The following is a 72,089-nucleotide window of genomic DNA, read 5'->3' on the forward strand; positions in this document are numbered from 1 at the left end:
GGAAGAGCCTTCACAAATACTGTACACTTATACACAGCGAACATAGAAATTACCGTAAATGACCTAATCAGAATCGAAATAATTGATTATCACTCTGGCAAAAATAATCACGAATGTAATGCCTACCCATGTTAAAACTACAATAAAGTATAGCTGGCATCAATTATTTCTTAAATAAAGTACAATTCTTAAATAGGTACTGGAGTTTGAATTACGATTTTTACCCATGTCTGTGTTGTTGGGGTAAAAAGCATGATAAAAAGAGAAACTATCAACAATAACAAAAGAACCAACAACTCATGTTACTTCATTTAATTTACTGATGATTATGTATAACATATCAAAAAAATATACATACAAGCTTTTTTTTTTTTTTTAATTTTGATACAATCATCAATCTTTAAGTGTAATTATTGTCAATTTTTTAATATATCTTGTGCGTAAACAACACAACCTGTTTCGTCAATTCTTTTAAAACCTTTTTTTTTTCAAATTGGAAGGATAATATTAAATTGACTTCGATTGACAAATACGTACCCGAATTCGTCAATATATCTGATCAATGTACGTGTCCACACGTGGGTTTATTAAGGGTATATAAGCAACTTTGCATCACATGAGACTCAAACAGCCGGAATCATGGATGCACGACTGGGAGTTTTCCTTTTCTTGCTTGTGACAGTCCTACAGACAGTATTTGGTAAGTTGAAATTTTAAAGATATTATGTAAATATTATCTGTATGTAGATATCCGAAAGGTTTGTTAGTTTTACTTCCTTTTTAAAATTGAATACTTTTGAAAATTTGTTGATGGAAGAGCCTACACAAATACTGTACACTTATACACAGCGAACATAGAAATTACCGTAAATGACCTAATCAGAATCGAAATAATTGATTATCACTCTGGCAAAAATAATCACGAATATAATGCCTACCCATGTTAAAACTACAATATAGTATAGCTGGCATCAATTATTTCTTAAATACAGTACAATTTTTAAATAGGTACTGGAGTTTGAATTACGATTTTTACCCATGTCTGTGTTGTTAAGGTAAAAAGCATGATAAAAAGAGAAACTATCAACAATAACAAAAGAAAAAAAAAAGGGAAACAAAATCAGCAATAGTAAAAGATCAATCAACTGAAATTCTAGTCATGAATATATTCTAGCGTAATACATTGGAGCTTGGCTTTCTAATTTCCATAAAAACATACTGCATTCTATTTCAAAAATGAAATGCCGACTAGCGGTATTTTTTAAATACATTGTACTTATTCAAGACGAGAAAAAAAATGAATAAATAATAATACAATGTATAATAGTGCACAAATATAACATTCATTTCCTTTTCCTGTTCTGGTAATTCAAGATATATTTGGTTGAAATGCACTAGAAATTACCAATTGAGGGGAATTAACTCCGTAATTTGCTATCATTCTAACCAAAAGATATCTGGAGATTACTCGAATTACCAGACACACAGAAACCAAAGAGCTACCATTCCTACCTCAAGATGAACGTTACTTCAAATTGGATGATTAAGTTGGTTTGTTTTTTTTTCGGTCAAATTTGAAATTCTTCTAAATTGCCTGACGTTTACAAAGACTTAAATATATATAACACAGTTCACACAGATTATAAAGATGAATAAAACAAATTTTCGTTTTTGGAAAACTGCATGGAATTTTTCAATTTCAAACACTATTAATTCTCAAGCTTCAACTTATTAAAAATTTTCGTTTTGCCTTATTCTACATGTGTAACTTCCAAACATTATTTTCGAATAAAAAGAGGCAATACACTATTCAAATTCAACATGAGTCGGTGTAAGTTATCACATCGGTGAAATATAATTGTATTTAATACAATTAAAACATGTGTTACGTAGCCAAAACAAGGAGATGCAATATTCGGAAATAATAATAATTTCAGATATATGAGAAGGTATATTAGACATGTAATTACAATGTTTAAATTAATATTTACGGATGGACAATAGTATCATTTTAATATAGATAGCCTATAACCTATTAGAAGATACAATCAACAACTCATGTTACTTCATTCAATTTACTGATGATTATGTATAACATATCAAAAAAATATACCTACAAGTTTTTATTTTTTTTTTATTTTGATACAATCATCAATCTTTAAGTGTAATTATTGTCAATTTTTTAATATATCTTGTGCGTAAACAACACAACCTGTTTCGCCAATTCTTTTGAAACCTTTTTTTTCAAATTGGAAGGATAATATTAAATCGACTTTGATTGACAAATACGTACCCTAATTCGTCAATATATCTGATCAATGTACGTGTCCACACGTGGGTTTATTAATGGTATATAAGCAACTTTGCATCACATGAGACTCAAACAGCCGGAATCATGGATGCACGTCTGGGAGTTTTCCTTTTCTTGCTTGTGACAGTCATACAGACAGTAGTTTGTAAGTTTAAATTTTAAAGATGTTATGTAAATATTATCTGTATGTAGATATCCGAAAGGTTTGTTAGTTTTACTTCCTTTTTAAAATTAAATACTTTTGAAAATTTGTGCCTTTGCACTCAATGATCATATAATTATAAAATCAAAATTATTCTTAAAATAAAGGTCAAATTAGAATAGAGGATGTATAAAATTTAAACATCGGTTATGTACTATTGCATAGATCGATATTTGCCGAGTTCTAATTATTATTTGTTTTTATTCTTTACTTTGATTGTTTTATAGTTTTATTTTTGTTGGAAAAAGGGGTTAGTGTTGGGGTCGTTGTTCCAAGTAAACAAATATTGGTTTACAGACTAGCAGAATATGTTTCATACATATCAAGTTTTAAAAAAATAATACATAATTTACGAAGGGTTTTTAAGAGAAATAAGGTAAACATTAAGGTCCAGCTCTCAGCTTACAGAGGATATAATGTTATGTGCAAAACAAAGTGTATCATGTTGCTATTACAAACAAAATTCTAACTTTCTATTCATATTTTTCTTTTCCTACTGACTGTATATTTTTGTCAAAATATATTAAAATTGTTCACAATTATCATTTTATTTTCGGAAATCAATTTTCTTTTATCTTTTACACATCAACACACACTACTTAAAACTTTTTAAGGGCTTACATGGAATAATATATGTGTTGTTAATCAATGTGTCGGATTTTTTTCAAAACAAAATGGCATATAGACAAAGCAAACAATCATATATGATTCCATACATGCGCATTGCTTTCGTTTTTATATTTATTAAATGATTTTTGCGAGTTTAAGGTTCATTATAACAAATGGACAAAAATTGCTGTGTTTAGAGTACAAAAAACTACTCCGAGTACAGACTACATTCATCTATCTTTGATGGTACATGCATACTCTATCAATAAAATATATACCGAACATTTTATCCCATTTATGGATTAGTATTAAAAGTATTGCATTTCAGTGAAGAAAACAAATAACAATAGCTTCTACTTTTTTCCGCCCTACAGACTTGACGAAGTCTAATGGCAATTGGTCACGAAGTCTTGTGGCAAGTGGTCACTTTGTCTAATGGCAAATGGTCAGTGGATCTAATGGCAAATGGTCACAAAGTCTAATTGCAAATGACCAGTGAATCTAAGTAGACATGGTAACCATTTGCCATTAGATTCACTGGCAATTCGACATTAGACATGGTGACCATTTGCCATCAGATTCACGGGTCATTTGCCATTGGACATAGTGACCATTTGCCATTAGACATAGTGACCATTCGCCATTAGATCCACTGACCATTTGCCATTAGGTCCACTGACCATTTGCAACAAGACTTGGTGACCAATTGCCATTAGACATAGTGACCATTTGCCATTAGGTCCACTGACCATTTGCCATTAGACATAGTGGCCATTTGCCATTAGATTCACTGACAATTTGCCATCCAACATAGTGATCATTTGCCATTAGATTTACTGACCAATTGCCATTAGACATGGTGACTATTTGCCATTAGATTCACTGACCATCTGCCATGGTGACCATTTGCAATTAGATTCACTGGCCATTTACCATTAGAAATAGTGACCATTTGCCATTAGATTCACTGGCAATTCGCCATTAGACATGGTGACCATTTGCCATCAGATTCATGGGCCATTTGCCATTGGACATAGTGACCATTTGCCATTAGACATAGTGACCATTCGCCATTAGATCCACTGACCATTTGCCATTAGGTCCACTGACCATTTGCCACAAGACTTGGTGACCAATTGCCATTAGACATAGTGAAAATTTGCCATTAGATTCACTGGCAAATCGCCATTAGACATGGTGACCATTTGCCATCAGATTCACGGGCCATTTGCCATTGGACATAGTGACCATTTGCCATTAGACATAGTGACCATTTGCCATTAGACATAGTGACCATTCGCCATTAGATTCACTGGCCCAAAAAGCAAAAAGTGTCGGACAAAAAGCAAAATAATCGGACAAAAAGCAAAACGGACAAAAAGCAACGGACAAAAAACAAAAGTGTCGGACAAAAAACAAAATAATCGGACAAAAAGCAAAACGGACAAAAAGAAACGGACAAAAAGCAAAAGTGTCGGACAAAAAGCAAAATTATCGGACAAAAAGCAAAAGCGGACAAAAAGCGAATTGCGGACAAAAAGCACCGTATCACACGTTAATATCCATTCTCAAGTTTTTGAAAAACGAGACAAGTAGTAACCATTTCCTTGTGTTATATGTGCTTTAGCAGTTGTCTTAAATTTCAAGGAACTTAATACTTACAGCTATTTACCGACTTGTCCACCATGCTGAAATATAATTTTTGTTTAATATTGCATGAAAACCATAGTAGATAAATGAGAGGTAATGTTTTACAGACGAGCTAGTTCCTGGTAAAATTATGTTTTATTAACACAAAGACATTTATATGCGTTTTTTAATCTGAATTTATATTCGGATAACCAACTTAGCACACGTCGGACATTTAAATGAATCATTTTATTATGCATTATAAATATAGTTTATATGTTTTTCATATATAACCTTATTGTGCAAATTTAAACAAATGGCTTATTGTCCTACTGCTTAAGTGTGGAAACAAGAGTGCAAAGATCTACAAACAATAGGTAGGATTGTAGGATATTTAACATTTACCATTTATCATTTGTTTTGAAACAATTGAAGTCAATGAGAGATTGTCGGAATATAGCGTTGGTTTAAACTAAATCGTGAAATTTTACTTAGACCTGGGATGTACCTTTCTATTGAATGTATATATAAAAAAAATGATTTTATTTGTCTTCGACTTAAGTTTTGTTTCTCCACTTCGTATTGTAATACATTTAAAAATCTGATATGACAGACACAGAAGTCCAATAACAATATAACTTTATTCCAGTTAACAACACCGCTAAATGTACATAAAAAATACTAGAACTTTCTACCATTATTCAATTATCTTATATGTTGTTCAATTGTTTTGAATTTTTCAGATATATTTTAAGGAAACTTGTCAATGCTCACAACTAACTTAAGCCTGGTATAAATTAATGATGTCAGATAAGTTCTGTTTATAATGCAGTGAACATTAAATAAATAATCATAGAACTATTGTATGTAACCTTAAACCTGTAATTTACATTATGGTTTTTTTAACAAGGCTAAGACTTAAAATTTGATAATCTTCCTGTCAACGTCAATAACGGAACTCGTGCGTCTTTTTTGTTGAAAACTTGTATACCAATCAGAATAAGACGAATAGAAACTAATACAACTAAAATAAAATCGCGAATTAGCAGTAAATCCATCTGATCGGATGTAATACCGCTCGATAAATAAAGACAACAGTAGTATATCGCTGTTTGAAAGTCATAAATCGATTGAGAAAAAAACATATCAGTGCTACAAATAAAACTGCTGGAAACACATCACCTATAAGAAGAAAACAACGAAACAACAGAAACACTGAAGTAAACTAAAAACAACGACAATGCAACACACACATAAACGCACTATAAGATAACAATTGCCATTTTCCTGACTTGGTACATTTAATGAAAATCTTGTGGGTTGACCTGGTTTTGTGGCTAGCCAAACCTTTTATGGCAATGTTAAATAACACTAAAATGTTACCATTACATGACAGAAATACAGAACAAACAAATGCAGAACATTAAGGACAGAGTAAAACACAAATACACAATACAATAGCCCATTTCGACATGCTAAATACTTTAAAATAACAACGAACACGTAAAACAACATAGGACCGCACACAAAACAGCACAAAAGAACCACGAACTGTCTTTCACATGACTGGGTCAACGCCACAAAAGTGACATCACAGTAAACTTTCTACAACTTTTTGATACTATTCAAGATCAGGTTCGTAACTATATCATCTGATCTTCATTCGAAAAAAGGTGACCGATTCACTCGAAAAAAAGTGAATCTCCGCCGGACGCTACAACTATCGTCAGTTTGTCCAAACAAATTATTCGTTTTTACTCAAGCAGTTTCTTAGCACAGTATAGAACAGGCCTCCGTATACGTATACAAAGTTTGTTATATAATATAATTATGTTTGTCAGTGTAGAAATCATGTCAAGGAAAATAAAGTTATATAATATTTTTGTTTTGGTATGAAAAAAATCGTATACTCACGCATCGTTCAAATATCTATCATCTAAGTTACCTGACTAACAAATCATTACTACCCATTTTACCTAAATTATATCCCCTGATAAGAAAACAATACGCAATCTGCAAGATGATGTGGTAACTGTTGAATAAATTTTTCACTGATCGAATGTAATACCGCTCGATAAATAAAGACAACAGTAGTATATCGCATTTCGAAAGTCATAAATCGATTGAGAAAAAAAAAACATATCCGTGCTACAAATAAAACCGCGGGAAACACATATACTATAAGAAGAAAACAACGAAACAACAGTGACAAGAACATAATGAATATAAACAAAAAGGTGTTGAATTATTGCCAATAAGGCAAATCTCCACAAGAGACCAAAATGACACAGAAATTAACAACTATATGTCACCGAGACATTTATTTACAAAATTATTAACAAAAAACAAATAAGTAACACAGCAATAAACGACAACCGCCCAATAACAAGCCAAGCCTTGACTTGGGACAGGTACATACATAATGTGGCGGGGTTAAACATATTATTTGGTTCCCAGTCTTTCTATTAGTCCTGGGACAGTGGTCCAACAGAACAATACAAGAACTATTCACATTAATCAATTAACATCGCATATGAAGAACAGAAGCAAACAACAAACACTCAATTACAGGCTGTTGACTTGGCACAGGCACATATAGGGTGTGGTGGTGTTACACATATCAGCGGGCGTCGAACCCTCCCCTAACATAAGGAAAGTGGTGTAACAATACAAAGTAAGAACAAAGCATACAAATCAGTTGAAAAGGGCTCAACTCATAAGATAAAGACGTCATAAACAGTCAAGAGAAAAACATGACCTTGTGCATTGCTAAGATACAGGTATCGACAGATTGTAGAGCCCTAAATGTGCATTTGTAATAACAATTATAATAATTACTTTGCTTTATTAATTTACTGATAGAAAAACAATATTAATACCAATAAAACCAAAAAAGATCTAATTACAGCGTTGAGTTGGTTACCTTTTAGAATAAGTTTATTTTAAGGATCAATAAGTTTACCTGGATCGTTTTGATATTTCCAGGCTCGTTAAACAACATTTACGTAAAAATGAAGATGTGTTTTCCCTCACTTAATTATTTTACAGGTGAAACCAAACCTCAAAACCAAATCTGTATATCATTTGAATAATCTACGAAAGGTTTTGAGTAATTTGTGGTGAAAAAATGCTTGACTTAATAATTTAACTTTAATACATAGATTACGTTCATCAAAATCCAAAATGTCACAACATACACGGGCATATCGAATGAGTTGTGATTTCGAAACCCCGTAAAATGGTGCCAAAGGAACATCACTATCCAAAAAAATGGAAATAAACAATAGGGAACAAACAATCGTCCCTTTTGTCGTAAAATTTATTTTACAGTTATAGTTGTAAAACTGAAATACCGATATCATTGAAAAGACAGTTATTACTGTCTATATTTTATTCTTGATTAATTAATGAAAAATATCATCAAGATAACGGGAAGTGTTGTTGAATTTGTCAATTAAATGCAATTCAGACGGGTCTTTACTGAGTTTGGTCAAAAACTGTGATTCATAACAGTGCAAGAACAAGTCTGCAATTGATAGGAATACCTACAACCTTTTGATAAACTTTGTTGTCGACACGTTCATAAATACGTATATATAGTATCAAGGAGAAAATTAACAGCTTCAAATATCTCATCATACCTCCAGTAAGTATATCTAGCATATTTACCTTCTCATTATAAAAGAACCAGGTTCAATCCACCATTTTCTACACTTGAAAATGTCAGTCCCAAGTCAGGAATATGACAGTTGTCCATTCGTTTGATATTATTTTATCATTCGATTTTTCCATTTGTTTAGGGGCTTTCAGTTTTGAATTTTCCTCGGCGCTCAGTATTTTTGTGATTTTACTTTTTAAATGAGTTACAAAAAAGATATTTACATTCAGATTTACCAAACGACATGACCAATAGGAATTTCATCACACATTGTGAAACGGTTTTATAATACTCTTACACTAGTCAAATGATATCAAAACGTGTCGTACCATGCATGTTTACTCTTAATTGTTAAGTATAAATAAGGCGTTTTTCTCTCAACAGGTCACGTTTTATTACAGCTTATAAACGAATTCGAGCTTATTTTTCGTACTGGTATTATTTCATTGTAAACATATTAATAAAAACGTTTCTCGGTTTATTTTATTATTTTTTTACAGCTTCATTTTCTTTAATCGGTTAAAACTATTTCTGCTGTAATCAATACTTCTAATATACATACTGCGTCTGAAAGTAAATATTTATTAACAAAAGGTGTAGGTTTCGTTAATTCAATACTGCAGGTATAGTTTAAATTATCAGTCGTAACGATGGAAAGGACACTTGTTTATTGATATACGACAAATAACCTACATGTTTTTTTAAAAAAAAACCCAAATGTAACAAATGTAACTTGAAAGTCTATGTCGATTATTTTCACTGCCCCCTTTTTCATTTGGACCAAGATGACCGAATGCAGTTCTATATCGATTCGAAGCAAAAGCTTGCTATCTAGCATATATTTGTTAAGCAAAACAGGATACCTTCGTAGTTCGAAGTATGTTGGAATCGGGTGACATTTCTCTCGAATGTACATATTTATATGTTAGCTCCTCAAATCACTTCCTATTATTTTGCATAGACCCCCTTAATAATTGACTACGCTTTGAATACATGCATTACCTACATGTGTTGCCTTGTTCTATTTGCCCCTGTGTTTGTTTAATAACAAATTCGGCACACGTAATTTAATGACAAACTAACAAAACAATAGGTACACAAATAGTGATTCTGTTTTCTAACACTTTTTTTCCTTTTTATACTACTACATTCATACTAAATCAACCTTTAATATAGTGACCGAAACGCAAAGTGTTTCACTTCATGTCCATCCACTATCTGTCACGGTTTATTAGTTATTTTAGTAACAAGTGTAAAATTATTTTACATTATATTGTATGCTGATCACCTTTATACATGTATAAACAGGTACAGATGCAAAATAGTGTAAAATTGCCTATATATTGTCTTTTGAAATACAATGTACAATGAAAATTCCTCTTTATTTAATCGTGAAGCCACGTTCCCCACTTCTTTTCTGGTAAGACACATACATGATGCCAGAACCTAATACTCAATATCATAGGAGTTAAATTAGTATTTATGATAAAATGTATTATCCATCCAGCATGAATTTGTTTTAGAAGCGTATAATCTAATCTTAAAATGCTTTATTCCAGAATATAGATTAAAGCCATTTTCATACCCATAACAATGCAAACGTCAACGGAAATGCTAACATGGAATATACATACTTATATATTCTCGCTGTGTTGAAGACACATTGGTTGCCAATCCCTATTGATGAAAATGTATTATGTCAGTGCATGAAACAATGCTTTAACTAACTTTTAAATAAATCAAAAATACTTTTCATACACGAAACAATGCAATAGACCAGTTTGATGATGCTGTATTAAAACGTACATTTCATACAAAGGCTATTCAAATAATATATATGTTAGTGTACCGATATGGACTGCATACAGTAAATATTTCGTGGTGTAAACAATCTTTATGTGAGGTCAGACATTTGATTGAGACGTACGTACACATAGACATTAAAACGGATAAAGGTGTTTGTGGGGTTTTTTTTACAGAAAATACACTCTAAATGTTTCGTTTACGGTTTATTGTGATGAAAACATATATTATCGTTCTAGAAATGGAAATTAAAACAAAACATCGTTCTAATGCTCCTACTAGTATTGTATTGTCGAAATAGCTGTAAATCGATCTGATCGCATATGATGTCATTTTGGAAACATTGCTAGCCGCAAAACCAGGTTCAACCCACCGTTTGTTTCTTAAAATGTCCTGTACCAAGTCAGGAAAATGGCAGTTGTTATCTTATAGTTCGTTTCTGTGTGTGTTGCATCGTGATTGTCGTTTTGGTTATTCGTTGCACTTCAGTGTTCCTGTTGTTTCGTTGTATTCCTCTAATAGTTGATGTGTTCACCTGAGTTTTAGTTTGTTACCCGGATTTGTTTTCTCTAAATTGATTAATGACTTTCGAACAGCGGTATACTACTGTAGTCTTTATCTTAACTCGGAAAAAGTTGACCGATTCACTAAAATAAAACACGATCTAAGTTGGAAGCTATACCTACCGTGGACACGTTAATATCCATTCTCAAGTTTTTGAAAAACGAGACAAGTAGTAATCATTTCCTTGTGTTATATGTGCTTTAGCAGTTGTCTTAAATTTCAAGGAACTTAATACTTACAGCTATTAACCGACTTGTCCACCATGCTGAAATATAATTTTTTTTTAATATTGCATGAAAACCATAGTAGATAAATGAGAGGTAATGTTTGACAGACGAGCTAGTTCCTGGTAAAATTATGTTTTATTAACACAAAGACATTTATATGCGTTTTTTAATCTGAATTTATATTCGGATAACCAACTTAGCACACGTCGGACATTTAAATGAATCATTTTATTATGCATTATAAATGTAGTTTACATGTTTTTCATATATAACCTTATTGTGCAAATTTAAACAAATGGCTTATTGTCCTACTGCTTCAGTGTGGAAACAAGAGTGCAAAGATCTACAAACATGTAGATTGAAGGATATTTAACATTTACCATTTATCATTTGTTGTGAAACAATTAAAGTCCATGAGAGATTGTCGGAATATAGCGTTGGTTTAAACTAAATCGTAAATACAAATGAAATTTTACTTAGACCTGGGATGTACCTTTCTATTGAATGTGATTGAGCATGTGTTTTGTTGTGGAGAACGGGATGCCCAAAACAATCGGAACCTGGATGGCGGAGAAAGATTGAATTGGAATAAATCGATTTTAGTGATTCGTATAACATTGGGATTAATAATTAATGTTACTGCCTTTATAACTGTATGTGTAGTAAACAAGGAAACATTCGTAGAAGGGAAGACTGCTCGAGGATTATTTATCACTATCGTTGTGTTTACTGTGTTAGCATATCTTGCTATGGAAGTATTAGTGTGGTTAGACACAAGTGGTGCTGATAGTAAGCATATTCTTCTGTATATGATACCGTACAGAACATTTGAAATAAAATTTGATATCTTAGTTTGTTTTTACAGTTTGGTGTTATCATATTGGAATATGAAATTGTTTACCACTACTACAACTGTACTTGCTATTGTAGATTTAGTTGTGAATATTATCATACTTGGAAGAAATTATTATGACTATGACAACAAAAACATTACAATCATAATAATGTTATGTGGTATCTTACTTCCACCATTTTTACCAATTGTTGCTTTCATGTCAATAATACGAAACAAATAAATGTAACATGATTAACCTACGCTATGTTTCCAATTAACACTTATATAACCAATCAAGTCATTCTTTAAACCTAACATATTCTTTTGTTAGTAGTTGCAACGCATTTCCATATTTGTTTGATATTGTTTTGTTAATTTGAATGTTCAGTTTTCACCTTGTAGAACGCCACATAAGGGCTATGAATGAAACTGGAAGGTGATTCAGTAGCAGCGAGGAACGCAAAAATAAGATTATTAAAAGTGTGCTATGTGGTTATTTTTTTTAAAGATTTTTTTTCACAAAGTAAAGTATTTAAGGATTGAACTTGCATTTGAAACCTCAGATTTTGCGACAATGAAAAGTAAAATCTCAAAAATACCGAACTCAGGAAAATCCAATCGGAAAATGAGGATGAGTGTTTGAGAAAAACATAGTAATGTGGAAGTATTCCTTGCAATGCAATATTTGGGGCTTACAATTCTCCCCAAAAAAGATGTGATACCTTAACCTATCTCGATTTTCCCCTCTCTTCGAATCCGCCGACCTAGTATCATACAAAGCAACCCTCTCAGCCCCAAGGAGGAGTTTTACACGGTGAGCTTTGTCCAATGTGTGAAATCTTTATCAATTTCAAAATAATTGTATTGATTGTTTATTTGATGGCTGCTTAATATGCGAAAGACAAGCAGAGCTATTTACATTTATAACAATTGATATTCATGTATATATTAAGCTAATCAAACAAATAATTTCACTGGCTGTAATCACTGTGTTAGGTGCTAATGGGTGAGCCATTTGATTTTGTTTATAAATCACTACATATTATCCTATCATAATAACGATACAGTTAAATTTGCAGTGGATTGGTTAATATGAAGCAAGTTTTCTAGATTACAATTTTGGCAATTTTGATTGTTAAGAATTTGTTGGCATTTATTGCGTACAACCCTATTTTATCTCCGCACTCAGCGAAGTGACATAAATGTTATATTTTGCTGATTGTCGTACTTGTTTGTCTGGATACGCTGAATCGTGGCAATGTTAGTTAACACTGCATGTACATGCATATTGTGTCATAAGAATTTTTTTATTCTGATATTTCCTATAGAGGGAAAATTGGTGTGAAATCAACAATATACAAGTTGTTGATGAATTCAAATATGGCAGCTTTAAAACTAGTTATTGTTGAAATGTTGTCATGTCGAACACATTTATGCATACAACAAAACATTAACAATTACAAACTTATTGAATAATGAAATAATAAAATTGATATTGAATGTAAATGCTTATTTATCTGAAAGCATATGAATTGTTAAAGTCCTTGATCGCATATAAATAAACATATAATCATATAATATACTTTATACATTTTTGATAAAAAAAAAAATTAAATCATTCGTATATGTTAAATATGTCGTCTTAAGCGTCACGTTATGATTTGCAAATTCATAATAAATGAACTATGTCTCTATGTGACTTAACACTTGTTCAGCCACCTGTAACAATTTTAACACTTGTAATCCACTGGCTTTCTACGTATTTACCCACAAATCAAAATAGAATCTATAATGGATTAAGGAAGTAAACTGGCAGTATGGTATGATGAAAACACAATACATGTTAAAATGTATTTTATAAAATCAGTTCACTACATCAATATTTAGATTTATTATTCATCAAGCTTATAGACTAATTTGAGTACGTTTTTTTTCATGTAGAAACCAATGTGCATGACTATATGATAAACATTTTGCTAAATATAGGCCTGAATTGGTAGTCTTTATTTTAATTCATTTTTTGTTAGTCACCTTTATTATGAACGCTCAAAGCCAAACATTTGTATGCCCTATGCGGAATGTTCTTTGTTGAAGGCTGTACGGTGAACTATAGTTGTTAATAACTGTTTCATTTGGTCTCCTTTGGAGAGTTGTCTCAATAGCAATCATGCCACATCTTCTTTTCTAAATAATAAAAATATGGCCTCGATCGTAGAAATAATGTCGGTATGCGCTAGGACCTGAAAATTTATTTGGCGAATACACATAGTTGATACGTAACATTATTCTTTCCTATACTATTTGTATTTATCGTACGTTGTAGCGGGGAGAAACATATTTAAATGGAACATAATATTGCCGTTTTCTAGTTTGCAGTGTTTAGATGAATAGTGAAGAAAAAATGTCTAACAGAAAACCATTTGAAGGCGATTTATTGTCGAAAACTATATCAAAAGATGAACTCAAAAAATCAGAAGAATTCAAAGCCATGGTGAGACAATACCAACAATTAAAGCCAATCCTGCCAGCTTCATTTGTTACGAATGTGACGTCAAAGTTGTATGGAATGACAGTCGCAGAATATCAGAAATTAGACGGTTATGATGACATTAACTACCATATTATCGTAGATCAAGCCATCAATAACAACTATATGATTGACTTCCGTCCAGGAGGCTACGTACTGAAGGTCCTTAATTCCAAGGACTCACAGAACACCTCCCTCATTGGTATGCATTGAAAGCATTCTGTACATGATTTTTCAAAAACATTAAAAACTGGATATTAATTCATTTTAAACTTAAGCACTTATATTACCTTTGCCGTATTTGGCACAACTTTTTAGAATTTCGGGTCCTCAATGCTCTTACACTTTGTACTTGTTTGGCTTTATAACTTTGATAACTAATTAGGTTATATTCATAAGGTTATTTCGCATTTACAATGGTTCAAAGTTTTCTTCAAGTGAAGCAAAAATGATAAACAAAAAACAAAAACGTAATATGTCTTGTATACTTTTAATCCAATTGTAAGAGTACATCACACAATAAATACGATATAGATGATCGAATATAAATAGAGATATTCGGGAACAATTTGAAGCCTAAACGTCATACTAAAATATTTGCTATATTTATTAAATGAGTTCCCTGTTATAGTGTGCATTGTTTGTTTGTTTCAAAACAGAGGCCATGAATTTAGTTCTGGATCATCTCAGGAAGAAATCTTTTCCTGTACAGGCATTTGTATCAAATATTAATGGTGAGATGTGGTCCAGTGAAACAGTTGTCACTGAATTAGGTAAATATACATAATTTATTTCAAATAACTGTCATTATATGTTTGAAAAGAATGTTCAAATAACAACAAATCGACTTAAAGTAATAATCGTTATTAAATTGAAGCATTTATAATATATTTGTACGGTTAAGCATGAAAGAACATCATTATCAGAATGACATGCCAATTCGTTTCGGAATACGTAAGTTCTCCTAGGATTTTGGTGTGGTTTGTTTTCTAATTTGTTGTTCTGACATGAACATATACACTGACCGACTTTAGAAACGCAACATTAGATTTTTCTTTTTAATTCCAATTTTCAAATATGCATTTTTTTGTAGGCAAACTTACGAACAGAAAGTTCTTTCATTACTTCAATGTAAAAAAATGCAGTTCGAAAGTTGAATTGATTACGTCATTTTCAATGTTCAAATATTGTGGTATACACGGAAACCCTGGTTTTCCCTTTACCAATGAACGTGTCACCGTCAAAAGCAATGACTGCCTGTAACAAACGCCAAAATGATTGTCAGAAAGGTCAACCAATTCTGTTCGGCACGTTTTGGTTTCTATTTTGCACCTTATGATTTTGCCGTTGTTCCACCCATTACAATGGATTTTGGCAATTAAGCGGTTTAAACTTTAAGGCTATAAATTTTGTTCTGCAGTCGATTCTTTGGCAATTCAGTTAATGGGAAAAATTTATGGCATAAATCTGTGCAAAATTTCATTCATCAATTTGGTAAGCAGTTAAAGTTGAGGCCGTAGATCTGTCTCGCAAATGACGTTGTGTAATCAAATTCTTTTGACGTTGCATTGTCACTACATGTTGATCTGGTCGTTGATTGTTATCAACAAATCCCGTCTACCGATATCATTGAAGGAAGGACAATAAGACGAGTTTCTGACGTCAAATTGTCTTGTTGTAGCACGTTCATGTTTTCCTGTTTGCAGTATTTTAATGGGTTGATTCAGTTTTTTATTCCTCAGTCTTGGCAATATGGAGATGTAACATTTTAAAATTATTTAAGTCTGGCAAAGGATTGAACGAACTGTTTCACAAAGAAAAAAAATTAAAAAATCTTTTATTGGCTCGAAATTTCGCTTTCTGGAATTCGTGCGATCTCAATAATCTGGTATGTTCAATAACCACAGGTAAGTCAGATGTTGCTTTTTTTCGAAAGAGAAAGAGGTATAATGAGCATGAATAGTAGTTGGATAAGGTTAAAACATGATTTGGTTAAAAAAAATCTTCAAAATGAGTGTTGCGTTTTTAAAGTCAGTCAGTATATGTTGTTAATACATTTTTTTTCAATTTTTCCTTGATTTAATTTTTATTTAATGAGAATTTTAGAGGATTTGCGAAATATCTCCGTGTTCCTTTTGATTATATAACTCTTAAATCAAAAGCATCATACATCCTCTGGGTTATCTATCTTTGTGGCTTTTATCACTCTGGTTAAGGTAAATTTATCTATGTTGAGTTTATTTTCAGGTACCAAAAGCAAATATATTGTTTCAATGTTGACCTACCTGGAAGGCAAAACAATGACGAGTAAACAAATAAATCCTTCCTCCCTGTATAATATTGGAATACATGCTGGACTATTACAGAATGCATTAGAGGTATCACATCATTTTTTTTTAAATAAAAGCATGTTTTACCTTTCAATCACAAAGGATTTGAATTATAAAACAAAATTAAAGAAAGATAATCCAACACTTCGCTCCTCACACACACACAATAACCCGAAACAAGATTGACAGTATAAAAACTTTTCATACCATCCCTGGTGCATATACTGATACACATGTTCATTCGTCCATATATCCATTTAGCTATTTCATCCGTCGGTTAAATTATTTTTGTTCAAATAAAAACCGAAATTTCGCTTGATATTTTACACACTGTCCATATTGAAAGATCATCCAACACCCAATGAAACTAGTGTAAAGACGATATAAGTAGAAAAACTTTATCTCTTGTAATTCAAAACACAGGTATTGACAGATTGTAGAACCGTGATTTAGCATAAATTATGTATATGTAGTTAACAGTAATACTAGCCTGGTTTTAGTTCAACAATAACAAAATCAATATCAATACCAATAACAACAATATTCAAAGATCCAATCACAGTGATGAATTGATAATTTTTTAGGTGTAATATCACCAAATCACAGTACAATTTCTTGAAAACTATTACGTGCAAATCAATGATGGTATTACACCTTTTAAAATAAGTTTATTTAAAAGATTGATAAGTTTATCCTGGTATAGCGAACGTGTATATAAACACCGTAATATGGTGCCAAATAAACATTCGACTTGACATATAATGTTTTTGTATCTTAAAGCAATTATTCAACTATTATATATGTACAGGTCAAGATCGATTGTAACAAATGATTCTTCGATTTGTAACTAAATCTACTAATTTTAATATATAATATTGGTTAAGATTTAATCATCTGTCTTCGTTTAAAAATAAGAAGACTGATTCGGTCTAACTCTGTACAAATAAAGGTTTAAACAGGTTCACGTCTTTTTACAATACATATGATGTGCATGTATTAATACTAACAGTTTTTTCAAGTATTAAAACAGACCTTTCAATTAAAAACCTTTTGTACTACTTATATCTAAAGCAAGTAAATGTTGAAAATATTTTGAAAGACATGGAAATTTTCAGAAGTCAAATAATTGGAAATTTCTCTTAATTGCTTCATTGAATGGCCATCTGGACTGTTTGATAAGTCTGTTTATTCCATATCGAGGTTTGAAGATATCGAGGAACAAATATGTCTTTACTGACAAGTATACGGATTTATGAAAAGATTAATCAAAGCTAACAGTAAATCTAATCTTTATTTTGTAGAATTTTGATAATGATTACCTGAGTAAAAGGGAAAACCAATGGGATTTACTACAGCTCCCAAGGCTTGTAAAATTTTTACCTGCTCTTGAACACCAGAAAGAGTTCCAGTTATTGAAGACGATCATGACAGATTTTAAGACAGACGTTGTCCCAGCTTTGAAACATCTAAAACAAGGTAAATAAAATGGACAGCTGAAAACTAGCAATGACAAAACAATTCACCTTTGTGTCTGTAAGTGAAAGTTTTAACTGAAAGCATTATTATTGAATGTAAAGACAGCATCAATATATCTAAAAGTTGTTTCGCTCATTGTGTTCCATTCTTGATTGCCTTACGTCTTTGTTTCATCAATATACACATGTATACGAGAACAAAAAAGGAATCATTGGAAAGTTGAGTTAGCAGTAGCTTTCCTATTATTTGAACAAAAGTACAATAAACATGGTGATTATTGGCACTTGGTGTCTTATCAGAATCATTGTAATTTTCAACTAGCAACATATGTTTCTACATAGAATAATAATAATAATAAACGATGAGAAACCTTGAATTGGGACTGGTATTGTTGAAAGGAGTAGGTCCAGTAAGACCCTTTTCTGACCCCAAAATATAGCAGTTTTACAAAATTGTTAAAATGTAAACTTGTAGTTATTTATTGGAAAGAAGAATGCTTCTGTTACTTAAATATGGGCTTTTTGTGACAATAAAATGCACATATATCGGGTACTAGCATCATTAAGTCATGCTAAATTACTGAAAACTCCACAATTTTACCAGTTAAGTTAAATTTTAGAGGGTTTCCGTCTTAAATGAAAGTGGCCGCATTTTAGTTCATTCTTAATATTGAAATGTAAGATGTATTTGATAATAATAGATAACATATATATAAAGGTTGAGGATGAACACGGATGCGGTCACTTTCATTTTGACAAAAAACATCTGAAAGTATTTTTTTTTTCTTTGCATATTTGATAGATTTTTCATGTTTAAGCTTGAATCGGAGCGTTTTAAAAGACTAAATCAGTTAAAATCTTTCACACAAAGTATTTGAATCAACAGAAATAGACATTTAAGTTATTAAAAATTGTCCAAAATCTTTCGTCAGATGAACCTGAAATTTGAGGCCAAAATAGGCCCTTTCCAGACCTACTCCTTTGTTTTTTTTCTAATACATTAGATATCAGGTGATTGTCATATATGACTTTTCTCTGAATTCCAGTTCTTATTCATGGCGATCTGAACGACGGTAATATCATTGTTAAAGAAGTGATGGAACGGGAAAACATCCCAAAGGAGAAAACAACATGTGATATTGTGGGCATCATCGACTTTCTTGACATGCAGTACAGTTATAATATAGTTGATGTTGCAATTTTAATAGCACATATGTCTGCTGAATGTACTTGTATGGACCCGATAGATGTTGGTGGACATATATTAGCTGGATATATGACGATAAAAGAATTGACCCACAATGAAAAGGACATTCTCAGACTTTTAATTTGCAGTCGATTGGCGCAACTGGTAATTTTGAACGAATTTACTCTTTTAATTGATCCACACAAGAAGAGTGTACGGTTATATCTTGAGAATTATAAACGAGTTATTTGGAAATTTTGGAAAACGTCAAAAACTGAACTTTATAGAAGATGGGATGTAGTATTGAGAGATTACAACATTGAAGATGTGTTTACTATTTTGTAGATATAAATCCATTTTCTTTTTTATTTCTAATAAAAATAAATTATGTGACATACTGTATTATTCTAGATATGACAAAGAGTTGGGTTACTTTTGTTTGTTTGTGTGTGTCCTAGTAGAATGAGTCTTCTTTTTCTTTTCTTCAGTTATACAACAAAACTGCAGGATACTGAAGATTACTTGTCGTTGCGCATGCGTGGAAAAATTTATTTTCTTGGAAATGCCAAAGAAAAAATATATACAAATTTGACAATTTGTATAAAAAAAGAAGATGTGATAAGATTGCCAATGAGACAACTCTCAACAAGAGACCAAAATGACATAGAATTTAACAACTATAGGTCACCGTACGGCCTTCAACAAAGTCCATACCGTATAGTCAGCTATAAAAGGCCCCGAAAATACAATGTAAAACAATTCAAACGAGAAAACTAACGGCCAAATTTATTTATAAAATATGAACGAAAAACAAATATGTAACACTAAAACAAACGACAACCACTGAATTACAGGCTCCTGACTTTGGACAGGCACATACATACAGAATGTGGCGGGGTTAATCCCGTTAGCCAGTGGCGTAGCTGGGTCATTTTTACGTATACGCCAGAACATTGGTGAGGGATATGAGGGATGCCAATCGCTCAATGTTAAAGTACCTGCTGGGAGTGGGTTCGAAAGGGACGAAGCCCCCGAAAGCTATGGAGGATGAGACTTTTGACTTCAAGATGGGTGGAAGACTTGATATAGCACGTCATATATCTAAATAATTTAACTATATTGCATTAAATTTAAAATTGGGCGAAGTCCGTGTACTTTAGAAGCTAACCTGTGTGTTTAAGAATATTCAATGCAATTCTTGAGGTCTATACAGTGGCGTAGCTGGGTCATTTTTACGTGTACGTGTACGCCCGAACCTTGGCGAGGGATATGAGGGGTGCCAACCGCTCAATGTTAAAGCACCTGCTGTAAGTGGGTTCGAAAGGGACGAAGCCCCCAAAAGCTATCGAGAATAAGATACTGTAAATTCAGAAATTATTGCGTGCATTTATTATTGCGATTTTGTCATTTTAGACTTAAATGCGATTTTAATTTTTACGATTTTGAGAAAAATCCTGTTAAATCCATATAAAATATTTCAAAATGCGAGTTTAAATTATTGCGTTTACAACTCAGTCGCATTTTGCGCAATAATAAAAACCTCGCATTAATTTCTGAATTTACAGTACCATAATGATTTCTGTCAGTAAAAAATCATACAATCGACAAAAGCACCTTATAATGAACACGAAAAAAGTTCTGGAACACCTAGGATTTCTTCCCACAAAAAGTGAATCAATGTATCATTCATTTAAAGGGATTTAAAAACAAATCTAAAATTTTCTTTTGATATTTTTTTCTTGATCTGGAATATTTCACGACAATCTATGAAGGTTTGTAAATTGAGCATGTAAAAAATTTTGCTTAAAGAAGAGTCCGGCTATCTGTCTATCAGAAAAGAACAGAAAATGAATGAAAACAAATGCTTTCAAAATTTTAGCTTTAGACATTAGTCATAGAAAAAGCTTCTTCGGCATTTTCATAAAATTCGATGAAGGTTCAACAAGTAGTTAATGTAATTGAGAAATAACAAAATGTGCGCCCAAACTGAGACCACTTATTAATTGCAGAAAGAAGTACATTTTGTCCTTAAAATGCGGGAAAATTAAAGATATAATTGCATTATTATTATTGCTCTGAATACTCTTTTGATCATAAACAGTTTCTGTCCAACTTTCGTAAAATTTCACGGAGATTCATTTAAAAGACTTTATCCACATTCGAAACCTTAATATTGACGCCGCTTTGTCTCGCTTTTGGGACATAAATCACAGGCTCGACAAAATACAAACAGCAGATAGTGACTGAATAGCTTTAAATATAAGAAAAGTACGTAGAATTCATAGTAGATTCAAACTTTTACAAAAGATTCGAACAAATATATTAAATGATCTATTGGAGAAAATTAAGTCCCTTTTTATTCAAAATTACAATCCATTGAAAAAAGAAGCACAAGGATGATGTTCTTTTGACCCGTTTTTCTTATTCTAATTTCTATGTCGATTATTTGTTTTATTTTCAAAATTCAAGTGTACGCCCGGGCGTTTTGACGTAAACGTAGCTACGCGCATGTAAGCGGGATCCCCTCCACATAAACTGAAAAATAAGGCTCTGTTTTGGGGTTTATGAAAAGAAATATATGTACCCAAGTATGTTACTACTGAATTATAGGTCATAATTGGTTTTACCATGGAAGTAATTAACATACTATATAGTAAAAAATCATTTCTATCGATCATCGCGGTAGGAAATCGTCAAGAACACAGTATTATTTTATTTAGGGAGTTCACTCTATACACGCAAATTTCATTAGTCTTCACTTCAAGGTTAATCGAGCAAATTTGAGCAAATTTTATTAAATAATGCTTTTTACAGGTTTTTTTTACTTTACTACGGGCTCATGAGGATCTTAAATCTGATCTTATTGCTGTGTTCACAATTATTATTCTACGTATTTCACCTGTATCGGTTTGGACAATTCCATGGACTATTCCATACACCATTATGCTTAAGGGGTTTTCATGTGTCGTGTCAAGATAATGTATGCTATTTACCGTTGTCTGCGACAAATATTTTTTTTCTGATAGTCATTTTTCTGAAAACCATTAAAATGTAGTTAACATATATATATATATATATTATCTGACTGTGTTCATTAACCAGGATGATTTGATTGTTAATAACAACACACACCTTAAATTCGTTTTGGTCTATCCCGTTTAACACATGGACATTTCCGCGGGAAATCTTCTATTGAGACGTAATTAATGGACGTAAATTTGGAATAATGCCTATTTAATGAGAAAATATATTGTTCTATGCGTTTGTATTTTTCATGAATTCAAAGGATTGAATGTGATTACATTTTCTACATCTTAATTTGACATCAGGTTTGTACACATTTAGTCTCCTCTCTATGTACATGTTACCAAGGATTTGTTTAGTAAGAAGGATTGGAATCTCGCGGTTTATCGTAATCTCTTCCGCGGCGAGACTTCGGTACTCGCCACTATTTCTACTACTACTAGACCTTTTCAACATCTCTCGACACCTACAGTTGAGAACGACTACGACACAACAGTGGTCAACAGCCTAATGATCTCCGATCAGGACAGTCAACGGATAGTACGTCCACGACTGGCACGTTCAATAAAACATTATTTGATTGGTCCGTTTCTAACTGTTACAATAAAGAAATTAAGGTTCATCATAACAAACGGACAAATATGGCTGTATTTACATGCCAAAAATTACTCTGAGTACAGACTTACCTGTGAAGTTGGAAAAGTTTTAATGCCTGGCATCCACTAGATATAATAAAGTTAAATGCATTTTGTGTTTCAGAAAGATAAAATCTCTTTTGGATTTTGATGGGCATTTTTTTTCCTTCATGCAAAAGGTGTGAAAATTAACTAAGTTGTGGAACAACTATGAGATGCTCCCTCAGGTAAAAAACCGGTTTGTATTGTTTTGATTGTCCTTAATTGACTTGGACAACAGGTATCTTCACAACTACAAAAAATGTATAGGTGAGTTAAGAGTTTATCTGAGTCAGTGAGTGGACAGTATCAAAGTAATTCAGGTGTTTGTTTATTTTTACACCTTCTGCAGAAAGAAAAAAAATGCCCATCAAAAACCAAGAAAGATTTTATCTTTCTTAAACCCAAAATGCATACAACTTTTATATATCTAGTGGATGCTAGGCATTAAAACTTTCAAAACAGCACAGGTAAGTCTGTACACAGAGTAGTTTTTGAGTTGAAAATACGGCCATATTTGTCCATTTGTTATGATGAACCTTAAATCATTTGATACTATAAATAAATTTGTCCTCGTTGTTATATATGTCGAGTTATCTCGCCTACAACAATCTTAGTATTTCGCATTTATATTATTTTTGTAAAAACAAGGATTTGTACAAAACAAATTATAGTTTCTATCATAAAAAAAATATAACTGATATATTATAGGATTAAACGCCTTTTTAAAAGAATTTATTGGTGTATAAACTCGACCAATTCACTATCAAACGAATAAAAATCTTTCGGACTTTTATGATATGATCTGATATGTTTGTGGCTGACTATAAGTCCAGTTTATACATCAACAAATTCCTTGAAAAGGGCGTTTAACTTTATGTTTGTGTTCTGTTATCTTCAAAACATTGTATTTCAAACTTTAATTAGTTTACATACTCTTTACCACTATGGCGAATATATATAACTATATTCATGTTAAAGATTATTTGTGTATGCATGTATATTTTTTGTTCCGTTGCAGGAAAATAAGTCATGTTGCACCTTTTTTTTTTTAATTTCTTGTCACTTCTGAATATACTTGAATCAAACTATACTACGTATAATATATTTTGATTGTATAATAGCAATAACGTTATATATATATATATATTGCAGATTGCAGAAAGTGTAAACAATTTCAGTAGAAATGGTCATAATATTTCCCAGTTAGTTAAAGATATGGAGAAAACCGCTGATGTTTTATGATTGGAAGAAATACCTTTAGCAATATTTAAAAAAATACTGCAGCATTTTAGAACTGATCACCACTTCACGATTCATTCAGTGAAACCTGGATATTTTGTTGGCACAGTCCTGTTAGACTCTGTACCGTATAACCGTCAATTTATTTAAAAAAAAAACCGTTATAATTTCAACATCTACTATGCAAAACACTTTATCACCAAAAGGATTAGATGCAGCAAGACAGTTGTATTTATACGAATTTACAAATCAGTGATTTTTGTTATAACGACTCTAATAAAGTTGTCATTTGTCCGAAGCCAACCATTGCAAAAACTTAGATTGACATGACCATTGATGTGGATATCAATAAAGATCTCAAGAAAGCTGTATCTACAGAATAAAGATACAAACAAATTGATGTTTGTCTCCTTTTCTAATTTAATGATAACAATATCACACTTAAGGATATTGTCAACTATATAAAAATAAGAGATGTGGCTTGCTACATGTAATTAGACAACTATCCACCAAAGTTAATATTTACTAAAGAAATATAAAGATTATTTGCTACATTTATAGGTAGATTATTCAATATGTTAGAGTAGGATTTTATTGCAAAAATACTTATTTTGCCTTTTTTTGTCAGCTAGCTCTAATAAATTTCCATTACATTTTATCAACGTTGTCTTGACGTAAATAAATGATGTGATCGTGCAACGGATAAAAATAATTCGAGCGTAATCTAACTTCTGGTCTGAAAATCAATAATTTTAATTTTGTCCAAACAAAAGAAGAAAGAAATTTTTTTTTTATTTAAAACATTATAATTATTATTATATAGATAGCATATTGTTGATAGGTAATGATCCAGACTGTTAAGAGCCTTTTGTGTTTGTTCAAGTTTTTTTTTAAATATTTTTTCCTGTACGGGACATGTGATTTTAGGTTTCATTTTCGTGACATTTTGTTGTTGCTATTTTTATTTTTTGTCGAGTTCGAATGGGGATTATTTCAGAAAGTTCACACATATCAATCATTATTTTGATACATGTCATGATATGTCAATTTTTTTTATGTTTTAAATCAGAATGCGATAATATACATGTTCATGTACATAGTGTGTATAAAATCATAAATCAAACAATTGATAAGACGATATTTGTTCTCGCGTATTTAATACGATTATCTCTTTAACCAACAGGCATTTGAAGGTCGCTGTGTCAAACGACAGGTAGGTCACTATTATACACCATACACAATATTAATAAAAAAACAAATAATAATTGGTAAACATGCTCTTAGATTTTTTTGGTTAATAATTAGTTATAACCGATAAATTGTTATCGATAAAACTTACCGATTATATGTGTTACTTTTAAACGTGCTTCTAAGATAAATTGTGAAATCCTCCAGAATATCTAGTATACTTCTGTTATGGTATCTTCTGCCGTAAATGGTTTAACTACTTATGTACAAATATCTAAATATCAAATAAATAATATGTCGCAAAATTGGTGAAAAAAAATCTGAATGCAAAACTAGGACAGAAAAAATGTTCTGCTCTCGGTTTGATTAAATAAAATATGAATCCAAAATCAATTAAAAAATCCCAAACATTACAAGAAATACTTCAGACTAATATACTTGCATACCTGAATTGCTTTTTTATGAACTTAAAAGCTGTCCTTTGGTTTTTACAATCAAAATTTAATCATTGTTCCTTTGAATATACATAATGCATAAACATGTACATCTCCGTGTACAATCCATGTGAATTCCCCCAATGTGTGCCTTCACACATTACAGGTACGTTTGTAAACTGTGTATGCTGATGAAGATGTATATTAAATGGTTTCCATCTAAACCTTCTATGTCTAAAACTATTTAACACAATACAAGGGATTTCTGTTTCATTGAAAACCAACTACATTGGGTCCGACGAATTAAAGAAATGGACCGAAAATGACCAAAAAGGACCAAAGAGAATGGAAAGGAATTTTTTTTTTTTTTTTTTTTTTTTGTAATTGGAGAAGACTAGCAAATTGCAAAAACATTAAAATCTATAAATGCAAAAATAGGTTCCAAAAAACTGTCTTGTTATGTTTTGAAACCTTATATTGCTACAGGACTAACTTACTAGTATATGTGAAAAAATACCCCCTTATAATTACATGTACGGTTGAATTATGATTAATTTTGAAAAATCACATATATTAAAGTGTGTTTTATATTTATTTAAGTATTCAACAATATCGACTGCATCTTTCATCGACTTTCTCTTCCCTTTCTTAATCTAGTAGATGTAATGCCTCTTTAACCTGTACATTTAATCCATAGTGAATCTCTGTGTACATTTCCTCATATTTTGTATGTCCAATTTATGGGCATTATGATCCTTAGTCTTACTATAAAAGTTGTCTAAGTAGTTCGTCTAATATAAACACAGTTTTGTGTTCGAACCCCGCAAGTGACATGCGCATTTGTCTTTTCTGCTGACTGTTGGTGTTACTCTCCGACTTAAAAAACCCGCTTCACCGCCACGATATAACAAAGCCTGTTGAAGGTAGGCTAAGCGCTAAACAACAGCAATCAATTAATCTTAAAAAATAATTAAAATTATAGTCAGTTTTGGCAAAGAACGTTTACCGTAAACACTGAACTCAATTGTTTGTTAAATCTTAATAATTAACTATAGGTTGTGGGATGATGTACAAAGGGACCTGTTAGGGACCACATCAAAAGTTCAATGTAGGATAAAAAACTTAATTCATAAAGGTTTTCCACTGACCCCCCCCCCTTTTTACCCCCCTCTTAACTTAATTTGGGAAAAATTGATTGACCAATAAGGATATATATAAAATCGATTTCAATTAAACAAAACTTGCAGCAATGTTGACCCCCTCCCATTCCCCCCCTCAAACTATTTGAATTAAGTTTTTTTATCTTTCATTGATTTTTTTATGTCGTCCCTTATCACATATAATACAAAAAAAAAATGCTTAAAAAGAAGCAGAACGAATTTTATTATTCCGTTTGACAAAATCATACTCTTTTTTGCACTCGATTTATTACGAAGCTTCCCAACCGTTCAAATATATAATTCTTGAACAACGTTCCCGTCCGTCGTTGTTGTTTCGAAAGGTTATGACTTCATAACAGAACACAATAACTAATAATTTGTCACGGAAGGTATATGAAGAGGGCACATCTGTGGCTATTGCATATGCATAACCTAATGTTTTCGTAACAAATAAGTGTTAAAACTTTATATGTCACTAAGAATTTCCTCCGTAAATTCGCAATTTATGTATAATTATAATTAAATACAAAATAATGTACTAAAGTCTTCTTTTTTAATAAATAAATTTGGAATCGGAACCTTTTTCTCATTACTGTATGAAAGTTTGTGTTTATTATTTGCATCAATTGTACATGTACAATCATATAAAAAAGAAGATGTGGTATGATCGCCAATGAGACAAGTCTCAACAAGAGACCACATGACACAGAAATTAACAGCTATAGGTCACATGCATACTTTTATGACGAACTTGGGTAAAAATACAATGGTGCTGTGCTTTGGAATTGAAAAAATATGTATCAAAGTAAAATGTTAAAACGAATGTCAAATTGAGGCAGACGATAAAAGGTTATGATGATGGATGAGCATGGGTGAACAATATATTTTAAAAGCAAAGTTCTCCCATACTATATTACATAATAAATATATTACAAAAGTTCATTCCCTGAATGCCTCAATTTTTTTAAATTATTTAATCTGACAACAATTCTAGGTAAAAATGTGTTGGCATTTGTAACCGGATTTCTGAAGGGACAATCGGTTGTTTATTTGGGTTGGGATGTAAGGTGGGTGGGTTTCCGGGCGGGTGGTTGCCAAACAATACCCATTTACTCATGAACCGTTCAACCAAGGCTTTACAAATTTAAATTTGTTGTTCCTGATGACAAAATGGAGCTCAAGTTCAATATTAATGATTTTTCACTTTTATCGTTCAGGAGTAATGGTTCTTGAAAAATTGGAAAAAAAGTGTTTCCAGTTGTGTCCATGCTTTAACTCATGATACGTTCAATCAAAGCTTTTTAAATATGATGTTACTGATGACAAAATGGAGGTCAAGTTTAATATTGATGATTGTCACTTTTATTGACACAACTTTTTGGAATTTTGGATCCTCAATGCTCTTCAATTTTGTACTTGTTTGACTTTATAGATATTTTGATATTAGCGTCACTGATGAGTCTTATGTAGACGAAACGCGCGTCTGGTGTACTAAACTTTAATCCTGTTACCTTTGATAACTATTTACTGTTCAATAGTTATGGTCCTTGTGATATTGAAAATTGCCATAAGACAGATAAATGTTACAAAATCCGGGTTGTTGTCACTCTGACAGAGTCTTGTTGTAATTGGAATTATGTATAGGCAATAGACTATTTTCATATTGTCACTGGAATTTACCATGCACCTAGATTGTTGGTATTTAACATCACTTTCATTGGTTCGTCTGTCCTGTATAGTGTATCCACAAATGTTGGCTATACCTACTAAAAGATACTCAATAGCATAGTCAATGAATTTGCCGATATCAATGTTTAGGATGGTGCTTGTCATGACTTAAGTTTAAAGGACTGTTTTTGAGAGTTTGAGTATGAACATATTTTATAAACAACTGTTGCACCCCTTGAATTCTATTTATTGAAAAAAAATATTTATTAAAATATTTTAAGTTAAAAAATTATATAAAATATTTTTTTTTATTTTCAGGACAGATGGACTTTTTTTTATATTATATAAGTACGAATGGGTAGATATTTTGTGAGGAAAAGACATCAACTATAGCAAGCCGTTCTCGTCAAAACTATGTTTAAACCCTTTTTTCGAAAAAAAATACACACTGAGAATTAAAAACATAAATTAACACACTGAGAAATCGAAATTACACACTGAGATTTAAAAAAATAAAAAACACACACTGAGAATTCAAAATTACACACTGAGATTTTAAAAAGACACACTGAGATGAAATAAATTGAAAAACACACACTGAGAATTGTTAATTACACACTGAGATTTCAAAAATACGCACTGAGATTAATATGCAAATTAATAATGAATATTCATGAGATGAATAATTCAACAGATTTATATCTTGATCTCAAGAACTCTTGTCATTATAATGAAATGCGATTCCTTCAACCAACATTCGTAATAAATTTCAAGACTTAACATCGCTCATATTCATAAGTTTGTTGCCTATAATTCAGATCATTACTACCAGTAATTAAACATGTGTCCCTTTTCAAAGTCTTCCAACTGTTTCCCTGATTTCGCTATTTAATCTTTTATATTTTTGTTACGTTTATATGCTATAATAGACACTTGAGTAAAAATTTCACTGCATTCTTTTGCAGATTGTTCCAATGTTTTCTTATAATTTTAATAAAGTTTTTCACCATTTGGTTATATTTTGTAATAAGAGTAAGTGGGTATTTTTCTTGTTCTTGTATTTCTAAAGTTTTTTTTATTAATAATTTGGAACCAAATCGAAGGACTAACGAGTTTTGTCCCCTTGTTGTTTTAAGCTTGTAATAGATTCAGATTAAGTATGCTAATTAGATATGTGCGCATAAAAAGTGCGCACAAATCTCAGTGTGTAATTTTAAATTCTCAGTGTGTAATTTCAAATTCTCAGTGTGTGTTTTCAGTTTATTTATTCTCAGTGTGTCTTTTTGAAATCTCAGTGTGTAATTTTCAATTCTCAGAGTGCGTTTTTCATTTTTGTAATCTCAGTGCGTCTTTATAAAATCTCAGTGTGTAATTTTTAATTCTCAGTGTGTAATTTTCAATTCTCAGTGTGTAATTTTCAATTCTCAATGTGCGTTTTGAAGTTTTTAAATCTCAGTGTGCTTTGTTGTAATTCTCAGTGTGTAAATTTTTCGAAAAATGGTTTAAACATAGTTTTGACGAGAACGGCTTGCCATAATCAACAAATATCCACCCACTCATAGTTTCTGTTACACAGTGTTAAATATTTAATGCATTAAAAAAACCCACTATTTTACAGAATTAATTGATCGTTCAAAGCTTTGAAGTACAAATTTAAATATTTTTCTTATATAAAATTTGTAAACATTTCATGCAATTTATTTTTTTTGAGTTCTTTTTTTTTCTTGACTATTTCATTTCCGTACAAAAAGATTGTTCAAAGCCTAAAAGTGCAAACATTAATTTATACAAAACGCATCATTTATTTCCTAGCTGGATGAACAACATTACATCACTTTAAAATTTGTCTGACTGGGGAAGGGGCCCGGGTCTTTGTATTGTGCTATCTTAAAATAAACCTACAACATTAGAGTTATTTTTACAAAACATCTTTACCATAAATCTAGTATTCCTTATCTTATATTTCAATATATACCACAACAACAAAAACCCACAACAAAAATCGTCAGCAAAGGAGTAGACCTGGTAAGGCCCCTGTTTTAGCCCAAACATATACATATAGCACGTTTATTAATTTGTTTTAAATGTAAATTTATAGCTATTTTACATTGAAAGTTGTATACTTTTGTTAAAAAAAAACTATTTAAATGTATAGCTATAAGTTCATCTTATAAATTTTTCACAGGTATCGATAATATCGTCCAAGAATGTCATCTCCTACCAATGGAACACTTAATGGCAATGCTGATGTAGAAAAAAGAGATCCATCGGAAATAAAACCCGTTATTCCACAGTCTTTTATAAAGAAATTTGTCCGTCGCCTCTATGGAATGGAAGTTATAGATTTTACAGAATTGAACAGTTACGATGACAGGAATTATCACATACATGTAGACACAGACATAAATACTACATATATTGAAACTATAAATCCATCAGGCTATGTACTAAAAGTACTAAACTCTGGTGATTCTAAAGACCCAGCTATAATAGGTAAGGTATTATTTAATAATTTTGCTTCTTCTGTACAAATACATTTAACACGTAGCATTTTTTTTACTGGTTACATGCATGCCTGTGTCCTAGGTGAAATAAACATATGGCTGCTTAAAAGGACTGGATAAATGGATATTCATGCGCAATACACATGCATGAAATTCCCAAGTTAACAAAAGTCCAAATTGATGGAAAAAGTAACAAACATAATGTTTAGATTGAGCAATATTAGGACTGGTCACATTTTTATAGAGGTTAATATTTGTTTGATACTTTATTTGTTAAGTATAGTACTAACTCAATGGAAGAGGAAAGACATGATCAAATTTAAATTTAAGGTAAAGAAAATTGATAATAAAGGAAAACCATTTACAATTTAAGAAGCAACACTAAAATATAATACATCATAATTCCACAAAACCAAATTAAATTTAAGATGTATGTATGTAAACTTCTGTCTATCTTGTTATCTCAAAAAATATTTTTTCGAGATAAAGAGATATATTTTACGCTGTGAATTTCCAGTGGGAATTAAGATACAATATCGCAAACATAGGGAATTATCTAGATACGACACTTAGTCTACTATAAATTAGTTAATACATGTAATGATAATTTACGCTAACAAACAATCGAAATAATCATCGAAAATTTAAATTGTATATAACAGTTTTTAATTATAATATGAATGTTAATAGATTTTTACACGAGCATCACTGAAGAGACATGTATTGTCGAAATGCGCATCTGGTGCAGGAAAATTGGTACCGTTAATGTTATTATCGTATCAATGGAATTACTTCAAAAACATTTTAACAACATATGAAATTGACAATCTAGATTTATGAACACTTTTAAAGAAAACTGTTTAATTGTTTAAATTTAAAATTTTGAATTCTTGAAATTGTATTTCTAGAGGGAATTGTCAAATTTTGTTGCAATTTAACTAAATTTGTTTTGTTGACAGAAGCCCAACATCAACTTTTTTACCACTTGCATAGAAAAGGTCTGCCTGTACAGGAACCAGTACGCAACATTCACGGACAGACATGGGCAGTAGAAACGGTACCAGACGAAAATAATCCAGATCGTTAGTATTATATTTCAAGCGCAAAACTCACTCAAACATATATAACTTTTTTTTGGAATATCAATGTTGTATAGACTTTTAGAGTATACCGAAACGACCATATTTGAAGGGAATCAAAATGTCATGAAAATCCAAAAGAACACACTGATAACTATATATATTTAATCACAAAACTATCATACTTAAATAAGACAACAAAAGAAATAACCAAAATTGTCCATGAACAATGCGAATTTTCGTTTGTTAAATTAGTAGTTACACCATTTTTTCTAGAAGGCTTTGTGTATTGAGTATTTGCTTCATTGCCCGGTAGCAAAATGTCTGTATAAAATAATTGTTACATCCGGTGGCAATTAAAACCGCTTTAGATAAAGGACCGAGGATGTTGCTTGCTTAACGTTATATAACGTTCAATGTCTAATGCAAAATTCATCTTCTGAAATCAGACTTGGACTTCTCTTGAACTGAATTTTAATGTGCGTATTGTTATATGTTTACTTTTCTACATTGGCTAGAGGTATAGGGGAGGGTTGAGATCTCATAAACATGTTTAACCCCGCCGAACTAGTATATGTATTTGTTTGGGGTCCAGCCGAAGGACGCCTCCGGGTGCGGGAATTTCTCGCTGCATTGAAGACCTGTTGATGACCTTCTGCTGTTGTTTTTTCTATGGTCAGATTGTTGTCTCATTGACACATTCCCCATTTCCATTCTCAATTTTATAAGGACTAGAAGAACTAATTAGTTAATATACAATAAGTTTTGTCAAGTGAGTCGAGCGGAATAAAGAGTTGCAAATTTGGACTTCCATTTGGAAATCATGATGGTATGCAGGATAAGGGCTAATATTTTACCTGAAACATAAAGTACAACATATTTACAACTGAAGAGTTCAACTTGTTAAACGTGCAGAGAGTGTCGCACACACACTCTCTCTCTCTCTCTCTCTCTCTCTCTCTCTCTCTCTCTCTCTCTCTCTCTCTCTCTCTCCACGAGTCATCGGATTTAGCGTCCCGAGTCCGACGTTGCTGAATATTTATAATTGCATCACAGACAACTAAACAGAATCATCTGTAATACGCATAAAAAGTAAAAAAAAAAGCAATAGCGTCAATACATATTACGAAAAACTGACACCCCTCATCAGCATATATGATGTTTTAAAAGAATCTTATCAATCCATTCTGTTTTTTTTTTAAATAACAAAATATCAGAATAGATTGTTGCTAAGGGGTTATAGGGATTGCACACTATTACTAGAAAACAATAATACTGACTTGAATGCTGCAGATGATGTTTTATTGAGTTTTAATGCCTGTTTTTAGCCACTTTGCAATCAAAAATCAAGCTAACTTTTAGAAGATGATTTGAAAACAAATCTCCCTTGGCAACTAAAATGAGACAACACGTTATAAATGTCATGTGTCCGAAGCTGGGTTTACTTTCATTAGTAAAGCTAAAAACCAATGATGTATAAGAACCGAAACAGTAGACGAGCTACAGTATATGACAAAAAAGGACATTAGAAATAGCCATATCCATCTAAGGTCAACTTTGGCCGAGTTCCCTTAGTTTGCCAATTTAGTAAATTTTAGGTTTGAATAAATCGTGTAAGTACCAAAGAACTGACCACTAAGCTGATGATACCCTCGAGGAATGATAATCAACCTGTATCGACCGAGTGCTGTAAAAAATAAAAACAACGCTTATTCATTATACTGATCCGTGTACCTGATAAAAATGTAATTGCAACAAACAAATGTATTGAATTTTGTGTTTTAATCTATATATTTTTCTTCAGGTACATGCGGTCCATACATTTTCCATATGCTAAATTACATTGAAGGAGATGTCGTTTGTAAGAAACCATACCTACCAACTACTCTATATAATATTGGTGTTTTTGCTGGAAAGATGCACAATGCTCTTCAGGTACTGTACATCAAAAATCAAAATATATATACAATTCGTCTAAATATCAGACAGCCCATCAATGTTAGATCTGTAAATTTGCTAAAGCCAACTTTTTGTTCTTCCCTGACCGGGATTCGAACTCATGCTACTGAGATATCGTGACACCAAATCGCATTGCACTATGGCCGACGCGCTAGACTACTCGACCACCTAGAATCTCAAATAAAGCTGTAGGTGGCCGTGTATATCTAAAGCAGCCTTTTGTTAGAACAAACTTATAGCGTAGATTTTTAATTTACTGTATGCCTAGACTTATAGATAGATGTCATTGGTCCCAGATCAGGTGCGGATTTAGACAAGGGCGTGACGCCCCCTAAAATATAGCAAAGCATGGAATATCAGCAATAGCGTTTCCTGTTTTAAACACATATTTAACTCGTGTCAGTTGTGGGCCTTGTTATAATAGAAATTACATTAAAACGATTAAAAGCGCCATGTGTTAACAGAAAAATCGTTGAAAGAAGAACATTTAATGTGTTGTGTGTTGATAGGGGGTTTGTTAAAAGGATTCGTCTTTATTGTTGGTAGGGATTTGAAAACAAGTACTTCAGGAACAAATCTAATGGATTCATTTGGAGTCTCACAGAAATGGCAGGACTGTTGGAATACACGTTTGCCGTAAAGGATAAAGAAAATCTTCAGATTGTAAATGAAGTGATAAAGGCCTTCCAAGATGAAGTGGTACCTAACTACAATAAAATAACAGAAGGTAAAACATGTCGACATAAAACAAGCTTCGTCATTCCCTCTATTTCCCATCATCCTTTGCATATCATCTTCATATTTTATTTTATTTTGTCTGAAACGAAAATTGTAGGAATATGTCATCAGTTCTATTAGAAATGTAATCTATAACTGCCCTCGACATTTCATTTTTAAAAACCAAAGAAGCTGCATCGATGCATTTCAAGGGGTGATACGTCGTATTAAGGGACGACTCGATTTTATGCAAAGACATGATAATTAAGTCCATTATTTACAGAGAATGTGATAAAAAAAAAATGAAAGCGTTTTTTTTTCTTTGATATGCTGATTATTTACCAGTAAGATTGTGAGATTTCACTTTAAATCTCTTCTGTTTTAATTATGAATGTAAATAAAAGTGTCAGTAAAGCCGATCGATTTCTATGCATATGTGTGTCACATGTGTTATATTAAAAGTTTGTCTTTTTAAGTTTGTTGTTGTACATGTAATTACATGTGTCTACTACAATTGATTGCGATATAAATGTTTTGCTTTGAAGAATAAGCATTTTATTTTCACTGCTCATCTAAATAAAACTTCGTACCAACATTGAAAGTGTTTTTTTAATAGCATAACTGTTGAGCAGTTTAGATACAGTCATGGTATACCGCCATCTTGGATTGTACAAACACAGTACACGATCGGTCTAGTTCTTTGTTCAAATCTGCAAATTTGGACACATATTTACAATATATTGGTTAAACTGTTCAGATTTATTAAAGAAAACATAATGATTATTGCATTATTTAATTGTTTAAGGTGGTACCTAACGCACCAGTCCCACTAGACCACGATCGCACCACACTCACCGCGATCTAAAATAAATTCAGATCGTGGTGAGGTCCCGGTATGAGCGGCATGAAAATGTAAATTTTCGTTGCTTTCACGAGGCTACTACGTCCTCATTACGCTTCTGCAACGATCCCGCTACGATTATACGACGTTCTCATCGCGCTTATTCTGCGACCTCACTACGCTTATCAAGATCTTTCTACGCTCATCACGTTCTCACTACGACTATACCACGAGTTATGCGATTGCAACACGATCTTACCACGCTTCTACTGCGATTATAGCACGTTCTTACTACAATTAAAATTACGTTCATACCGCGATCTTACTACGTTTTCGGCAATAACGTCAACATTGTGTTCCATATCAATACAGTTTCATTCGTTCTATTTCTGATTAATACGTAGATTTCACGGAAACAATACACTGTCAGGCATACCACCAAAATCTAATAGAACACGTGGGCGTGGTGGTATGGGTTGATGTAGAGGCAGAGGGAGCTCTGATAGTCGGACCGAACAATCCAACCTAAATTACAACCTATTGCTGGTCCATAAAGCTCAAATGACGATATTTTAGTGAACTATAGCAGAGATGACATAGCAGTGTCAATAGATACGTGGAATGTGTGGTAGAGTGCCAATGAGACAACTCTCCATCCAAGTAACAATTTATTAAAGTAAACCATTATAGGCCAAGGTACGGCCTTCAACACCGAACCTTGGCTCACACCGAACAGCAAGCTATAAAGGGCCTCAAAAATTACTAGTGTAAAACCATTCAAACGGGAAAACCAACGGTCTAATCTATATAAAAACGAGAAGCATGGTTGAGCTGTTACAGAAAATGGACAAGAAGTCCTAAATACATACAGACACACAAAATCTAGAGAGATTTTATGTATTTTATTTGAAAATGACAATGAGAATGATGGTCGTAGTATGAACGTAATCAGGTCGTAAGAAGAGCGTGATGAGGACCACAAGGGCGTGCTAGAATCGTACTATGGTCTTGAACAGCGTGGTGTAAACGTAGTATAGTCGTAGAGGAAGCATAGTTGGGTAGCGGTGAGAACGTGATGGTTGTAGTGGGGTCGTAATAACGTCACTGTTAGATCGTAGCGCAGTCTGTCCGAATAGAATCACACTTTCGTTACGCTCTCGCTACGATGGTACATCGACCTTTGCGATTTTAGTACGACCTTAGTACGCTGTCACTACGCTTCTTCTACGACATTATTTCGCAACGACCGCACCACGATTGTTTGGAACATGTTCCAAGTTGGCCACCTCACCACGACCGTGACACGACCTTACTACGATCTACACGATCGTACTACGATCATCAAAATTTGCATTTTTTTTCACGGATCGTAGTGCGATCGTGGCCTAGTGGGACTGCGGTGTAACACTACAGGGAGATAACTCTGTAAAATCAGCAAAATGTTTTAATTACGTTGTGTTGTTAAGGGAATGTTAGGCTTTTCAATGATCAAAATTAGTGTTTGTCAAACTGCTATATAACCAGTGTAATTTTTCTGATAAATTGGTTGGTTCAAATTTTTTTAAAATGGAAATTTTTATATTTTTGTCAGAGGGTCAACGGTAAATACTTTGCCACAATTTTATGAAAATTAAAACGAGCCAAATTAATTTTAGGGAAGATCTTGGGTACCATCTTAAACAAATACCAAATATTTGTGTTTTTAATCAATTTTTCAATTGATGATGGGGAGATAACTCTAATTAAAAAAAATATACTGGAGTGATATGGAAATATTTTTTTTTTGCTCGGAGCAAGAAAACAAGTTCGATGACATCATTTTGTCTTTTTATTTTCTTAAAACATATTATAAAACCTATATTATCATATTTTATTTTCATTTTATACTCATGAATGTGTTTTTTCATGAACAATTTAAGCACATTAAAGCAATTTTGAATGACCCGTTGCTTGAAAAAATAGCACGGTGACCCATACTTTTTACTGTATTTAAGACATAAGCACAGTGAAATCTTCATTTTGGCAAAGTATAAGAAAACTCTGACTGAAGTAAGGTAATATGTATTGATTATCTGCCTCAGGGTATAACACCACTTATTCATAGCCCCATTGCTTTCTATGTTAAATTCTACAATTTCAAGCATTAATGGCTACTTTGTCTTAAGTTCAAATAAGGTGGCAGTTATTTCAAGTCAAAACTGTTCAATATAACGACTTGTGCTAAAAAAATCAACATACATTTAATTGCATATTAAAGCGTACTGTTCCCGGAAGTTTGATAGAACAAAAACAGGAACTTCTGATCTGAACAACAGGCCAAATGAGCCCTCCAACTAAAATTCCATATACTTCTTTATTATTCAAATAAACTTTTCAACAAAATTTCTACATTGATTCCAAGTCACCAAGCTTTCATTTGATACTACCCAAATATGCCCACTATTGACAAAGATACAGCTATGCGCAGGAACTATTTTGTTTAAAATGTACTTCTATCTTGTATAATCTTTCCGACCGGGCCTGAATTAGTGGTTCTATACCTTTACAGCACAATTTGACATATACGTGTATAAGAGTAACAAAATGATAATCAGTCGCAGCATCTGTGTATAGATAAACTTCCGATCTTCATTGTTGAAAAATTGTTTCACTCTGGAGAACAGTTTTTGTATCGTAGGACCAGATTCATATATCCATATTTAGTCAAATGATTAGATAGCTAATTAATAATGCAGGTGCTTTTATTGATATGACGTATACTATAAAAAAAAAACATTTTTATGTCTTATTCACTATAGGGTATGTTCACGGAGATATAAATGAACAAAATATACTTGTGAGAGAAATTCTAGGAAATAAGAAAACAGAAAGCGGTGAAAAATGTCCATGTGACGTCACTGCATTTATTGATTTTGCTGATGCGTCATATTCCTATAGAGTTTTTGACGTTGCCATTATGGTTGCCTATATGTCTATCGATTGCAAAGAATTCGACCAGTTGGAGGTTGGTGGTCACGTGCTTGCAGGCTATTTTACCCAATCAACATTGAATGCTGAAGAAATGGATGTGATGAGAATCTGTATATGCTGCAGACTAGTTCAATCTTTAGTTATGGGAGCATACAGTTATCATATGGAACCAAGTAATACTTATGTTCTTCAGACAGCAAAACGAGGCTGGCCCTTACTTTCGAAATTCTGGAAAACTTCAAAAATTGACCTTCTTAAAAGATGGGATGAAATAATTAATGTTTATAAAAATATATGCAAATAAATTGATATTTCCTTTTCAATGTCTTCTGCTTATTTCCTTTTTTTTTCTTTCTTTTTGTTTTTGTGTTGCTTAAAAAGCAAATTTCTGAAACAAAGAAGTAAATGTGCATGTATATGCCGTAGGACGTGGAGGAATTAAAAAATTATATTATTTTCAATTGTTGGCTGTAGTTGTTTGTTTTAGGAAAAAGCCTGCAATGAATAAAGGTTACAACTAAAATTGAGAATGGAAATGGGGAATGTGTCAAAGAGACAACAACCCGACCATAGAGCAGACATCAGCAGAAGGCCCCCAATGGGTCTTCAATGCAGCGAGAAACTCCAGCACCAGGAGGAGTACTTCAGCTGGCCCCTAAACAAATATGTTATTAGTTCAGTGATAATGGACGTCATACTAAACTCCGAATTATACAACTGCATGGTTAACTATAACTTAACCGAAAACTTAAATTTGATACAAACGGACAATAGACTATGACACTATCGCATGCAAGACATTAAGCTTTTAATGCAAGTATTTAAAATCAAAACGGACATTATCTGTTTCCGCATGATACTTTTTTCAATGAAATCTAAGACTAACGCTTTGAAATGAAAAAAAAAGTATATGATCATGAAAACACTTAACGTCTAAATTCGAACAACAAAATCTACTTACTAGTTATAATGATACCTATGTCATCTGAAAATGCGTTTAAGATCCTTATGGAATTCAAAGTTATTCCGCTTTTATCGCTGTTCGAAGAGGTCAGGATATAACAGCTCATCGATATTTCTAGACACTAATTAAAATGAAATGAAAATTATTTAATTTAATTTACGTCTGGAATTTATAAAAAAAAAAAAATGTGGCTTGATTGCCAATGAGACAACTCTCCGAAAGAGACCAAATGACACCGAAATGAACAACTATAGGTCACTGTACGACCTGCAACAATGAGCAAAGCTACTACCTCATAGTTAGCTCTAAAAGGCCCCGAAATGTTAATGTAAAACAATGCAAACAAAAAAACTAACGGTCTAATTTATTTACCAAAAAACGAAAGAAAAACAAATACGTAACACATAAACAAACAAACAAATAAACAAACGACAACCACTGAATTACAGGCTCCTTGGTTCAGGCACATACCTACATACATACATACATAAAGTGGAGGGGATAAATATGTTAGCAGGATCCCAACCCTCCCCTAACTTGGGACAGTGGTGTAACAGTACAACATAAGAGCAAACTATAAAAATCATTTGCAAAAGGCTTAACTAATCAGATGGATACAAATACTCACTTTAACATGGCTTCGGTAGTGTTTTTATTTCTGATCAGAACATTTTTACTGAACAAGCTCACATTTTTGTTTCAGGGGCAGCTGAAGTCTGCGTCTGGTTGCGGGATTTTTTGCTATATTGAAGACACATTGGTGGCCTTCGGCTGTTTTCTGCTCTATAGTTTGGTTGTTGTATCTTTGACGCATTCCCCATTTCCATTCTCAATTCTATTATGAATTCGTATGACGTCACATTAAAAAATCTTTCTATATCAGACTTTAGCAAAGCATTCGACACTAATTCGAGAATTACACCACAAATTGAAAAATAGTACGGATATGGCGGTGATAATTAAACAGTTTCTAATATTACGTTATCAACAAGTTGTTGTTGAAAGACTTTTCGTACGGCCCATTCGGGTGCCCCTTATGAATCATCTTTTGACCCTTCTTCGTCTGTGTCACATAAATGACTCATCGTTCTGTGTTGTCGATCATATGGCAAAACCTGTGTTTTGTGCACGGATTTCACAAAATAGCGTGTGGTGTTACTATATATAGCTTGGTACGTATCTTTTTGAATAGCACTGGTGTGCCTTTGTATCTGAATGATGCATTTTCAGTTCATCGTTTAACTTTTTTTAATCAAAGTCTGTTAGTTTTCTCGTTTGAATTGTTTTACATTGTCATATCGGGGCCTTTTATAGCTGACTATGCGGTATGGGCTTTGCTCATTGTTGAAGGGCGTACGATGACCTATAGTTGTTAATGTCTGTGTCATTTTGGTCTCTTGTGGACAGTTGTCTCATTGGCAATCATACCACATTTTCTTTTTTATATTGATACTCCTTCAGGCAAAGCTGTTCACAGTTTTTAGATTTCTATTTTTGTATTTGTTTTTATGTTCCTTTATAGCTTATAGTTTGTTTTCCTTAGCTTTTGGTATAGCGGTTACCTGTGTCGTACTTATATCAACACTGATAATGCAAGTTAGAACTCTGCTGACAAAGGATGCTGGACTATGTTATTTACAAATATACATTACCAATTTTTCCTGCTGAAATTTTGGCACTTCTCTACGGAAACTCAGGGACTTCTAACAACTGACCAACATATTAATACAATCAATAGTGTTATAAACATGTGTTAAAGGTGTCAATCATTCAATCGGTGTCAAGTTCTATTGTGCTTCTTATCTTTTCATACCATAATTAATTTGTCTAAGCCAGAGGCACTTGTCTCTGAAAATAAAGTTCCTATATATATTATACTTTAATATAGCACGTGTTCATGATATTAAGGTATAACTAATGGTTTTTTTCAGAGACAAGTGCCAATTTAATAGAAACTATATAAAAAGTTAATTTTGGAATTTAGTATTACGTATAGGATATATTTATTTAGGATTTTATGAAGATATGTTTGTTATTAATGTAACATGAAAACTTGAAGTAGTCTAATGATTGTAATATGGGACAAACTTTGAAACTAATTGAAATCATTGAAAAATATGAGAAGATTGATATATCTTTCTTCTTGTTTTCCTAAAAACGATAAGATGTAGTATTCACCAATTATACAGCAATTGAGAATGAAAATATCTCCTCAAATAATCTAATTAGACTTGTTGTAACTATAGTGATTGCAGAATTTAAAATGAATTACATGTTATGTTTAAACTGATCGTTTTTCTTCAATTTTTGAAAACAATATTTATGTTTAATTTTCATTGGCAAATTGACAAAATAAGATAGAAACTTTCACTATTTACTTTATAAAAATCGCAGATAATACCTTTATACCGTTTCCAATATAACGTGTAAAACAGTCATGTCTTTGATTTTGTCAAATGCTTTCAATATCATTTTAAAACAAATTTTCACGGAGTGTACTCTTATTCATTCATGCCTTTGTAAAACGTCACCGTAGTTTAGCATACATGGTCGTATATATTCATTTTCCTTAATCTATCACTTTCCACTGCGTTCAATAGTGCATGTTTATTAAATGAAATATGAATGGGATAGATAATTCCACGTTAGCAAAACAGAAGAAGTCAATTAATAATAATATTGTATTGTCATAGAACTCTAAATCAGAATATAAATATGTTACTAAAAGCGGGAAACAGACGTAACGACTAATCCCTAAAGTACCAATCCTAGAGTTGTCGGAAAAAAAGTGTTAACTAACTCCGTTAAGGTGAATAATTGTACAAAAAAAAAAAAAATTACTTCGATCATGAATCGACATCTAGAAATAGTCCTATGTGACTCTTATAGATAATAAATTAAAGAAAGTATTAGTTATAATTAGTAGATCAGTGAACCAGATATCATTAAGGAAATGGGAACACTATACCTAGCAACTCAAAAACACGAGTTAGACATAAATAACTAAATCGAGGAAGGTTAGGCCACATAAATCCGAATGAATCAGCCTTCCTATGAGAGAGTTAAAGTCAACAGAGTATGTGTCTGATACGTTTTAATTGACCGATTAACACATGTAAACGTGTTGCCCGATTTTTTATGACAACTTTACCATGAATGATCATTGATTTGACTGATTCAGTTATCCCAGATCATTCATTTATATAAAACACAAATTCGTAAAACCAAATCAGCTTTGACATTATTATGAAACAGCCCAATTTTCTCCTCATAAGAAACGTAAAAATTATTTTTTTTAAATAGTTTCACTTGTGATTCCAGTCTACTCGTTACATTGAAACAGTAGGTGGAATCTTATACGATCATCACGTACTATTTATTTTAGGCAATATTATAAAAGCTCAAGTATACCATTGTAATTGCAAAGGTTTGACAGAATATATATAAAAGAATGTTAAAGAAATTTAAGTTAGGTAAAACATACACATTTCATCTGATTATCACATGCTTTGAATAAATGTTTTCAGTTCCATTTCATCAAGATGAGCAATTGCAGTTGTAAATGATTCAATATTAAAAAATATAAATAATAAAAAAGCAATTTTGACACCGAATGCCAAAAAAAAAAACATTTGCAAAAAGTTTGTTATCTCAGAATATAATATACGTCATATTTACATTTTGCTATTCAATATTTAAACTTCATATTATTCTCTGACGGTTTAAGATCACATTACAATTAAACATGAAAAAACGAATGTGGGCTATGGCTATGGATTTGAAAAGCTGTTATAAATAGAAGAAACTCCGTACAATCTTAACATTTATTCCACCACTAAGCGTTAACGTCTTAGAAAGTATTGAAAAATGAAGAGTTAATTAAAAGGTCTTATAATACTTACTCGTATAAGTAGTTAATTCACTATTCAACACGATGATAAAATATAAATAAAAGGAGGCTAGAAATTTTGTTCTAATTTCTAAATTACAAATGGAAAAGAAAGTTACACAGTTATTAAAAAGATCGAAAGGCATCGACGTAAAAGTAAAACAATTACTTTTGCAAAGGCTTACTACAGCTGAGTTTATCCAGGACTCCCTCTGTGTTTTTTGCATTTGAATGAAAATAATATTGATCCGAGTTGTTGAATATCAGCTTAATTTTATTAATGGAAGAAATATTCGAAGGTTAGTTCCTGATCTTAGTATTTTAATTTGGTTTATAATTGATTTCAAAAACAATAAACAAAAAAAAAAAAAAATAAAGGCAAGCAAAGAAAGAGTTTTGCCAATCACAAATAATTAATATATGATGCAATTTTGGTAGTAGTGGTGCGGGGAACTAGTTATTACGCTCGGCTGTGCAGTATGTAAATAACACGGTCACGTCTTCGTGTAAAGGGGGCGCCAAATTCTCCTGACGCTGAAGAACCCTAGCAACAACTATTTGGCATAGTGTTCTATAGATGACCTGATAAATAGCAAAATTTACAAATGTAGTGGTATCTTGGAAGTCTACGTGCAAATCTTAAATTTAATGATCCTTACTTTGTGGTACTAAATCAAGCTGTAAGATACACGGAAATTAAAAATAAAAATAGATATTAGATAAAATGTACCCTTAAAAATAATAACATTCGTCGAAGTTATGGCTTTATTATAAAGCACAATCAACTCACAATTAGCCTACTCAATCAACAAACTTTTCTACGATTAAACATAATATAAACAGAGATCAACAGCCTATTTCCTTAATAACAAAATGACGCTAGTATGTTGAAGGTAACACTTTTATAGTTAAAGAAATTAATATTGGTTTGCAAGGGAGTCTTATTGGTGTTGCCTATTTTGATCACCCCTAGTTTTTGGTGGGGTTCGTGTTGTTTATTCTTTAGTTTTCTATGTTGTGTCATGTGTACTATTGTTTTTCTGTTTGTCTTTTTCATTTTTAGCCATGGCGTTGTCAGTTTGTTTTAGATTTATGAGTTTGACTGTTCCTTTGGTATCTTTCGTCCCTCTTTTACACTCACATCAGATAAAAGTCAAATAAGAAGCAGTGATGATATTGACTGTGATCAAGGAGTCTCTGCCGTCTGAACTTGCAAAATTCCTTAAAAGGCCATCAGACGTAATAGTCAACTTGGACAAGTGCTATGGATCACATTGAAAGAAAGTTATCATCCAACTGTATATCAATTAACAACCTATTGGGTAAGACTAGTTCTATATATATGAAATAATGTTGGGTTTTTTTTTTGTGCTGACATGAATTATCATTGATATGGTTATTATATTTATAAATTAACTGTTTACAAAATTTAGAATTTTTTGAAATGCTAAGTCTTTTCTACCTCAGGTATAGATTACCTTAGCTGTATTTGGCAACACTTTTATGAATTTTGGATCTCAATACGCTTCAACTTTGTACTTTTTTGGCTTTTTAAAAACTTTTTTTGGATTCGAGCGTCACTGATGAGTCTTTTGAAGATGAAACGCGCGTCTTGCGTATATACAAAATTTAGTACAGGTGTCTATGATGAGTTTATTTAACAGGCATGCAAGACGCTTTCCTCTATAAAAGAAGCAAATAAGTTAAAACGACATCTACCGGGCTACTTTCATCAATCATTTTCCGTGAAGTTAAACGATAAATATCGTGATGTCTTAATCTCAATAATGAATCCTATTGATACCACTTTTAGACACTACGATTTATACAATACTTTATTGAGCAATATAAATAGATATTTTTCTACAAAACGTCTAAGATCTAGAACTAGTTAATTGTATCGAGCAAGAACAGCTGACCTTAAACAGTACAAGTTTTCATTGAAGATAGTTAAGATAAAAACATTATCAAGTGAAAGTATGCAATTGTGAGTTTTGTTGAGCAACACTCTGTCAATTGTCGTATAACATTTATTTGTATAACTGTATTTATTCAGGATGGCAATGTCCCTTGACGCCTTGGGTAAACTTCGTTTCTTAGACGACCCTTTGTAACAATTGACTGTTTTTATTTATACTATAGATACTTTATATAGGACATTACAGCATTTAGAATGACAATCAGTTGGATTCAGATCAACAATTCAGATGGCGGACTTTGATTCAGTAATCATAGAACATTAATATTAAAGAACACAAATTTTTGACACTAAATCAGCTTTTAATTCAACTTATTTTGAAACAACCCCATTTTGATTTCTCCTCATAAAGTACATAGAAATAAATACGTAGCCTTTTCCATATCGGCCGGATATCATCCCGAGACCCCATATCAGCCCGAGACGTAGTCGAGGTGCTGATATGGGTCGATGGATGATACCCGGGCCGATATGGAAAAGACCATGCATTAATCTCTTTATCTTATACTTCCGCCAATTGTTTTATGTAATACAATTAAACAAAACAAATAACTAAAACAGTCAAAAACATTATAAAAAAGTTAAATTATGAATCCAACAAATACACTATAATTGTCCAACAATAGCATCACTTCCTCTATATTTATTTATGGTACCATTTCCTATAAGGGCATTTCGAAACATTGAAAATTTGGAAGAGTTTTATGATCATTATTACTCCATGTTTGTTGTACTATAAAATGATTCATGATTGTCAATGGCATTTATTAGCGAGTACTAAACAATAATTTTAAAAAATCTAAATCATTGGATTTAGCCATGTTAGATCTAACATCTGTTTTTCAATAACAGCTGGTTCTGTACACACAGATCTATCACTGGACCCAATACACCTTATCGCTATTTAACCGTCATCACTGCACATCACAAAAGTTCCCGTAATTTTTGACGTCATCATAAAAAATATCTGACGTCACAATGAAAAAGTAAACAGACGATACCGGAAATACTGTAAGTAACTTGCACGAGAAGCACTATTATGGGTTTTGTGCACGAGATGCCCCTAATATGAGTTATCAGCCCGGGTGGGAAATTATGGCTTGTGTACTTCCGCTCATTACACATATGCAAAAGCTATCATATTAATGCTAAGTATATGATAAAATTCATTATCAAAAAGTTCCACTTGTGTATTAGGTAATATTTAATAGGAACATAACGTTCTACGTTAGTTCTTCTATGCAACTTTTTAAAAGCGCTTTTCGAGAATTATGTTTGAAAATTTAAGTTAAGTACAACATTTAGGGCTTTTAGGTCTACGAATTTGAAATGTTATAAATAGAATAAATCCGTATATTCTTTACATTCATTCGGCCATTTCTAGAGTTAACGTTTTGCACCTGTTAAATTACAAATAGAAAACAAATCACATATTTTTCAGAAAGATAAAAAAAAAGCATCCCTAAAACAATTACTTTTGCAAGTCTTACTACAATTCAGGTTATTCAGGAATCCCTCTGTTTATATGTTTGAATGAAGCCTTTTTGGGAAAACATTATGTTGATGCGAGTGGTTAAGATCAGTTCATTTTGATTGATTGAAGAAATGTTTTAAGTTTAACTGCTGATCTTATGTTAAAAATGTTTCAACTTATTTTAAAAAATAATAACAGAAAGTAAAAAGTTGAACAAAGAAAGTGGTTTACCACCCATACATAGATACTGTATGATGCAATTTTGGTGGTAGTGGTGCTGGCAACTCTTTGGTACGTTTGGCTGTGTTTGATGTATATAACACGGCCACGTCTTCGTGTAGAGAGAGCACCAAATTCTCCTCACGAACCATTGCAACAACGCTTTGTGTTCTAAAGGTGACCTGATGCTTGGCAATATTTACAAATAAAATAATATATTGAAGTCTACCTGGAAATCTTCAATGTAACGCCCATTACTTTGTGGAACTAGATTAGGTTGCAAGATACACGGAAATGGAAAAAAAAATTAGATACAATGTACCCTTAAAATGGTGAAATTCTTTGTGGCTTTAGTATAATAGCACACACTCGTCACACAATCAGCCTACAAACTTTTCTACGATTAAACTTCATACAAACAGATCTAAGATTAACAGCCTGCTTTCTCATTAACCGAATGACGCAAGTTTGATTGAATACAAATAAGAAGCGTTGTTGCTTTTTGTGGTCAATGATTCTCTAACAAATGTCCTTATAGGGGTCAAAGTAAACTTGGACATGTTCTATGGATCACATTGACAGATTATTATCTGTTGCCTCTCTTTTATATACTATAGTAGACACCGTTTAGTCTCACCAAACTAAATATTAATTAAAAATCTATTCAGTCAGACTAGTTCTAGATATTTCAAATAATGTTTAACTGGCATGCAAGACGCTTCCCTCTATAAGGAGAAACAAATAAGTGATTTTGACATCTACCGAACTACGTTCATCGATCATTATGTGTACTTATGCAATTAATATCGTGATGTGCCAAATGATTGTCTTAATCTCAATAGCGATTCCTTTTAATTCAAAAAACACTTATGAGATTTAGACAATTTTTTATTGTTCAATATGGATAGATATTTTCTGTAAATTGTCTTAGATCTAGAACTAGGTAATTGTATCAAATAAGAACAACTGACCTTAAAAAGTACAAGTTGTCATTGTAGATAGTTAAGACCAAAACATTATAAAGTGAAAGTATTCTATTCTGAGTTTTGTTAAGCAACACTCTGTCAATTGTGGTATACAGGATTATTTGAGGAGGATGATTTCTCTTGAAGTTTTGGGTAAACTTCGTTTCTTTGACGGTCTCTTTGTTACAATTGACTGTTTTCCTATTTTTTATAGGGCATTACAGCAATAAAAACGACAATCCGTGGCATTCAGATCACCATCGACTTGAATTCAGCTAATTAACAAAACAATACTGAACACATAAAATTGTGCAGAATTGAATCAAGTGATATCACTGGCTCTGGAATTGATTTATATCCTACTCAAGATATTTAGCTGTCACCAAGCTCAGCTAACACAGTGAGAAATTTATATGAACGGTCGGCGTTGGAAACAAACTTGAAATTGAATTTACGAAATCCAAAAAAAGGAAAAGGTCAATAGATTTAGTAGCTTTTTAAATTGTGCGGCTGATACGTTGTAATACTGATTAGATGGAGTTCACATAAAAGCTGTCAGAATGTTAAAAGGTTAAATGATCCATAACACTACAGGGAGATAACTCCGTTACAATCAGCTGAACATTTAATTGTTTAGGAAATATATTTATATTTGTACTTGATGTGTTTCCCTCAGCTTTAGTTTGGAACCCGGATTTGTTTTTTTTTTCTCAATCGATTTATAAATTTCGAACAGCGGTATACTACTGGTGCCTTTATTTAAGCTTCTCAATGATCACAATCAGTGTCAGTGAAACTGTTATTCATCGAATGAAATTTTTCCGATAAAGTGTTTACTTCCTTTCTTTTTCTTTATTTTTGTCAGGGGCTTAATATAAATATTTTGTCAAGACTTTGTGAAAATTAAACGGGCCAAACGAATTCTATACTACCCCTACCTTTTATTTTTGCCTACTCTCGAGTTCATTTTCACCGCAATGATATGTTTTTTTTAATGGTAACAGTCCCAAGTTATATATCTGTGATCATATCTGGGAAACAGTATGTCAATAAATCAAATTATCTATGATTATTATAAATCCCTCCAAAAGAGGCGTGGTTTGTGAAACAGCTGTATTTACAAAGTGCAATCTAAAACATATACTAATGTAAGGTACTAACTTTCTATCTATATTGGGTAGAACATGTACAAAAATGAAATGTTGAGTTACCTATCATGATTTCTCTATAGACAGTACTGACTGTACCTTTGGTATCTTTCGTCCCTCTTTTACTGTAGGGGCGTAGCTTACGTTGAGGCAACCGAGGCAACTGCCTCGGTAAAAAAAAAAAAAAAAAATTCCTTCACTGTATTTTCTTTTAAATGATTATTGCAGCAAACTGGCTACTAAACAATAATATAGCAACTTGTTATGTCTTGTTGGCGCGGTTATTGATTCATACCCTTTACGAATTATTCAAGACTTATGGGAACATTTGAATTAATTTTCCCTCCTCTACTTGGAAAAACCCTTTACGGTAGTTTTCTTTTATTCAAGTTTGTCAGAGATAAAGGAAATCGACAACAGATTTATTGTGTCCCCATTGCAAGCGAAAACAGTGAGTAGAATAGATGAGGATCCAACTCACGAGTCACCCGATCAAATCACTTTACCATTGAATTAGGTAAATTATTTAATTTTGTGTCAGAATAATTTATAGTACATTGTATATGAGGGCCTGAGTGAGGTTTTAAGAAAACAGAAAAATCGGCCTTGAAATTAATTTAAATTTAAAAGAATATGGATTTGAAATGGTGCTAAGTTATAAAATAAAGGAAAATCAAATTATGGGCGACAATGATTAAAAAAAATATTTGATAATCCCATTCTAAGCATTCAAACCCTCATTTATAACCGTTGACATGTTCCCCTACGACTATGTTCATTGACTCTGGTACCAAACAAAACAAAATATGCATCTATATATCATAGTGCACAGAAAATAATTTATATGTTGTGGTTCTCAAGTTTTGTTCAAATTGTAAAAACCTCGATAGCTTCAGGGGGACTGCGCCACCCTGACCCCCAGCCTCGGTATAAACGGGAGGTAAGCTACGCCACTGTACTGCTTACAAGTAAACGATTGAAAGGCAAAATTGATGTCCTTCCCTCAAGGCTTAACGAACGTCATAATGTTTTGGAAGATCGGTTTTGTCACAGATTACTACGCAAATGTTCAAGTTGTTTTAGCCATTACCCAGTTTTCTTTTCCTCGATTAATATAACATTCAATTTAAAATTGACATGAGCACTACGACAGGTGCCTTTGTCTACTTTTCCGGAGAACGATACCACCTTCAACTGTTGATGGTTCAATTCTTCAATTTTCTGTGTAGTGTATTGTATACTGGTATTTGATTTCGTCTTTATTATTCTTTGCCATGGTATTATCTGTTCTGTCCTCAACTTACAATTTTGACTTGTGTCCTTGATATCTTGTTATTAAAAGCTTGCGTATCTTAGTTTATAAACGGTACGCTTATTTGACAAATCTGATGCAAACATACGACAGCAATGTACCAAACTATAGGAATAATAATTGTTTTCATAGTATCGAGTTTATCATGTTTATGTGTATTTGTGACATGGTACAATCCTTTTCCAAACGAAGACTTCCTTTTTAAGTAATAAAACGTACAAACAAAAACACTAATTGGATATAAAAAGCCAACAGTTTCTTGTTCGATTTTTTTGAAGTTAGTTTCGGAGATGAAATATACCGATTTGTATTTACTGTGTCCTTATTCAAGGTTTTTCTTTGTTTACCGGTATGCAACACAGTTTATGACTTCATTTAATTAAATCCATCCTTAGTTTTCAACAACTCCTGCACATATTTATACGAAATATTAACTGTAAATTTTTATAGAAAAATGCAAATGATTTTTTCTACGTCAATTCTCTCCTACTTAATCCAGTGTAATAGTTACTGTTTTGTATTCTGTGATCTTGCTATAAGAATTTGACGTTGTAATTTCACATTGCGAAATTTGACAAACGGATTTTTTTTCAAAAATCAAATTGTTATATTTCTCCTTTACTTAATTAATATATTCTGTTGGTCGTAACTTGTCATAACTATTCACTATTTTCACTAAATATATCAGATATTTTCAGTGGAAGTGTAATTCCACCTGTAAGATTATATACAAACGTAGCATTTCGAACCAGCAATGTACGGTGATTATACCAGTCTCGAAGATATGTATATAGCGATGCAAATGCCAGTCCGTCCTTCCGTCCGCCACATGTTTGGTTTACGGATGATAATTAAACTACCGCTTGACCAAATCTTTTGAAATCGTATCAGAATGTCAAAGACCTTCGAATATAGGTCAAGATCGATATTGATGTTTTTCATATTAATTGTTCAAGATTTATTCCCTTTGAAACATTAAAAGATAGGTCATATAATGGGCCCTTTGATTGGATTTCATAAATATTCTTGTTCTTATTCTTATTTCTGATAGGTGAAACACCTTATTTTTGGTGGAGAAAGCCGGAGTGCCCGGAGAAAACAACCAATGTTCGATAGGAAAACTGATAATCATAGTCAATTAAGATTGGAGTCAAGTGCACCCGCACGAGCTGGGTTAGAACTCACAACCTCATTGTTGACTGGCTAGTGATAATAGTAGTAACCACTTAGACAACTCGGCCACCAAGGCCCCATATAAACGAAGAAAAGCATTCTTCTTCGATGTTGACATACATTATCATTTGTATGGTCATAACTATAAATTAGTTATTTACAAAACTTGGTATTTTGGAAGTTTGGGTCCTTAATGTGTTTCAACTTTGTACTCTTTTTTTTTAATTTTTTTATTACAGCGTCATAGATGTGTATTTTGTAGACGAAACACGCTTCTTGGCTTACAGTTTTTATCCCTAGCACTAGTATATACATGTATATATATGGACAAACAAGTGATTACTCTTTATTCAAAATTTTATATTAAGTAAAATCAATGTTTTAAAATTTATGCGTTTTCTTAAAAATTCTTGACTATATTTGTTAGAAAAACTCACACTTTCCATTTGATATGAAACAGAAAATGATAATTCTGTGAATGATATTTGTACAAAATGACATGTCTATTTTATCCCTTTTCATAGCTGTTTTAACACAATTGCACTTTGAAACTCCATAACAAACAGATATGGTGTCATAAACCTTATAGAAATATCCATGTCAATTTACTATTTGTGAAACCTGAACATGAGATGGCGGTATAATCAAAACACTTGACTGAAGTTGATCATATATTTTAAGATGTATGTCTCGGTAAACATTATCAATCAGTTTTGCAATACAAGTGCACTGGTACGTTTTACTCACTACAACATACAAAAATAACTCTTTTCAGAAAGAAATATAACAATTATTTTCAAAAAAGGCAAATTTTACGCGGACATTATTACGTTTTTCATCTTTTGTTAACATTTGAAGGTAGTATACCGATTTCAGTTACAATATGAATAGACCAGGACTATACTTGTAAATAAACAATGATGGGAAATTTCCGTGAACAGAATAAGACAATACACTATGCGTTCATCAAAACTATGTCAGGTACGATTTAATAATCATACCCAATAGTATTAGTCGAAAAAAGGGAAACCAAACAGACTTGCAGATATTTAAAGATAGACGTCGGCAGTCACATTTGATCTGACTACAATTATGATTTAACGTCCCTATTACGATAGAATGTGACTGTTTAGAAGTACATCCCACTAAAATTATGACCTTTTGTCATGTTTTTTTTTTACTGCAGGATATTAAAGGTCTTTGTGACAATGTTTCCCTGCCGAAGACTTTCCTTGGATCTAATACCATTTGATTTAAAGGACAGATTTTGCAAATGTGAAGAACGAACATTTTGACTGTCACTGAAAAATTAGGGAATTTTAGTGTATACCAAATGTTAACCATCACAATCAGCATAAGCAATCAGCATGTCAATCATCATTATCACTATAACTGATCATCGTTTCATCAATAAAACACATGAAATGTTCCGACAACTGCATATAATGTTCCGACAATTGCATGCAATGTTGTAGCACTGCATATAATTAGATTGATAAAGTATTCTATTCTATTATTTCATTTAACGTTAAGACCATTGCATATATTGTTGTGATCACTGCGCATAAGGCTGTGATCACTTGAGATAATGAAATGACCACTGTATATAATGTGGTGACCACTGCATATAATGTGGTGACCACTGCACATAATATGGTGATCGCTGTATATAATGTGGTGACCACCGCATACTTTAATGTTTTCATAACTGCATATAATGATGTTCATCAACATAAGGCAGTCATGACAGACATTGAAATAAAAGGCACATATGATATAGTCAAGTCAACCTCTTTTCTCGACTTACATTTAGTAATTGAGAATGAAGGTCGACTGAAAATAAGATTTAGGACAACATAGGTATTTCCCCATATAACTAGATATTATCCTACCATAGCACACGAGATGACACCGTTCTCAGAGGAGTTTGTGTTCTTCAGTCTTAAGTTTTCTATGTTGTATTTTACAGACTATTGTTTGGTCTTTTTTATATCTGCCATGGCATTGTCAATATTAAGTCTACGACTCTTGCGTTTGATTATCCATTTGGTATCTTCCTCCTCTCTGTTGTCAAGTTGCTGCCCAGGTAACACTTAAATTTGTTAATTAGAAGGCGAGAAAGGTGTCATAGATATATTTGGTATACGAATGAAAGATTATTTAATGCGCATGCAATATACTATGCAATCTTAGAATTGGGTATACTTAGTATTAGATGTCAATTTAAAGTACATTTATCTTTATTGACGTCATTTGTGTAAACCTATGTAAAAAGAAGGGGTTAGTAGGACAGTGAAAAAAACTAACGAAGCATTACTTTATATATCTATCATAGCTACTACTGTATAAGAGTACGCATAACTCTAAACTACAATAGTTTATATAAAATGAGATATGGATGTCGATTGTGGTTTACGGTCTTCATCATAATTGGATAATTATGAAGACTTTTATTAAACGTGATTGATGCATTAGTGGTCAAATACTCTACAGTACGGGATTAAAAACGCAGCAGTGATAACGGAAGTGACACATTATTAAGATATAAATGGATATCCGTTCATAACAAAGGCTTAATCCTCTTCCGGAAACAAGGTTGCCGAAGCCATTAGCAAAGTTTAGAAATATTTCGTGATAAAATCATACAAGCGACGAACTATACTGATGAAAAAGCCAAAACAGTTTGATTTAATTTAACTCAAATTAGATACATTAACTGTGTCAGTAGGAGTAAACACTAGTATGAAGTATTAAGTTGAAAAGTACCAGAGGAAATGATTTTCCTCTTAAGTGTTCTAATTTCTTTACTATATGCTTTCTTTCTTTTAGTTGTGTGTGTAGCTTTTTTTATTATAATGGTATAAGTATAACATCCTGTATTTCCTTAGTGATTTTGGTTGCTGACAAGAAAACAGATCTGCTCATCTAAGGGTTTCTCATATTATAAGGATATTGAAGTGACTACTACTTTTATTTATATTATTATATGATCCGTAATGGAATATCTATGTCAAATTTTACAACAATTCATTTTTATTTGATATTTGTCGTGTCTCGCTATGAACTTATTGCCAACTTTTTATTTGTCGTGTCTCGCTATGAACTTATTGCCAAATAACACAACGGATGATTACCCCGACGTGTACCAATCGGGCTCCGGAACAGGAATCAGATACATGTAGCTATCTTCGGAAACAACGTGGGATCTCTCCATCTTTAGATACAGGGTTGGTTCTTCTATAAATGTTTTGCTTTTGATTTTAATGTCTATTTTCCACAACTATTTTCTTTTATCTTCTTATCTGATATTTGGAGGTTTTGGTTATCTGATTACCGCCTGGTAATTTTTCAAGGTAAGGACTTTCTTAATCTTTTCATGACTTTTGCATTAGGTTTTGTTTTTTGTTGAAAAGGATCGACCTGTCTTCTATGTTATCATTAAAAATTCCGAATAGTCTAATATTTTGTCAAAATTATATAGCACATTACCCTTATTAATCGTTTATGGGAAATCATTATATAGTTTTTTAAACTTGCAAACATAGTTTCTAGAAATCTAGAGCTTCTGTAATCATCTTGACATATATTTGTTCTGTGTTATGCTACCTGTCTAAACAAGTGTACATTAAGAAGATTATATCATTCTATACATCATAGACATTCTTAGGCCTGTTGATTACACTCAGCCATATATATGTGTGTATGATAATGAACATATATAGTCTTTATGATGTCAATGAAATATATAATAAAGGAACCAGAATTTACTATTATATCACATCTGTTTTATTCTTACAAAGATTATACGATGTCAAACAGCTTCAGTACCGGAGACAAAATAAGGTTAGCAGTATACAATTTGACTTCTCGTTAAAAACAGTGTCTAACTTGTTAGTGTTCAGGATTAAGTCGTGAGTAAACTTGTGTAAACAAAGCTTGCAAATTTAAAAACAATATATATACCAAGGGGACCATGAAAAGTCGAGTAGAAGAAAAACAGAAAACACAATACCTGACAGAAAAGCGGTGAAAAGGCATTCTACGTGATTATGAAAAAAAATGCTTTTCAATACCATCATTGTCATATTCATGAATATGACTGTTATACTGAGCATTGCTGTGCGGCGTGTCTCGGTGTTTTGTACATCCAACGTTCATGTATTTATTTTTGATGTTTCTGTTATGGTTTCCTCTGGGTAATCTGCTATGTCTAACCATTTCTAGTCCAAATATTTATGAAATTGCCTTTCCATGCCATCATTGTCATAAGAATTGTTGGGACAAAGTTTATGGAAATATTTGTATACAGTTCGGAATTGCATGTTATTTACAAAAGCGCGTCACTGTTTTGGATATCCTGTGGTCTTCTTGTTGATGAAGTATGTTCGTTGAAGTTCTGTGGTTTGCAAGTTGTGTCGACTATTATATTATAAGTTTCTCTGTTATGCATGTTCATGCGTTTGTTTGTGCTGTAACGTAGTGTTTTAGCGATATTTTTCAACATTTTCGTAAAGCAGGAGGTTTTGCTAGCCATTAAACGTTGTTTTGTAGCACTTCGGTGTTCCTGTTATTCCTTTGTTTTTCCTCTTATATAATTGATGTGTTTTTCTTGGTTTTGCATCGTTACCCAAATGTGTTTTTTTCTCTTACTCGATTTTGACTTTTTAACATCGATATACTACTATGGCCTTTATTCAAAAGTTAATCGTGAATTAACATTTTTACAAACAGCACGGACACGCGAGTAATTCGTGAGTATTCGAAATCTTCTGCTTTATTTGTGGAAAATCAACTAACTAAATATAAAAATAATACTCTGTTATTCTGAAGCCATACAACGTACAGGATTTACGTATACAATGTCAAATATAATAATATCAGTGACTAAGTTGATCCGTGTTTTACTATTACCAGCATGTTTGAATCATAATAATCAGCACGTTTCCGAGATCCTGCAAAACCGTTTTGATCGATACACATGATCAGTTTTTGTATAAACAACTCATTAATGTTCAGCGTCACAATTTATTATATATTTAGTACAACTATACCGCGGACATGACAGAAAACACATTTTGTTATAAAAAGGAGCGTTGGATCAATGACATGTACTTGATAAAACAATATATACCAAAAATGGATGAGTTACTTTTTATGGAAATAGGAGAATCGTAGAATGCAACAATTAATACAAAAATGCTTGTTGATTATCTCAAGACGGTATATATCTGATACATACATATGCATGTAGACCGTGACGCAAACTGTTTAATATAATAATCAGTTTTTAGTTGTTAATGACTGCAAATCAGGATTGTAATATATAAAACTTCTCATGCCCTTTTGTATCATTTTGGAATCTTAACCGAATTCGAAATCTTGCTTTAAGACAAGCTGAATCATTTATAATTATTTCGTGTCAATAATCCTTTTATTGACTGTCTCAAATGCTCAAATGAAGCCTGATGCAGGATTTTCAGATTCACCTTTAATCAGTGTCAAAACTTAGCAAATTAAATAAAGACATTCAAAATTCTTTCCCAAGTCCCCCACTTTTGGCATCACATGATTTAAAATAACTAGTTATTGTTCCTTAACACTGACATCAATGAAAAAGAAATTATCAAGACGTATCATCATGTTCGTTTAAAAAATATCAAAGTAAAATTGAAAAAGTATTATGCTAACGAAGACGTAAATGGATCAAATCACTTAAGGTACTGTATTGTAAATTCCGTGACTATTAACATTTAGCTTTTTATTCTAAACAATAAAGTTAAATAGGAAATATAAGCATTCTTTTTATTTCTATATTTACTAACAGTTTAAAGCATGATTGCCAGTTATCTCGTGTAAGATTCATATAGGGATGAGAGTGTATCCTGTACAAAATATTTGTGCAACTTAAATTACAAACATAATTGCAACTAATGCACAGAATAACAAAGTTCATGTTTTAATTTTGGATTTATTTTATATTCTTCGTTAGCATTGATAATGGAGTTTTACGTCCGTCTTGTAATCATGATGTCAATTCAGAATTGAGAACGCGCATTAATTGTCTAGAGTGATAACATTTTGTTTTAAATATATATATATGTTTGAGGGCTAAATAGAAAGTGGCGAGAACTCGGGGCCGAGTTATATAGGATGTTAATATACTATATATGTTATTATTCTGGCAACCCTGTCAACCCAGTACGAGAGAGGTGCGTTCGACTCAAATTTTAATTAATTAATCTTATTAAACAACACGAATCCCATAAAAACTCCAGGAATGAAATAATGACTTCAAATTGGAAAGGTTTTCCTGCTCCACTAGTGAACCATATTGTTTGCTAAGAGCAAGTAGAAATCTGAGAGTACATGGTATTCCATGACGTCATTAACGAGTCAGCATGGCGGGGTGAATGAGATGTTTTAAGACGATTTGTACATAGAGGAACATAAAAAAAGAGGTCACATTGTACAGGACATCAATTATGAATTCCAACAAATCACCATCGTTGGGTTAATACCAGCTTCTTATAGTGTTCATACTCTGTGACATATATCCTGCACTTGGCATAGGATTACACGCACCCAATCGAATTGGACAACTACTAATTATGTATTATTTAAAGCTATACGGACAATGATTACTCAAAATGTGCCCAACTTTAAAAAAGAGTATTCCGAATAACCATACATTTGTATACCTATACCCATATAAATTGATCTTATGTTTTTTTTTTTCAAAGTTTGAGTATCTAGTATAAACATGTAGATGGGATTTTCATCGATATTTCAAATCAATACGTCGTAAAGGTTATTTTGTTTATACAGGAGTAAAGGTTTCATTCCCAGTTTTACTGTCAATTCCTAGTTTTAAAGTAAGTTTTCCAAATGATAATTTTTGTATATGAAACAATATTGTTAGATGCTTTGTCTGCTGGAACAACAAAATACATACATGTATTGTAAAGAGAGGATACGTTATTCACAACCATTGACTTCTCCAAAAGTTTTTGACCTTATATGTTAATGGTATATGTTGTATGCACTTCTGAATTCATGACCAAATAAATACTTTTGATTCATTCAGTTTTTTGTTTATCTGGCTTCTAGTCAATAGTTCGGGTTAACAACTCTCTAAGTTGTTCCTTTGTTACAATGCCAAGATCTGGATCCCTGTTAATTATTACAGCTTGAATATATTTGAATATAATTAACAAATCTTAGACTTCGACGGCCATTATGATATCTCCAACTTCAGAAAAGTTTGAACCTAAAGTGTTAGGTGAAGATTTTTAGTTAATTTCCAATATAATTTGGTTTGAAATTCAGGACATTTTAGACATGTGGCTTGCAGTCAACCAAACAAAGATCTGTTCATTAGCTATTTAGACAAGTCAGTGGGATATTGTTTTGTTCTGTAAAGGAACATACCAACAATCTAAAAGTTTGAACATTGACTTTACAGATCTTAATTGACTACAAGCAAATCATATGAACAGAAATGAATTTGAAACAATGGATAAGTCTGACAATTGACTGAAAGGCTGAACATGACTAAATATTTAGTCTTTAAATAGTTGTTCGGATAAAATGACCGTTTCTGTTCTAAATTGATATACTGTTGTTTGTATTGGGTCGACGAACAAGAGCAATTTGGAGGTTTGGATTTTACATCTTTTGAAAAGAGTATATAAGAGAGACGTAAGATACCAGAGGGACAGTCAAACTCGTAGATTGAAAATAACTGACAACGCCATGGCTAAACATAAAAAGACAAACAGACAAATGATAATACAGAAGACACAATATAAAAAACTAAAGACAAAGCAACACGAACCCCACCAAAAACTGGGGTGATCTCAGGTGCTCGGGAAGGGTAAGCAGATCCTGCTCCACATGTGGCACCCGTCGTGTTACTTATGTTATTACAAATCCGGTAATAGTCTATTTCGGTAGGGCACATTCATGAAAAGGGAAGGATAATGTAGTTACGACATAATGAATATATCCGATATCATCTGTGAAACGGTTATTCCGTAACGGTCAAATAACTGACGTGATGGCGTCCGAAAAATTTACGAAAGGATGAGTTCAATTTCACCATTTGGAACTCTTGGTTTAGTAGCTTCCTTGTGATGGGTAGCAATCCTTTACCAAGTAAATTATGATAGCCCGGGAATATCGTATTAATTGGGAAATTTTATTTGTTTCCGTTATGCTCTTAAACATTTAAAGCTTTCCTTTAAAATGCCAATTCTTTCTATTTTAACATTTCTGTCCAACTTGCTTTCTTCCTAAATGAATTTTACAAATCTGTTTTGCAGCCACTCAATACAATAAAACATATTAAGTAAGACAGATTTTGAACTGCATGAAGCGAATATGGGGGTATTATAATGGTAAAACAACCTATTAAAATGACATGATTAGCAATAAAAACCTGCTTCTTTTTATTTATAAGATATAAATGGTTTTTTATTTTGAAAATGGGTGTTAAGTTAATCAAAATGAAAGATTAACATAAATAGAATCGTTATACATTTGATACTTGAGTTGTTATTCAACATTTATTCGTCGAGGGAGAAAAAAGCTTATGAATACCAGATAAATGACCTTTAACTAACATGATTTATAGAGAAAATAATTTATGCATTTTTCGAATAAAAAAGTTTATCCTGTACTGATTAAGATAATCAGACATTCATTAAACTATTTGTTTGAATACAATTATGAATGTAGAGGAACTGTCTATAAAATTGCTAGCAGAAATGTCAAATATAACAGTAGTCTCCCTTGAGATATCAACTCAGATTGCTTCTAGACCTGATAATGTCAATACTGATTATCATCTGTGTTGTTATCTCTTAATTGCTTTTCCATACAGCGTCATCAGTATCTATCTAATGCATTGCATGTCGGGAGGCATGTTTAAAATCTAGTAAATCTTTGTTTCAGAAGCAATCAAAGTTGATATTAATGTGATATCATTTAGGTCATTAATCCATTTGATCTAATATTCGAGATATTTTATATTTGTGATGAAAACCTTAGCTCTAAATCACGACTTATCTGGAAATAACGTCACTTGAGAGTCAATAATGATACAGTCTGTATGAATAATGCATAAAACAATAAAATAAAATTTTGTCAGTTTGTTACGTGACAGTTAATATAACAACTGATATTATCGTACAAAAGTATCCATATTCTATCATTTTATTATTTTATCAATAAGACTATTAAATATAAAGTTATTAGCTATTTTTGCAAACTCAGTTACCAAAAAAGGTTGTTATCACTCTCCGCCCTTCAATAAACTCATCATAGATACCAGGCTTAAAAAATCTTGTACGTCAAAATACAATAGACTCATCGGGGTAACTCGAATCAAAAGAAAATTTTATATAGTAGGATGTTGAAGTGCAGTGAGGATGACAAAGTCCGAAAGGTTCTTCTAAATACAACGAATGTTATTTATCTCTTGGGTAGAAAATTCTAAGTATTTCAAAAGATTCAAGTTTCGTTTTTGGAATCCAGTGCGACCTGAACCATGGGTAGCAATTCCGAACGTTTTGAATTAGGGAAAATCCGTAGCTCTGGTACATAAACAGTCAAAAAATAATATAAGGACCTAAGAAATACGATTCTGCAGCTTTATGCATATTCTATATATTGACTTAGGCATCTATTTAAATATTAGAAAAACAAGTGATGTGTATTTTAGCAGCAAAAAAAAAATAGCACTATTTTATAATAAATTTATAAACATTTCAGTCAGCATGTATTCTGCATTTTGCATCTTCCTCTATTAGCATAGTCAACTAGTATGGTTTTTGTTTTGATTGTTTTTGGTATCTTTTCTCAATTACTATAAAGCAGTTTATTGTTTCATATAAAATATATCGCGTCAAACTAAATAATGGTGCATTGAAGCGAAACTAAATAACGGTCCAATTAATCGTACTGTGATGAGAGAGAGAATAGCATAATCCCAAATGAATGTAGTAAATGTATTATAAACTACTGTGGATTCATTTATTTTCGTGGGTACCAATTTTCGTGGATAAGGGAAAACTTGGATGTTCGTGGATATTTAATTTCGTGGTTTTGATGCAGTCTTCCTATAAGCCCATAGCAAATTTGTCATTCGTGGAACATTTAATTTCTTGGTTTACCTGTAACCACGAAACCCACGAAAATTGGTATCCAACGAAAATTAATGAATCCACAGTATAGAATTTCTACGGAAGGCCCGTTTACTTCTGTCTTATTTTTATAATGCTATGATAAATCATATATATTGTTACAAAAATATTTTTATTTTAGTTTTCATTTAAAAAAAGACGTTTCCGAGAAAACTAATAGAATTTAAATTTGACGCTTTTTTCTTCTTCTCTAAAAAATGCTGAAGATTCTGTTTGTGTTTCCTCAACTGATAATATGTTCTTAATTAAAAAAAAGAGAATAAATAGTTCAGCTATTTCCTTTTTATAGTCCATGTTGAATTTCATCTTATGATGGGTCAGGAACCGCACCATCATGCATTAGAAACAGCTTTGTTATTGGACTATCCACCAGCCTTACGTAAAAAGGCCTGATGACTGTAGAAGATGAACAACTGTTAGTGCAGGTTTCATATCTAAATGTTAAAAAGTAAACTATGTATTCGTCTTAGCCCTTTCAGTTTGTTATAAAGCAAAATCAGTTTGCTGTCCAATCAGGACTACAACCAGTTAAAAGAAATGAAAAAGTATTGCTTTCTGCAGAACATCAGGATTCTTTATAAAAATAAATTGTAAATCAATGTAATTAATTTCTCTTGAGGAAGAATTAAATATGGAGGCTCAATTAACAGAGCCTCCATATTTATTGATGACCTTCCTAGGGTTACATATATATATCCTCTCCAATCTTCAACATTGGATTCATAATTATCATTGGTCAAAATCTTAGTTTGATTGTCAATGTTGATAATACCAGATTTAACGGATATACTTTGCCTTGTATCCATATTTTTATTACAGCTATTTCTCTCGAGACTACGAGACCTTCCATATGCATGTTTTGCTTTGATTATCAGATGTAAATAACCTAAGGGTATTATTTTGCTATTAGTATATGAACAGTCATTTTCAAACATTGACTTTATTTTGTCATCAAGCACTTTCAAGGATAACATTCTTCAAGCTGATGAAAAACGGCAAATAGGGCCCGAAAAAAATGGATGTCTTCGGGAACATTTTAAAATGCGTTTTTGCATTTCTATAGCACTTTGGCTTGAAGTAGTCCTTTGTAATATTTGCACTTTTCAAGTGATGATTAGTCAAAACAAGGAATCTTCCATTATACGAGAGATGCAACAGGTAAATAGATGAGTCCTTGATTCAGGTATACTATCATCAATGCTAAGTGAAATATCGTTAAGTACTAAACGCATGCGTTTTCAGAAAAAATAATATTTTTCGATCGACTATAGTTTTTTTGCTCAAAACAGAAAAAGGTTTAAAAAAAACCATCAAGCTATATATCCTATAAGACCTGGAACGACAATTTAAGCGCCAATGATCGGTTGAATTTTGTCAGTTAAGGGCAATGACCAATTATAGGAGTAGAATGAATATTTCGTGTATTAGACTTAATTGAAGGCATTGCCTTGCTGATCAGCTGGCAAGATGTAAGGCAAAACGCAAAAACATCAAAAATAAATGTCATTTGAGGTGGATCGGGATTCTTCCTCATCATATTTACTGCTGTAATTTCAAAAAAACAAAATAACCATATTTGTGTTTGATACATTTTTTCACATTTGTCAAATAAGAGGGATAATTTATATAGATGGGGAGATAACTGAGATAAAGTATTTTTTTGTAATAGAAAGTGTTGTAAATTTATCTATTTTAATAAGTAGCAAGATTACAAGTTCTGTCGCCTCCTTTTTTCCTTTTCTTATCTTAAAGCATGTTATAAGAGCTAGCTTTTATCTTTAATTTCTATCAGGAAGTTTTCTTTTTATCACAAAAAATAGATTTTCCATACATAATCTATACAAAATCTGACAATTTTGCACAACCTGTTTCGTGGAAAAAAACCTGTCTCGTGGAAAAAAGTCCGGTGACCCATGTTTTTTATTATATTTCTGAAAAAAGAATAAAAACTTCATTTTGATAAATTATGAAAAAATCTATTGATTTTAATGAAGATGCCCAAGCCACCTTAAGGACAATAACCCATTGAAGGGCATGGGATACAGTTACATGAGAGGTAATGACGTTGCTAACGTAAAATGGTATTTTCACGACGTCAAACTGTGAAATATCAGGAAAAGATGCATTTTTCGACTGTTATTTATCATTCAAACAAATTTAACTTGAAAACGTATTCATGGACCTCTATTTTTCAAAATAAGATTTGGTTTGAATTCGTATGAAGACTATTCATGCAAATGTTCATGAAAAAGTCAACAATGCATAAATTTATAGGATATTTAAAAAAAAAAACAGAAATGAAAAATAATCTAATAAAAACAGTGTGTTTATCTGTTAGAGCTAAAAAAAACTAGGTATTTCTGTCGAAAAGAGAAATACGTCAACAAACCGAATTTTGAGCAAATATCTAAAATTTCGACCTCATTTTATTCAAAAAGTAGCACCTGAATGTAGACTTTTTATTACATATCTGATTTAATCAGGTAAAAATAGCCTATACGCAAATTGTCATCAAAATTTCAACATGGGATCGAAACTGTATCGTATGTCCGTAAGGAAATGAACTCATCATATAGACACTAGGATTGAAATTTTATATTTACGCCAGGCGCGCGTTTTGTCTACAAATAAAGGCAACAGTAGTATACCGCTGTTCAAAACTCATAAATCCATGGACAAAAAACAAAATCGGGGTAACAAACCAAAACCGAGCGAAACGCATTAAATATAAGAGGAGAACAACGACACAACATCGAAACGCAACACACACAGAAACAGACCAATCATCAGAAGACTCATCAGAGACGCTCGAATAACAAATTTAGAAAAGAAATAGATTGCTTAGGGATTACCTTTGGGATTTTTCCTCGGTGTCCAGTATATTTGTTATTTTACTTTTGACTTATTTTGTGTTCTTGTCGTGATGACAATTTTAACAGTTACAGTTTCTTTCTCTATCTTTAAAAAAGTCAAGATAAGACAAAAGTGACAAACGTTGGTAAAATTCCGTTATACAAGGGATAAACTCCTGTCCTGAAGTCCGACAGATTCCATATAAAAGACAATTGTTGGTAGATATTACTATTCTAAACATTTTATACCCTGTCAGATGTTTATCTTTCTAAAGTGGTTTTCAAGATAAAAAACACAAAATGTATTTACCCCTGTTTTATTCTATTTTGTTTTACTGGTTGGATCATCGGACAAATTTGCAAACCAGATACCAATTATTTTTATGGTTATTTTTGGTTTCAACCGTCATTGAATTTTCAGATAATGAGATTTTAAAAAAGTTGACTGATGAGGATAGACACAAAGTGATGAGAATAGATCATTTTTATCATTGGTCAGGTGAGTTAAAAAGTTTGAAATAAGTTAAAATACATATTCAAATAATAGAAAAAAGTTCTTTTATAACAAGGGCAAAATTTATAATGTCCTTTGTTTAGAATATTATACAAAATTACCACAATAAGGGCGATATAATCGATATGTAATTCTATCATTAACATGCCTCCTACCACACCAGAAGCATATATCGCATTTACCAGAAAGCAATCAAAGCAAGTTATCAACACTTAATTTGTATCAATAATCGACTGATCATTGTTTCTTTACAATTTATGTCCTACTAAATGACAGTATCGCTGAAGCAATTTCCTGCTTCCAGAAAATTACAGTTTTTTTATCATTTCGTTAATAAGTTTCTAGTTTGCGTAATTAATGAACCTATTAACTTGGCATTACATGGTGTAAATATTTTTATGTGTAAATTACAATTCCGACATCTGTGTCGACATTCGGCATTAGAACGTCGATGTGAATGGGGTTGACGACGATTTTTCATCATCATCATCATCATCATCATCATCATCATCATCGTCGTCGTTGTCGTCGTCGTCGTCATCGTCATTATTTATTGTATATAAAAGAAATAAGAAATCTCTAATATTTTTTTTATTTACCCCTTTTATTTGCATTTGCATTCATTTTGAAATTCTGGACACAGTATTTTTCTTTATCGAAATTCAGTTATTGTGAAATACATAATGTTATAGATTTTGGTTCTTCTTTACACAACAACTTGAATATGTGAAAACATGCCAACTTCAAAACGTTGAAGAGTGACGGGTACACTAAAGGTCTTGGATGAGATTTTTGGGGGGGTTAGAACTGGTTAAACAAGTGTATATGTGTTGGATTAAGTTGTTGCTGTATAAACAGATATTAAATCATTTTTCATTTACGTTTTATCACGAGTTAAATGATTTGATCTTAATAGTTGTTGCTAGTTAATCAGCAAACATCATATATAGAAATAAAATGGAACCCCCTGTGAAGCTTCTATGTGTATAGAACAGCCAATGAAATAACAGCATTACAAATCATGGAATTTCCCTCGATTGTATCCGATGTATCTACACACTTTAACGTTGAACTCAACCAATTAAATTTTGTACATCGCACGTCGAAATAAACGGAATGTTCCTCTAACGTATCCAATGTATATTCAAAGTATACTGTTAAACTCAACCAATAAAATCTTGTAAATCACACGTGGAGTAAAATGGAACGTTCCCACTTCGCTTTTGATACATGTAAATCAATCTCTGGAAAAAAAGTAAAATCACAAAAATACTGAACTCCGAGGAAAGTTCAAAACGGAAAGTCCCTAAACAAAAGATAAAACACATCAAACGAATGGACAACAACTGTCACATTCCTGACTTGGTACTGAAGTGTGTGTAACTAGGGGCTGTTAAAACAAACCTCAACAGCTTTAAACGGAACATAAGGGCGGTGTTTCGAGTGTGTACCATTTAACACTTTCTATGATAGGAAAAGCAAAACACATTTTCTCCATTGCAGCACGTCTTAAAGAGCAAGCCGTGAAATCAACAAAAATATGTTCATCTGTACAATTGTTTGCAACTGTCCTTAGTCAGGACCCGTTGTTCAGTGGTTGTCGTTTGTTGACGTTGTTCATAAGCATTTATCCTTTCTCATTTTATATATATATAGATAAGACTGCTGGTTTTCCTGTTTGAATTATTTAACACTGGTCATTTGTTTTACCCTTTATAGCTTGCTTGTTGGTATGAGCCAAGGATCCGTATAGACGGCCGTACTCTGACCTATAATTGTTTAATTTTTTGCACATCGTGACTTTGTCTAATTGGTACCTATACCACTTCTTTTCTACTTATTAACGAACTTTTAAATTTCAAAGTCCCACTGTGTACATAGATGGCTATGTTTTGAAGATGTTTCTTACGTCGTAACTACAATCCCCTTCCCTTTCATGAATGTGACCTACCGAATTAGACTATTTACCGGATTTGTTATCACTTAAGCAACACGACGGGTGCCACATGTGGAGCAGGATCTGCTTACCCTTCCGGAGCACCTGAGATCACCCCTAGTTTTTTGGTGGGGTTCGTGTTGCTTATTCTTTAGTTTTCTATGTTGTGTCGTGTGTGCTGTTGTTTGTTTGTCTTTTTCATTTTTAGCCATGGCGTTGTCAGTTTGTTTTTAGATTTATGAGTTTGACTGTCCCTTTGGTATCTTTCGTCCCTCTTTTCATGATTGATTGTTAGTGTTTTTAATGTCTAGTACCAATTATGTCATTCATGCTCAGGACGAAGAAATGTCATTAATAAATACAATGAGTATGTTTTGAAAGGTATAAATAAACCTTGGATAAATAAATTGTTTCATTTGTAAATTGTAGAGGGAAAACAATATTTGACGACGCGAGATAAAACTAGCGTAATCTAGTTGTACATTGGAAAATGTCAAATAGTGTCAAAAAAAAGAAATTGACACTGTAGGGCACAATTCATATAGAAAAGACAGAATTGATAAATCTAGGGGTTAGTTTTTAATTTATACTGAAAATTAATAGAAACACTTAGACGGGAAGATTTGGATATGCAAGAATGTGGAAAGATTTTACTACTGTTCATCAAAAGCCTATATTACTAGATTACATAAACAGACCATCCAACATTTATTCAGTTATTATCATGTTGTTAATAGTTGACACTAAAGATAAGGAAACTATTATTTTGGGAGAATATATATAGTATTGATTGAATGGAAAGTAAAACACATTATAAGGGGTCACACGTATATGCATGAGATAGTTTCAAAACCTACAAGAGTTAAAAAAAACTTCATACAATTTAAATGACCATCTTGTAATATGCCAGAAAATATTGATTATATTGCAGTTCCAAAATATTCAATCAGTGATCAATATCCGGTATGTATTTCTCATAAAAGAGGGTTAAAAAGAAAACTTATAGACCTACAAAAAAATTCACAATTTATCTCGGTGTCCCATTGTATACAGGTAATTAAACAAAGTTTAAAGATGTGAACACATTTAATGTGAAACCAGTATACATTACATTAAATAATTGTAAACATATTTACTGTTTATGGCGTTTGGTGTGAACACAGCCTAAGATGACCACGTGTAAATGTAGAACATGTAAATAAACAATTGCAACTTGTAGATTGAGCGAAAATACTTTACCCCAAAAAAAGGACGATATTTAGTGACAATTTTAAAATCAAAATCAACTTTTGAGAGTTTCTGTGTATGGTTTTAGCGCAAATATTGAAACATGAACGACTTTATTTGGTGTGTGCTTTACGAAATTTGTAAACAGTAGACAAGATCTATATATTTTACATTTAAGAGAGTTCAAGAGCTGCCATTGGTCAAGAATGATATATTCGGAATTGACGTGCCTTTAAACTATCAGTAGATGGCACAGCATTTTACTAACAATTTACTAAATATTGGCTTGAATTGCAAAGGGTTGAGGCGCGAATGATATCAGAAGGACATTCGAACTCATAGAAAGAAAATAAACTGACAACGCTATAGCTTAAAAGAACTGCAGTTACGACATAAAGAACATATCCGATTTCCTCCGTGAAACAGATATTAAACAGCGGTCGGCCAATTCGTGATGGCGAGGAGGGATCTGATTCGCAACCCTTGGGTAGCGAAAATGAATTTGTCTGGGTCAAAATACATATATAGGAGTTTATATATTGTTTGAGAATTTTTGAAGTCCACCAAAATGAAATAACATATTTAACATCTTGTACATTCTTTATTTTCAAATGTATGTTTTAAAGAGTTCCTGATGAAGGTAAAAGTACGTCGGACGCAAGTAATTATGAAAGACATATGAAACGAATGACTGGTTAACAAAAATGTCTTTCTAATATTTGAACTAATGCAAGCAAATACCATAAACCTAGTCTTTTGTGCTCGAATTTATCGTTTTTACGCATCCATTGCACATTATAGTAAAAAAATATATTTCACTTTCTTTTTGCTGCTAAACAATGGTCGTGTTTTGAAGCCGAGGTTTATCGATTGTCACTTTTCTAAACACTCAACAAAGAAGCATGGATATTCAGGTATATCATGTACAATAAGATATAGTTTATTTCGATGACAGAGCGATGTTTATGTTTATTTACTCTGTGTGTCAATTTGGTTTACCCCTTCGCACTTGCGTATTGCGACCACCGGATGTTTCTGGGAAAGGTCATGCTGAGGTAACTGCATACGGAAAACATTCCGGCGTTGTTGTCTAGAAACCAACACATATAAAAAAAAGTAAATTTCTTTCAGATTAGGACAAATTAAAGAATTTTCTTCAGAAAAAAAATATATGTATATAAGTTTTATAATAAAAACTGGTGATTTACAATTAAGTATAAAAAAAACTAATGCACATTTATTTTTTGGAAGTTTCATATGACTTTTAAGTGTTATTTTCATTTCGATTGATTAGAATGTGGCATTAGATGTGAAATGTAAACATTTGAAGCATTCAGGACGCATACGTAAACATTTAAATGTTTACTAAATCAAAGGTAGCAGCATTTGCTAGGAAACATATTATAGTAAATAAAAATAATTCATGATGAAATTGTATATTGTCTATTTGACGTATATCATAATTCTTTAATACTGCTCTTGAATGATCTTTTAAAATGATTTACTTCTGATACAAATGTTAAATAAAACCTCCATTAAATTGTTCAAATAGAAAAGATGATTTACATTTGAAAAAAGTTTATTATCAGTCAAAAGACAAATATTTGAAAAAAATGATCAAAGTCTAGTTATGAATCTATTTTAGTACAAAGTTGTAGGTGGTTATTAATAAAATCAGTCAATATCAAAGATTTTTAAGAAACAGCCTTCCATTTCTATCATCGTTATTATGAAAACCAAAGAGTATATTTTTAGATTGTGTGAGCAAATGTAGAGGCATTCCATGATATAAAGATACTGGTAATTGACAATTCTTTTAAGATGGTATGTCATGAATGATTAACTATCTAGGCGCCAAGGTTCCAGGGTAGTTGACAAAGTTAAATAGTTTTATATGAACTATTATCTATAATTTCTAAATAAGGAAATGATATTCTTGTCGAGATTAGTTTCAAATTGATCATGTTCTTTGATTCAGCTCATGAAAAGGGTAACAACATTATATAGAGTCCAGGTAAAGGAGTTTCTAAATGAGTAAATAATCAGATTATTTCCTTAAATTTTATGTTAAGAAATGTTCTCTTAAAAGGGGTAGGTGTTATTTTATTTCCCGTTTGAAAAATACATAAAATAAAAAATTTATCTTTGTAAAGAAACATTATTACGACTTATGTTTGCTAATATTGAATCAGAAATCGAAGAGCATCCAAAATCCGAAAGATAATCCCATAGCAAATAAATAATTAATTCAACAAGGAATTTGAATATATTTTAAATATATCTATTATTGTTATAGTGAGAATGACGTCAAAGTTGTTATCTCCTTTTTAATTTTTTCTTGTTCTGTTAATTGATAGCTCTGACTTTGGTCACTTTTTATAGACTTCCTCTTTTTTTCATTTACGTTTGAGTTCAGTATTTTTGTAATACATTTTAATTCTTTTCACATAGTGATGTGTTTTTTTCATGTAATTCATACACACTGAGTGATGTTTTTACAACCTGCAGTGGCGGATCCAGGGGGGAGAGGTTCCAAAGGTTGGAACCCCCCTTTTTTTTGACCGATCAATGCATTTGAATTGGAGCATATAGTTAGAACCCCCCGTTACTCTGTGTTGGGAACCCCCTTTTTAAAATGGCTGGATCCGCCACTGCCCTGTACCTTTGGAAGAAATACTTTTTATGATATTTCTATACATAAATGTATCACAATGTATACTACGATTTGTAAAGTATGAGCAATATCTTCCATAGAGCTCAGAAGAAAGGTAACAACAGGTAAATCAGTTCCTCAATGTGTAAATAATCAGATTACATTATTTTATTTTTAGTGCTGAAATGTTATCTTAAAAGGGTGTAGGTTTTATTTAATTTCCCATTTAAATCATACACAAAATAAAACAATTATTCGTGTGATGTTACATTTTCACGACTAATGCTTGCTAAAATTAAATTATAAAATGAAAAATATCCAAAAACCGAAAAATAATTCCAAAGTAAATAAATATTTAATTCTACAAGGAAGTGGAATATATTTCAAACATGTCTATTATTGTTACTGCGAGAATGATGTCATCTCTTTTCTACATTTTTTTTAGTTGATTTATAGCGTTGATTGTGTCATTTTTTTTTTATAAGCTTCCCTTTTTTAATGTGAGTTGGAGTTCAGTAATTTTGTAATAATTTTTTAGTTCTATTCACAAAGTGATGTGTTTTCCATTGTAATTCATACAAACTGAGTGATGTTTTTACAACCTGGAGCTTAAAAAGAGCTCATCGTCATGACATTTTTGCTCATACTTGCACCACAGTCTAAACTACGTTTTGTAAAGTGTGAATAATACCTTTCCTTTTTTCGTTTAATCTCATTAACCACCTTAAAGCATACAATAAGTTCTCAAATATTTATAAGAGAAATTG

The 72,089-nt window shown here is 32.0% G+C and overlaps 1 protein-coding gene across 7 annotated transcripts; it reads left to right on the top strand.

Moving 5' to 3' along the window:
* Positions 1-531: 531 nt before the first annotated feature.
* LOC143071969 (hydroxylysine kinase-like) lies at positions 532-39,139 on the top strand. 7 transcript variants are annotated; one of them, XM_076246694.1, is made up of 6 exons: positions 532-700; positions 14,208-14,567; positions 15,025-15,138; positions 16,613-16,743; positions 17,997-18,171; positions 19,217-19,749. In XM_076246694.1, exons 2-6 carry the CDS (start codon positions 14,222-14,224, stop codon positions 19,699-19,701), a joined length of 1,251 nt encoding a protein of 416 aa, XP_076102809.1. In that variant the 5' UTR covers positions 532-700; positions 14,208-14,221; the 3' UTR covers positions 19,702-19,749. The 7 variants fall into 7 exon arrangements, with proteins under 7 accessions (XP_076102809.1, XP_076102808.1, XP_076102815.1 ...); XM_076246693.1 differs by lacking the exon at positions 532-700 and adding an exon at positions 2,330-2,456; XM_076246700.1 differs by lacking the exons at positions 532-700; positions 14,208-14,567; positions 15,025-15,138; ... (1 more) ...; positions 17,997-18,171; positions 19,217-19,749 and adding exons at positions 2,434-2,456; positions 30,932-31,239; positions 32,210-32,332; ... (1 more) ...; positions 34,835-35,015; positions 38,645-39,139.
* The last annotated feature ends 32,950 nt before the right edge of the window (positions 39,140-72,089 follow it).

The sequence above is a fragment of the Mytilus galloprovincialis genome, chromosome 4 (genome assembly GCF_965363235.1).
Source record: "Mytilus galloprovincialis chromosome 4, xbMytGall1.hap1.1, whole genome shotgun sequence".
NCBI lineage: Eukaryota > Metazoa > Mollusca > Bivalvia > Mytilida > Mytilidae > Mytilus > Mytilus galloprovincialis.

Coding starts and splice junctions, on each gene's coding strand:
- LOC143071969 (XM_076246694.1), top strand. CDS start 14,222: ATGAATAGTGAAGAAAAAATGTCTAACAGAAAACCATTTGAAGGCGAT. Junction 14,568..15,024: donor ACAGAACACCTCCCTCATTG/GTATGCATTGAA, acceptor GTTTCAAAACAG/AGGCCATGAATTTAGTTCTG. Junction 18,172..19,216: donor TTTGAAACATCTAAAACAAG/GTAAATAAAATG, acceptor TCTGAATTCCAG/TTCTTATTCATGGCGATCTG.